The 71,502-nt window shown below is 46.7% G+C and overlaps 2 protein-coding genes, 2 long non-coding RNA genes and 1 pseudogene across 11 annotated transcripts; 3 read left to right on the top strand and 2 right to left on the bottom strand.

Annotated features, from left to right (window-relative positions):
• Positions 1–39,865: 39,865 nt before the first annotated feature.
• On the bottom strand, positions 39,866–41,150 carry LOC123064751 (uncharacterized). Its single transcript, XR_006430790.1, has 3 exons — positions 41,044–41,150; positions 40,851–40,951; positions 39,866–40,104 (listed from the first exon to the last, which is right to left on the bottom strand). It is a non-coding gene; the product is annotated as an uncharacterized lncRNA (long non-coding RNA).
• Positions 41,151–46,422: 5,272 nt separating this feature from the next.
• Positions 46,423–48,717, bottom strand: LOC123067297 (uncharacterized). Its single transcript, XM_044490155.1, has 7 exons — positions 48,532–48,717; positions 48,415–48,477; positions 47,924–47,927; positions 46,907–47,277; positions 46,717–46,841; positions 46,531–46,589; positions 46,423–46,442 (listed from the first exon to the last, which is right to left on the bottom strand). The coding sequence occupies exons 1-6, from the start codon at positions 48,715–48,717 to the stop codon at positions 46,532–46,534; spliced, it is 807 nt and encodes a 268-aa protein (XP_044346090.1). The 3' UTR covers positions 46,423–46,442; position 46,531.
• A 7,286-nt stretch (positions 48,718–56,003) lies between these two features.
• Positions 56,004–60,070, top strand: LOC123064750 (uncharacterized). 6 transcript variants are annotated; one of them, XR_006430789.1, is made up of 5 exons: positions 56,004–56,483; positions 56,648–57,391; positions 57,479–57,527; positions 58,138–58,248; positions 59,052–60,070. It is a non-coding gene; the product is annotated as an uncharacterized lncRNA (long non-coding RNA). The 6 variants fall into 6 exon arrangements; XR_006430787.1 differs by having other exon boundaries at positions 57,479–58,248; XR_006430788.1 differs by lacking the exon at positions 59,052–60,070 and having other exon boundaries at positions 56,648–56,735; positions 57,335–57,391; positions 57,479–59,004.
• Positions 60,071–64,411: 4,341 nt separating this feature from the next.
• On the top strand, positions 64,412–68,740 carry LOC123064749 (uncharacterized). 3 transcript variants are annotated; one of them, XR_006430783.1, is made up of 4 exons: positions 64,412–64,843; positions 66,756–66,900; positions 67,046–67,560; positions 68,409–68,740. XR_006430783.1 is itself a non-coding variant. In XM_044488155.1 (3 exons), the coding sequence occupies exons 1-3, from the start codon at positions 64,540–64,542 to the stop codon at positions 67,481–67,483; spliced, it is 585 nt and encodes a 194-aa protein (XP_044344090.1). In that variant the 5' UTR covers positions 64,412–64,539; the 3' UTR covers positions 67,484–68,396. The 3 variants fall into 3 exon arrangements, 2 of the variants coding, with proteins under 2 accessions (XP_044344090.1, XP_044344089.1); XM_044488155.1 differs by lacking the exon at positions 68,409–68,740 and having other exon boundaries at positions 67,348–68,396; XM_044488154.1 differs by lacking the exon at positions 68,409–68,740 and having other exon boundaries at positions 67,046–68,396.
• Positions 68,741–69,139: 399 nt separating this feature from the next.
• LOC123067296 (uncharacterized) lies at positions 69,140–71,131 on the top strand (annotated as a pseudogene).
• The last annotated feature ends 371 nt before the right edge of the window (positions 71,132–71,502 follow it).

Genomic DNA, 71,502 nt, shown 5'->3' with positions numbered 1-71,502 from the left:
CGTGCGTCACCGCCGCCTCTTGTGTTCGCCGGCGTTGCTCCGGCCGCCGTGCTGACCTGGCGCAGACGTGGTCCTGCGGGGCCCATCCCAGTGAGGCTGCCAGTGGGCCCCAATGCCCCAGTTGACCACGTTGACTCTGGTCAACGTAGTTGCTATTCACCCCTCTGTATGACATGTGGCCCCTTTCGATTAATTAGGATAATTAAATGTTTTTATAAATAAAACTAATTAGTTAACCTAACCAGTCACTGACATATGGTGCCCAGTAGCTAAATAACCCCAGATTAGTTTGAAATAAACTCTGTTACGTAAGAGAGGCTGACTGGTGGGACCTACTGGTCAGTTTGACCAGTCAGCGGGTCTGTTGACCTGCTGATGTCATGCTGACACTCCGCTGACGTCATAATTCCTTTTCTGTTAATTTAAATAATTTCAGCATATGCTTTAATCTTTGAAAATTCATAGAAAATAAACCGTATCTCGGATGAAAATGTTTTCTACATGAAAGTTGCTCAGAAAAACGTGTCGAATCCAGATACGTGGTTCGTTCATCTTCACATGCCCCTAGCATGCTGAACATGGAACTTTCCCTCTCCGGTCATCTGTCTGACACATGTCCGGAACTGGGAAAACATTTCCGGTTGACTTCCCCCCTCGCCGGTATCGTGTAGCACCGCGTTAGAACATGTCTAGATCTACCTGTTGCCCTGTTATGCTATGTTTGCTTTATATTTACTGTTTCTTCCATCTTTTCTCTCCGGCAGACCCCGAGACCGATGCTGCCCCTGTGATCGACTACTTCGACGACGACCCCTCCTTGCCAGAGCAACCAGGCAAGCCCCCCCTTGATCATCCCGATATCACCCATTCCATTCTCTCATGCTTGCATTAGATTTTGCTACTATTATTATTTGCTCCTATTCTGATGCATACCCTGCTTTTGTATCTACTGTTGTACCTTACCTGCTTATCCTAAACTGCTTAGTATAGGTTGGTTAGTGATCCATCAGCGACCCCCACCTTGTCCTTGTTGCCCCTACTTCATCATCGAAGACCCGATCAACGGGATCGAAGACCAGTCCCCGGTGTCGTGGTTCTAAGTCTGACAGTAGAATGGGGGGTAGGTATGGAGAGGCAAGATCCTAGCTATGGAGTAGTTGTATACGCAAGGGATTTACGAGTTCAGGCCCTTCTCGGAGGAAGTAATAGCCCTACGTCTCGGAGCCCGGAGGCGGTCGACTGGATTATGTGCGTATGAGTTACAGGGGTGCGAACCCTTTACATTGAGGAAGGGGGTGGCTTATATAGAGTTCGCTAGACCCCTCCGGGCCTCAGTTATGCAGGCTTTAAAGTACATAAAGATGGGCGTTACTGGTAACGCCTTACATAAAGTGTCATCATGACTATAAATACTACTTTATTATAGACCGTTTGGATGCAGAGTGGCTCTTGATCTCCTGGTGGTCGAGTGAGTCCTCATAGTCGAGTGTCTTCGAGTCCGTCGAGTGGAATCCCTCTTGGTCGACTAGAAGGTAGCTTCTTCTGAAGATGTCCTTGGGGAGGGTACTTTGGACAGGCCCGTGACCCTCCCCTAGGTATATGACTTCATCATTAGCCCCCGAATGGATCGAGGTTTGAGTGAGGAAGGAGTTGATAATCTTTCCGACCCGTTTTTGTGTTCCGAACATGTCTCATCTTGGATCAATAATCTTTTGTAATGCTGGCAGCAACTTTTCTTTCAGTCACCTTGATCCATTCCTTTCTTCTGTCGAGTGAACTTTTGAACTTAGTGAACTTCCGAGCGACGGATCGCAGGAAATCTATCGTCTGACAGATTGATCTGCCGTTAGCGGATTTTGTGGGATCCGAATTTTGGGAAGCGCGCGAAGCGGGGCGGACCGCGGTACTCGGATGGGATAAGGCATGGACGCCTCGATTTCCGTGCCGCCTTTTTCACCATGTATCACGCGTGTGCGACTGTTTCGGGATGTGACAGGACCGCCCGGGCCTACTTGTCAGCCACTCGGAAGCGTCCTTATATAAAGCGTCGGGCGAGGGTTTTTGAACAGTGCCTTCTCATTCTCCTCTCTGCCCTCTTTGCCTCCGCCCGCTGTGCCTGCTCTCGCCTCCGCCCATCCACTCCTCACGTGCTTCGCCGGCGACAATGGTGAAGGAGAAGACGGCGGCCTTGGAGCGCGCGAAGAAGGCGACAGCGACGGGGAAAGCGAAGGGAAGAGCGTCCAGTCGGGGCGGATCTTCGTCGAGGTCCCGCCTGCCGCAAGGTTGGGTCCAACGGGATTGGATCCGCTCGACCATCACCGAGGCGGATCTCAATGACCTGGCCAACGAGGGTCTGATCTCCCACGGGTCAGCAAGGCTTCCGGGGACCGAGTGGCAACCGCAGCCGCAGGAGGGTGAGTGCGTTCTCCTAGCCACTCATGTAGATCGTGGATTCTCTCTGCCGCCGAGTGTTTTCTTCCGAGGGTTTCTGAACTTCTTTGGGGCGCAAATCCACCATTTCACTCCCAATTCCATTGCCTATCTTGCTGCTTTCGTGTCCATGTGCGAGAACTTCCTGGGTTGTCGACCGCACTGGGGTCTCTTTAAGCACATATTCACCTGTCGCTCACAGACGGTGAAAAAGGCGAGTCCGGATGATGAGAGGACTAAGGTTATCCAGATGTGCGGGGGTCTTGGGATTCAGATGAGGAGTAAGAGTACTTTTCCGGCCATGACCCTTCCTGAGTCGGTTAGAGGGTGGCAGTCGACCTGGTTCTACTGCCAAGACGAGTCGACGCCGGGGCAGTCGACTGGTCTCCCTCCGTTCTCCATGGACCGAGCGAACAAACCCTCTTCTCTGAAGGTGCTTCCTGAGGAGAAAGCTCAGGTAAAAATGTTGATGGAGCGCGTAGTCCAGCTCGTTCAGGACGGAGTGACGGGTATGGACCTTCTGGAGGTCTTCCTTAGACGGCGCATCCAACCGCTTCAGTACCGAGGCCACCCGATGTGGCTGTACTATGGTACCGAAGACACCACTCGGGTCCATCCAGAAGCGGTCAGCGACGCCACACTGGAGAGGTGGATGGCCGCAATCACAGGGAATAAGGACAACCCTCGAGGGGCTAGGAGGATCCCACCACTTGACCATACCTACACACCTGACACGGTATGACCACTTATCCCCAATTGTAATCTCGCTTTATTCATTCTGCTTCGCTGCAAATTGGTCGATTGACCTTTGTCTTGTTTTGTTGTCTGTCAGGCCACCACTGAGTTGTACTCGATGTCCAATGGAGCGCAAGCGCAGACTGAGGAGGAGGAAGGAAGTGGGGGCGAAAGCCCGGAGGAGTGGGATTCGGATGCTGATGACGATGATGAGGGCGATGACTCTGGTGAGGAAGAAGAGGAGGAGGAGGAGGAGGAAGTTGTACCTCCTCGCTCGGAAAGACGCTCGAAGCTTGTCCATGATCCTCGCGGACCGAGCGTGGTAAGGGGGTCGCGACCGTCGCGCAGTCGACCAAGCGCCCTCGGACGACTTCTCCGGTGCCGACTGAGAAAGCTCCAAAGCAATCTCGAGTGGCACCGTCGAAGCCGGCGAAGGTCTTGCCGAAGATGAAGATGGTGATCCCCACAATCTCAGGGTAATGGTGTAACTTGAGTTTTCCCGTTTCATGAACTTATTCTTGGTCGACTCATGAGCTAATCGACTGACTTCTGGAACTGCAGTGCTGCTACTTCTGATACCTCGGCCAGGGCTGAAGATCACGAGATGGAGGATGCTGTTACTTCAAAACCTGGTATGACTCTTGTAGTTCCGTCTTCAGTCGATTGGCTTCTTGTCTCTAATTTTGATTCTTTTCTGCAGCTTCATCTAACGTCGTTATTGACCTTCCGACGACGATGACGAGGAACCACTGAGGCAGAGGAGGAACAGGAAAGCGCCTGCTGGCAAGGCGACTCAGGACGTGCCAGCACCCGAGACGTTGGTCGTGGAGGGAGACAATGTCACTCGGCCTACCATATCCTTTGCGGTGCCGTTGACGAGTTCTCGCCCTTCATCGTCGAGTGCTGCTCAACCCTCGCTTTTCTCAACCCACCACGTCCCAGAAGACCAAGCCAGTGCTGCTAAAGAAGCAATACGCCAGGCAGGGGTCATGATGGAGCAAGTGAAGGCAATCCGAGAAGCCATCCAGGCAGCTTATGACGCCAGTTCAGCTCTTCAGAGTAATGTTCAGGTCAGTCGGTTACCGCCTGTTCTGTTAGGATATGATATCTGAAAACTCTTCTTTCTAAAATTCCTAGAGTTTGTCCTACACCCACTGGGTGTGTCGATTGAAATTCCGGGTTAGTGGGGGCACGCTGAGTGCACCCACTGGGTGTAGTCCCCAAGGCTATGGTGGACTGCTGGCAGTCGACCATAGTCTTTATGTCTTAAGTTTTTTCCTTACTCGACTAGGTCGAATGGATTCATAGACCGGTGGGGGCACGCTGAGTGCACCCACTGGGTGTAGTCCCCGAGACTATGGTCGACTGCTGGCAGTCGACTATAGTCTGAAGAACACCTCCCGTTTTTTTTGTTGGTCGACTAGTCGACTCTAACTGATAAAACTAGTGGGGGCACGCTGAGTGCACCCACTGGGTGTAGTCCCCGAGACTATGGTCGAATGTTTGTATTCGGCCGTAGTCTTAGAAACGCTATGATTTTTCCTTAGTCACTCGGAAGTGAATTGTCTTTGACATCTGTCGATTGGTTCTTCGTAGAAATCCTGCGACCTTGCGGCTCGTTATACTGAGTTGGAGAACAAACACATCCAGCTCGAGCTTGATCAGAAACTGGCCCAAGAGAACTTAATGAAGGCGAAGGAGGAAGCTAAAGGTATGTTTGGTGAGGCCCTCGACGACTGCCTTTGCCTCTTGTTTGTTTCAGAGTCTGATCTCACTGTAACTTTGCAGACAAAGTGAGGGATGCCCTGAAGAAGAAAGACCTTGACTTGGCTGAGATGCAGAAAGCGGCTTTAGAGAAGACCAAGCTCGCAGATGAGAAGCTGGCTTCAGTCACCAAGCTTGAAGAAGAAAACACCAATCTGAAAGCTGCTCTTGATGCTGCCAACAAGGAGGTCAGTCGACTGAAAAGTGATAAGATTGCCCTGAGTGACAAGGCCAGTGAGTTGGTGGGAAAGAAGAACGATCTGGAGGCTTATCTGGGTGGACTCGCCAAAAAGTTATTCCTCATGCTTGAAGGTAATCTTTTGTATCAAACAGACATTTTAACTGTGATCTTTCCATCCGACTGTTGTCTTGACTCGGTGGTTGTGCTTGCAGAATTTTGCCAGAACTTTGAAGAGGAGACTGGTCACTGGAAGTAAACCTGGATCCCATCAACTCTCCCTTGAAAGATGAAGTCGCCATGAACGTGCTCCGGCTTGAATCTCGCGTTGCTGCTGTCGTCGACTATCTCGCAAGGCTGAAGGTCGCAACTTCTCGCATCGACACAACACTCTGGCCAAGAGAGATGCTCCAGAATGACCTCGAGTCTCTGATGACTCGACTGAACGAGGTCCCAAGTCGAGTGCAGGAGTGGAAGAAGTCTTCTGCCAGGTGTGGCGCGGACGTTGCTCTGTCTCTGGTCTACGTTCACTGCAAGGATGCACGAGAGGACAAGCTGGCGGCCCTTAGGGTGGCTAACACCAAGAAGCACGATTTCCGATCTTTCATGGAGACCTTCATCGCCGCTGCCACTCGGATTGCAGATGGAATCGACCTGGATGAGTTTGTTGCACCTTCCAGCCCTCCACAGGAGGGGTAAAAAACTTCTGAGCTTGATACTTTAAATTTGCCTCGGTATGCCGAGTGATTTTTGTAACCGACAAACCTTAACAGGCTTAGCCCTGAGCACTTTCGGTTCCCTTAGGTGTTATCCGAACTTGGATTCGACGTTGAATATGTTTGCATTTGGTTTGAGGTGTTTTTTGCAGGCTAAAGCGAGGTGCTCATTGCAATCGACTTGTTCCCCAATACACTTAGGCGAGCACTGGGCTGCAGCTAAGCCCCCGAGTGGGAGGTCTGCTCTCCACTCGGTAGGATTTTCAAAAACTTAGGCGAGCACTGGGCTGCAGCTAAGCCTCCGAGTGAGAGGTCTGCTCTCCACTCGGTAGGATTTTCAAAAACTTAGGCGAGCACTGGGCTGCAGCTAAGCCCCCGAGTGGGAGGTTTGCTCTCCACTCGGTAGGATTTTCAAGAACTTAGGCGAGCACTGGGCTGCAGCTAAGCCCCCGAGTGGGAGGTTTGCTCTCCACTCGGTAGGATTTTCAAGAACTTACGCGAGCACTGGGCTGCAGCCAAGCCCCCAAGTGGGAGGATTGCTCTACACTCGGTAGGATTTCTAAAAACTTAGGCGAGCACTGGGCTGCAGCTAAGCCCCCGAGTGGGAGGTCTGCTCTCCACTCGGTAGGATTTTCAAGGCGTACCTCTAGAGAAGGAAGTAACACTCGACCTGTACCTTGTCCTCCTTGCAGAGTGTACGTTGTATTTGTGGCGTAGCTCAGAAGGAGAGGGTAGAAGTCGACCTGCACCTCATCCTCCTTGCAGAGCGCACGTTGTATTTGTGGCGTAGCTCGGAAGGAGAGGGTAGCAGTCGACCTGCACCTCGTCCTCCTTGCAGAGCGCATGTTGTATTTGTGGCGTAGCTCGGAAGGAGAGGGTAGCAGTCGACCTGCACCTCGTCCTCCTTGCGGAGCGCATGTTGTATTTGAACTTAGGCGAGCGCAATGCTGCAGCTAAGCCTCCGAATGGAAGGCTGGCTTACCACTCGGTAGGATTTTGTTTAACTTAGGCGAGTACTTGGACTGCAGCTAAGCCTCCGAGTGGAAGGCTGGCTTACCACTCGGTAGGATTTTGTTTAACTTAGGCGAGTACTTGGACTGCAGCTAAGCCTCCGAGTGGAAGGCTGGCTTACCACTCGGTAGGATTTTGTTTAACTTAGGCGAGTACTTGGACTGCAGCTAAGCCTCCGAGTGGAAGGCTGGCTTACCACTCGGTAGGATTTTGTTTAACTTAGGCGAGTGCTTGGACTGCAGCTAAGCCTCCGTGTGGAAGGCTGGCTTACCACTCGGTAGGATTTTATTTAACTTAGGCGAGTACTTGGACTGCAGCTAAGCCTCCGAGTGGAAGGCTGGCTTACCACTCTGTAGGATTTTGTTTAACTTAGGCGAAACGGATTTCGCAACTAAGCCCCCGAGTGGGAGGCTGGCTCACCACTCGGTTAGATTTTTTTTACAGACTTAGGCGAATCAGATTCGCAGCCAAGCCACCCACTGGGGGATTGCTTTATGTGGACAAAAGTAATGACAATTTATTGGGAAAATTATAAAGCTCTTGTCTTTGATAAATAAACTACAGAAGTACTTTTATTACAACTCATCCGAGTGAATACTTAAGTCTAGAAGGGGCGGAGAAGCTCCGCGTTCCAAGCTCGGGGCTCGTCGATCTGATGCTCGACATTGTAAAGACGGTATGCTCCATTGTGGAGAACCTTGGTGACGATGAAGGGGCCTTCCCAAGAAGGAGCAAGCTTGTGTGGTTTCTGCTGATCCACTCGGAGAACCAGATCTCCTTCCTGGAAGGCTCGACTCCTTACATTTTTGGCGTGGAAGCGAGCAGGTCCTGTTGGTAAATGGTCGATCGGATCAAAGCCGTCTCCCTTTCTTCCTCCAGAAGGTCGACCGCGTCCTGCCGGGCTTGTTCTGCTTCAGACTCGGTGTAAAGCTCGACTCAAGGAGCGTTGTGAAGAGTTGGGGAACGTAGTAATTTCAAAAAATTTCCTACGCAAATGCAAGATCATGGTGATGCATAGCAACGAGAGGGGAGAGTGTTGTCTATGTACCCTCGTAGACCGAAGCGGAAGCGTTGACGCAACGTAGAGGAAGTAGTCGTACGTCTTCCTGGTCCAACCGATCCAAGCACCGTTACTCCGGCACCTCCGAGTTCTTGACACACGTACAGCTCGATGACGCACCCCAAGCTCCGATCCAGCAAAGCTTCGGGGAGGAGTTCCGTCAGCACGATGGCGTGGTGACGATCTTGATGTTCAACTGTCGCAGGGCTTCGCCTAAGCACCGCTACAATATGACCGAGGTGTAATATCGTGGAGGGGGGCACCGCACACGGCTAAGGAACGATCACGAAGATCAACTTGTGTGTCTATGGGGTGCCCCCCGCCCCCGTATATAAAGGAGCCAAGGGGAGGGGGCGGTCGGCCAAGGAGGGGCGCGCCAAGGGGGAGTCCTACTCCCACCGGGAGTAGGACTCCCTTTCTTTCCTAGTTGGAGAAGGAGGAGGGGGGAAAGAGGAGGAAGAGGGGAAGGAAAGGGGGGGCGCCGCCTCCCTTCCCTTGTCCTATTCGGACTAGGAAGGGGAGGGGCGCGCGGCCACCTCCTGCCTCCTTCCCTCTTCTCCCTCGAGGCCCATGTAGGCCCAATAACCCCCCGGGGGGTTCCGGTAACCTCCCGGTACTCCGGTAAAATGCCGATTTCACCCGGAACGATTCCGATGTCCAAATATAGGCTTCCAATATATCGATCTTTATGTATCGACCATTTCGAGACTCCTTGTCATGTCCGTGATCACATCCGGGACTCCGAACAACCTTCGGTACATCAAAATACATAAACTCATAAAGAAACTGTCATCGTAACTTTAAGCGTGCGGACCCTACGGTTCGAGAACAATGTAGACATGACCGAGACACGTCTCTGGTCAATAACCAATAGCGGGACCTGGATGCCCATATTGGTTCCTACATATTCTACGAAGATCTTTATCGGTCAGACCGCATAACAACATACATTGTTCCCTTTGTCATCGGTATGTTACTTGCCCGAGGTTCGATCGTCGGTATCCAATACCTAGTTCAATCTCATTACCGGCAAGTCTCTTTACTCGTTCCGTAATACATCATCCCGCAACTAACTCATTAGTTGCAATGCTTGCAAAGCTTAAGTGATGTGCATTACCGAGAGGGCCCAGAGATACCTCTCCGACATTCGGAGTGACAAATCCTAATCTCGAAATACGCCAACCCAACAAGTACCTTCGGAGACACCTGTAGAGCACCTTTATAATCACCCAGTTACGTTGTGACGTTTGGTAGCACACAAAGTGTTCCTCCGGTAAACGGGAGTTGCATAATCTCATAGTCATAGGAACATGTATAAGTCATGAAGAAAGCAATAGCAACATACTAAATGATCGGGTGCTAAGCTAACGGAATGGGTCATGTCAATCAGATCATTCAACTAATGATGTGATCCCGTTAATCAAATAACAACTCTTTGTCTATGGTTAGGAAACATAACCATCTTTGATTAACAAGCTAGTCAAGTAGAGGCATACTAGTGACACTCTGTTTGTCTATATATTCACACATGTATTATGTTTCCGGTTAATACAATTCTAGCATGAATAATAAACATTTATCATAATATAAGGAAATAAATAATAACTTTATTATTGCCTCTAGGGCATATTTCCTTCAGTCTCCCACTTGCACTAGAGTCAATAATCTAGATTACACAGTAATGATTCTAACACCCATGGAGTCTTGGTGCTGATCATGTTTTGCTCGTGGAAGAGGCTTAGTCAACGGGTCTGCAACATTCAGATCCGTATGTATCTTGCAAATCTCTATGTCTCCCACCTGGACTAGATCCCGGATGGAATTGAAGCGTCTCTTGATGTGCTTGGTTCTCTTGTGAAATCTGGATTCCTTCGCTAAGGCAATCGCTCTAGTATTGTCACAAAAGATCTTCATTGGACCCGATGCACTAGGTATGACACCTAGATCGGATATGAACTCCTTCATCCAGACTCCTTCATTAGCTGCTTCCGAAGCAGCTATGTATTCCGCTTCACACGTAGATCCCGCCACGACGCTTTGTTTTGAACTGCACCAACTGACAGCTCCACCGTTTAATGTAAACACGTATCCGGTTTGCGATTTAGAATCGTCCGGATCAGTGTCAAAGCTTGCATCAACGTAACCCTTTATGATGAGCTCTTTGTCACCTCCATATACGAGAAACATATCCTTAGTCCTTTTCAGGTACTTCAGGATGTTCTTGACCGCTGTCCAGTGATCCACTCCTGGATTACTTTGGTACCTCCCTGCTAAACTTATAGCAAGGCACACATCAGGTCTGGTACACAGCATTGCATACATGATAGAGCCTATGGCTGAAGCATAGGGAACATCTTTCATTTTCTCTCTATCTTCTGCAGTGGTCGGGCATTGAGTCTTACTCAACTTCACACCTTGCAATATAGGCAAGAACCCTTTCTTCGCTTGATCCATTTTGAACTTCTTCAAAACTTTGTCAAGGTATGTGCTTTGTGAAAGTCCAATTAAGCGTTTTGATCTATCTCTATAGATCTTAATGCCCAATATGTAAGCAGCTTCACCGAGGTCTTTCATTGAAAAACTTTTATTCAAGTATCCCTTTATGCTATCCAGAAATTCTATATCATTTCCAATCAATAATATGTCATCCACATATAATATTAGAAATGCTATAGAGCTCCCACTCACTTTCTTGTAAATACAGGCTTCTCCAAAAGTCTGTATAAAACCAAATGCTTTGATCACACTATCAAAGCGTTTATTCCAACTCCGAGAGGCTTGCACCAGTCCATAAATGGATCGCTGGAGCGTGCACACTTTGTTAGCTCCCTTTGGATTGATAAAACCTTCTGGTTGCATCATATACAACTCTTCCTCCAGAAACCCATTCAGGAATGCAGTTTTTACATCCATTTGCCAAATTTCATAATCATAAAATGCGGCAATTGCTAACATGATTCGGACAGACTTAAGCATCGCTACGGGTGAGAAGGTCTCATCGTAGTCAATCCCTTGAACTTGTCGAAAACCTTTTGCAACAAGTCGAGCTTTGTAGACAGTAACATTACCGTCAGCGTCAGTCTTCTTCTTGAAGATCAATTTATTCTCAATTGCTTGCCGACCATCGGGCAAGTCAACCAAAGTCCATACTTTGTTCTCATACATGGATCCCATCTCAGATTTCATGGCTTCAAGCCATTTTGCGGAATCTGGGCTCACCATCGCTTCTTCATAGTTCGTAGGTTCATCATGATCTAGTAGCATGACTTCCAGAATAGGATTATCGTACCACTCTGGTGCGGATCTTACTCTGTTTGACCTACGAGGCTCTATAGCAACTTGATCTGAAGTTCTATGATCATCATCATCAACTTCCTCACTAGTTGGTTTTGACGTCACAGAAACCGGTTCCTGTGATGTACTATTTTCCAACAAGGGAGCAGGTACAGTTACCTCATCAAGTTCTACTTTCCTCCCACTCACTTCTTTCGAGAGAAACTCCTTCTCTAGAAAGGATCCATTCTTAGCAATGAATGTCTTGCCTTCGGATCTGTGATAGAAGGTGTACTCAACTGTCTCCTTTGGGTATCCTATGAAGACACATTTCTCTGATTTGGGTTCGAGCTTATCAGGTTGAAGCTTTTTCACATAAGCATCGCAGCCCCGAACTTTAAGAAACGACAATTTTGGTTTCTTGCCAAACCATAGTTCATAAGGTCTCGTCTCAACGGATTTTGATGGTGCCCTATTTAATGTGAATGTGGCCGTCTCTAAAGCATAACCCCAAAACGATAGCGGTAAATCTGTAAGAGACATCATAGATCGCACCATATCAAGTAAAGTACGATTACGATGTTCGGACACACCATTACGCTGTGGTGTTCCGGGTGGCGTGAGTTGCGAAACTATTCCGCATTGTTTCAAGTGTAGACCAAACTCGCAACTTAAATATTATCCTCCACGATCAGATCGTAGAAACTTTATTTTCTTGTTACGATGATTTTCAACTTCACTCTGAAATTCTTTGAACTTTTCAAATGTTTCAGACTTATGCTTCATTAAGTAGATATACCCATATCTGCTTAAATCATCTGTGAAGGTGAGAAAATAATGATATCCGCCACGAGCCTCAACATTCATCGGACCACATACATCTGTATGTATGATTTCCAACAAATCTGTTGCTCTCTCCATAGTACCGGAGAACGGCGTTTTAGTCATCTTGCCCATGAGGCACGGTTCGCAAGTACCAAGTGATTCATAATCAAGTGGTTCCAAAAGTCCATCAGTATGGAGTTTCTTCATGCGCTTTACACCGATATGACCTAAACGGCAGTGCCACAAATAAGTTGCACTATCATTATCAACTCTGCATCTTTTGGCTTCAACACTATGAATATGTGTATCACTACTATCGAGATTCATCAAAAATAGACCACTCTTCAAGGGTGCATGACCATAAAAGATATTACTCATATAAATAGAACAACCATTATTCTCTGATTTAAATGAATAACCGTCTCGCATCAAACAAGATCCAGATATAATGTTCATGCTCAACGCTGGCACCAAATAACAATTATTTAGGTCTAATACTAATCCCGAAGGTAGATGTAGAGGTAGCGTGCCGACCGCGATCACATCGACTTTGGAACCGTTTCCCACGCGCATCGTCACCTCGTCCTTTGCTAGTGTTCGCTTAATCCGTAGTCCCTGTTTCGAGTTGCAAATATTAGCAACAGAACCAGTATCAAATACCCAGGTGCTACTGCGAGCTCTAGTAAGGTACACATCAATAACATGTATATCACATATACCTTTGTTCACCTTGCCATCCTTCTTATCCGCCAAATACTTGGGGCAGTTCCACTTCCAGTGACCAGTCTGCTTGCAGTAGAAGCACTCAGTTTCAGGCTTAGGTCCAGACTTGGGTTTCTTCTCTTGAGCAGCAACTTGCTTGCTGTTCTTCTTGAAGTTCCCCTTCTTCTTCCCTTTGCCCTTTTTCTTGAAACTAGTGGTCTTGTTGACCATCAACACTTGATGCTCCTTCTTGATATCTACCTCCGCAGCCTTTAGCATTGCGAAGAGCTCAGGAATTGTCTTATCCATCCCTTGCATATTATAGTTCATCACGAAGCTCTTGTAGCTTGGTGGAAGTGATTGGAGAATTCTGTCAATGACGCTATCATCCGGAAGAGTAACTCCCAGTTGAATCAAGTGATTACAATACCCAGACATCTTGAGTATATGCTCACTGACAGAACTATTCTCCTCCATCTTGCAGCTAAGAACTTATTGGAGACTTCATATCTCTCAATCCGGGCATTCTTCTGGGATATTAACTTCAACTCCTGGAACATCTCATATGCTCCATGACGTTCAAAACGTCGTTGAAGTCCCGGTTCTAAGCCGTAAAGCATGGCACATTGAACTATCGAGTAGTCATGAGCTTTGCTCTGCCAGATGTTCTTAACGTCGTCAGTTGCATCAGCAGCAGGCCTGGCACCCAGCGGTGCTTCCAAGACGTAATTTTTCTGTGCAGCAATGAGGATAATCCTCAAGTTACGGACCCAGTCCGCGTAGTTGCTACCATCATCTTTCAACTTTGTTTTCTCAAGGAACGCATTAAAATTCAACGGAACAACAGCACGGGCCATCTATCTACAATCAACATAGACAAGCAAGATACTATCAGGTACTAAGTTCATGATAAATTTAAGTTCAATTAATCATATTACTTAAGAACTCCCACTTAGACAGACATCTCTCTAGTCATCTAAGTGATCACGTGATCCAAATCAACTAAACCATAACCGATCATCATGTGAGATGGAGTAGTTTTCAATGGTGAACATCTTATGTTGATCATATCTACTATATGATTCATGCTCGACCTTTCGGTCTCCGTGTTCCGAGGCCATATCTGCATATGCTAGGCTCGTCAAGTTTAACCTGAGTATTCCGCGTGTGCAAAACTGGCTTGCACCCGTTGTAGATGGACGTAGAGCTTATCACACCCGATCATCACGTGGTGTCTGGGCACGACGAACTTTGGCAACGGTGCATACTCAGGGAGAACACTTCTTGATAATTTTTTAGTGAAGATCATCTTAAAATGCTACCGTCAATCAAAGCAAGATAAGATGCATAAAGGATAAACATCACATGCAATCAATATAAGTGATATGATATGGCCATCATCATCTTGTGCTTGTGATCTCCATCTCCGAAGCACCATCATGATCACCATCGTCACCGGCGCTACACCTTGATCTCCATCGTAGTATCATTGTCGTTTACGCCATCTATTGCTTCTACGACTATCGCTACCGCTTAGTGATAAAGTAAAGCAATTACAGGGCGTTTGCATTTCATACAATAAAGCGACAACCATATGGCTCCTGCCAGTTGCCGATAACTTCGGTTACAAAACATGATCATCTCATACAACAAAATATAGCATCATGCCTTGGCCATATCACATCACAACATGCCCTGCAAAAACAAGTTAGACGTCCTCGACTTTGTTGTTGCAAGTATTACGTGGCTGCTATGGGCTGAGCAAGAACCGTTCTTACCTACGCATCAAAACCACAACGATAGTTCGTCAAGTTGGTGCTGTTTTAACCTTCGCAAGGACCGGACATAGCCACACTCGGTTCAACTAAAGTTGGAGAAACTGACACCCGCTAGTCACCTGTGTGCAAAGCACGGCGGTAAAACCAGTCTCGCGTAAGCGTACGCGTAATGTCGGTCCGGGCCGCTTCATCCAACAATACCGCCGAACCAAAGTATGACATGCTGGTAAGCAGTATGACTTGTATCGCCCACAACTCACTTGTGTTCTACTCGTGCATATAACATCAACGCATAAAACCTAGGCTCGGATGCCACTGTTGGGGAACGTAGTAATTTCAAAAAAATTCCTACGCACACGCAAGATCATGGTGATGCATAGCAACGAGAGGGGAGAGTGTTGTCTACGTACCCTCGTAGACCGAAGCAGAAGCGTTGACGCAACGTAGAGGAAGTAGTCGTACGTCTTCCCGGTCCAACCGATCCAAGCACCTTTACTCCGGCACCTCCGAGTTCTTGACACACGTACAGCTCGATGACGCACCCCGAGCTCCGATCCAGCAAAGCTTCAGGGAGGAGTTCCGTCAGCACGACGGCGTGGTGACGATCTTGATGTTCAACTGTCGCAGGGCTTCGCCTAAGCACCGCTACAATATGACCGAGGTGTAATATCGTGGAGGGGGGCACCGCACACGGCTAAGGAACGATCACGAAGATCAACTTGTGTGTCTATGGGGTGCCCCCTGCCCCCGTACATAAAGGAGCCAAGGGGAGGGGGCGGCCGGCCAAGGAGGGGCGCGCCAAGGGGGAGTCCTACTCCCACCGGGAGTAGGACTCCCTTTCTTTCCTAGTTGGAGAAGGAGGAGGGGGAAAGAGGAGGAAGAGGGGAAGGAAAGGGGGGGCGCCGCCCCCTTCCCTTGTCCTATTCGGACTAGGAAGGGGAGGGGCGCGCGGCCACCTCCTGCCTCCTTCCCTCTTCTCCCTCGAGGCCCATGTAGGCCCAATAACCCCCCGGGGGGTTCCGGTAACCTCCCGGTACTCCGGTAAAATGCCGATTTCACCCGGAACGATTCCGATGTCCAAATATAGGCTTCCAATATATCGATCTTTATGTCTCGACCATTTCGAGACTCCTCGTCATGTCCGTGATCACATCCGGGACTCCGAACAACCTTCGGTACATCAAAATACATAAACTCATAAAGAAACTGTCATCGTAACTTTAAGCGTGCGGACCCTACGGTTCGAGAACAATGTAGACATGACCGAGACACGTCTCTGGTCAATAACCAATAGCGGGACCTGGATGCCCATATTGGTTCCTACATATTCTACGAAGATCTTTATCGGTCAGACCGCATAACAACATACGTTGTTCCCTTTGTCATCGGTATGTTACTTGCCCGAGGTTCGATCGTCGGTATCCAATACCTAGTTCAATCTCGTTACCGGCAAGTCTCTTTACTCGTTCCGTAATACATCATCCCGCAACTAACTCATTAGTTGCAATGCTTGCAAGGCTTAAGTGATGTGCATTACCGAGAGGGCCCAGAGATACCTCTACGACATTCGGAGTGACAAATCCTAATCTCGAAATACGCCAACCCAACAAGTACCTTCGGAGACACCTGTAGAGCACCTTTATAATCACCCAGTTACGTTGTGACGTTTGGTAGCACACAAAGTGTTCCTCCGGTAAACGGGAGTTGCATAATCTCATAGTCATAGGAACATGTATAAGTCATGAAGAAAGCAATAGCAACATACTAAACGATCGGGTGCTAAGCTAACGGAATGGGTCATGTCAATCAGATCATTCAACTAATGATGTGATCCCGTTAATCAAATAACAACTCTTTGTCTATGGTTAGGAAACATAACCATCTTTGATTAACAAGCTAGTCAAGTAGAGGCATACTAGTGACACTCTGTTTGTCTATATATTCACACATGTATTATGTTTCCGGTTAATACAATTCTAGCATGAATAATAAACATTTATCATGATATAAGGAAATAAATAATAACTTTATTATTGCCTCTAGGGCATATTTCCTTCATGAAGTAGGTCGCTTGGCAAGACCGCTTCAGCTTCGTAAACCAAGAAGAACGGAGTTCTCCAAGTCGACCGATTAGGCGTGGTCCTTAACCACCAAAGCACCGAGGGAAGTTCATCAACCCATGCTCCAGCCGCATGCTTGAGATCACGCATCAGTCGGGGCTTCAACCCTTTGAGAATCAAGCCATTGGCCCGCTCTGCTTGTCCATTCGACTGAGGATGGGCGACTGAAGCATAGTCGACTCGTGTGCCCTGAGATGTGCAGAACGCCCTGAATTCCTCCGAATCGAAGTTTGACCCGTTATCAGTGATGATGCTGTGCGGGACTCCATATCTGAATATCAATTCTCTGATGAAGCTGACAGCAGTACCGGCGTCAAGGTTCTTGATGGGTTTAGCCTCAATCCACTTGGTGAACTTGTCGACTGCTACCAGCGCATGTGTGAAACCGCTTCTGCCTGTTCTCAAGGGACCAACCATATCCAACCCCCATACTGCAAAGGGCCAGACGAGTGGTATGGTCTTCAAAGCTGACGCGGGCTTGTGTGACATATTGGAGTAAAATTGACATCCCTCACACTTGTCGACTATCTCCTTTGCCATTTCATTCGCTCTTGGCCAATAAAATCCGGCTCGGTATGCTTTGGCCACGATGGTCCGAGAGGACGCATGATGGCCACAGGTCCCCGAGTGGATGTCATCAAGGATTATTCGACCTTCCTCCGGCGTTATGCATTTCTGACCAACTCCAGTCGCGCTTTCTCTGTACAGTTGTCCCCTTATCACGGTAAAGGCCTTAGATCGGCGGACGATCTGTCGAGCCTCTTCTTCGTCCTCTGGGAGCTCTTTCCTTAGGATATACGCGATATATGGTACTGTCCAATCAGGAGTGATCACCAATGCTTCCATGATCAGGTCGACCACCGCTGGAATTTCAACTTCAGTTGGATCCGTAACACTCTTAGGTTGCGGAGCTTCGTCGGTAAAAGGATCTTCTATGACTGATGGAGTATGGATATGCTCCAAGAACACATCACTGGGGATGGCTTCTCTCTTGGATCCTATCTTCGCCAAATCATCAGCCGCTTGATTTTTCAGTCGGGGTATATGGTGGAGCTCTAACCCTTCGAATTTCTTTTCGAGCTTCCTCACTGCATTGCAGTATCCAGTCATGGCTGGGCTTCTAACGTCCCACTCCTTCATCACCTGATTGACCACCAAATCTGAGTCGCCATAAACCATAAGGCGACGGACGCCGAGTGAAATGGCCATGCGCAACCCATACAAAAGTGCTTCATATTCTGCTTCATTGTTGGAGGAATCAAAGTGGATCTGGAGCACATATCTGAGCTTATCTCCTCGAGGGGAAACCAAAACTACCCCAGCACCAGAACCATTTAACATCTTAGAGCCATCAAAGAACATGGTCCAATGCTCCGAGTGAACTTGAGTCGGCTGCTGTTGTTCAATCCACTCGGCAAGGAAATCTGCTATAGCCTGGGACTTAATGGCTTTCTTTGCCTCAAATTTGATATCAAGGGGAAGGAGTTCAATCGCCCATTTAGCCACTCGACCAGTTGCATCTCTGTTGTGCAGAATCTCTGACAATGGTGCGTCGCTGACGACTGTAATGTCATGATCAGAGAAATAATGAGCAACCTTCTTCATGGTCATGTAGATCCCATATACGAGCTTCTGATAATGAGGATATCTTTGCTTCGATGGAGTCAAAACTTCAAAGAGATAATACACTGGGCGCTGAACTTTGAAGGTTTTCCCTTCCTCTTCCCGCTCGATCGTAAGTACTGTACTGATGACCTGTCCTGTGGCTGCAATGTAAAGCAACAGAGGCTCTTTGCTGATTGGAGCAGCAAGCACCGGCTGGGTGGAGAGCAGAGCTTTTAGCTCGGCAAATGCTGCATCAGCTTCTGGAGTCCACTCGAACTTGTCTGCCTTCTTCATCAGTCGGTAAAGAGGTAACGCCTTTTCACCGAGGCGAGAGATGAATCGACTTAACGCGGCCAAGCATCCAGTAAGCTTCTGGACATCGTGCACACGCACAGGGCGTTTCATTCGGAGTATGGTGCCAACTTTTTCTGGGTTAGCATCGATTCCTCGTTCTGAAACGAGAAAACCGAGTAACTTTCCGCCAGGTACTCCGAATGTGCACATTGATGGATTAAGCTTGATATCATATCTCCTGAGATTGGCAAATGTCTCAGCTAGGTCAGTCCACAGGTCGGAACCCTTTCGTGACTTGACCACGATATCATCCATGTACGCTTCCACATTCCGACTGATTTGAGTGAGTAAACACTTTTGAATTATTCTCATGAACGTGGCCCCGGCATTCTTGAGGCCGAATGGCATGGTGATATAGCAGAAGCACCCGAATGGAGTGATGAAAGCTGTTTTGATTTCGTCAGGTCCATACAGACGGATCTGATGATACCCGGAATAGGCGTCTAAAAAAGACAATCTCTCGCATCCCGCAGTCGAGTCGACAATTTGGTCGATGCGAGGGAGAGGAAAATGATCTTTTGGGCAGGCCCGATTGATATGTTTGAAATCAATGCACATGCGAAGTGAGTTGTCCTTCTTGGGAACCATGACGACATTGGCGAGCCACTCGGAGTGGTATATCTCTCGGATAAACTCTGCTGCAAGGAGTCAAGCCACCTCCTCGCCAATGGCTTTTTTCTTCTGAACGGCGGACCGTCGAAGATGTTCTTTAACAGGTTTCGCTTTTGAGTCGACTCTAAGGTGATGCTCAGCCAGCCCCCTGGGAACACCCGGCATGTCAGCTGGCTTCCATGCAAAGATGTCCCAGTTCTCACGGAGGAACTGGATGAGCGCTTCTTCCTATTTAGAGTCGAGTGTTGTGGAAATATGGGTCGGAGCTGCGTTGGGGTCAGTTGGGTGGATATGAACTGGCTTTGTCTCCCCAGACGACTGGAACGCTGACTCTGTGGCGGGCTTCTTGGCCCGCAACAAATCACTCGGATCTGCATTTTTCTTGTATCCTTCCAGCTCTACCACTGTTATCTGGGCATCCGCAATCTTCGAGCCTTTCTGGAAACACTCTTCTGCCTTCTTCCGGCTGCCAGTGATAGTGATCACACCTTTGGGGCCAGGCATCTTTAATTTGAGGTACACATAACATGGTCGAGCCATGAAGCGGGCATAGGCTGGTCTTCCCAAAATAGCGTGGTAAGCGCTCTGGAAATCCACGACTTCAAATGTCAGCTTCTCTTTGCGGAAATGCTTCGAGTCGCCGAACACTACATCCAGAGCTATTTGGCCGAGTGACTCAGCCTTCTTTCCAGGAATGACTCCGTGAAAGCTCATGTTGCTGGAGCTGAGCCTGGACATCGGAATGCCCATTCCCTTGAGCGTCTCTGCATACAGTATATTCAACCCACTGCCGCCATCCATCAATACCTTCGTCAGTCGAGTGCCTTCGACGACTGGGTCGACCACCAGCGCTTGCCTCCCAGGGGTGGCAATTTGAGTAGGGTGATCGGACTGGTCGAACGTAATGGGAGTTTGCGACCATCTCAGATAGCTTGGTGTCGCCGGGGCGACCATATTTACCTCACGGTTGATCACTTTCAGTCGACTTTTGCTCTCTACATCAGCAAAAATCATCAGGGTGGAATTGACATGAGGGTACCCTCCATCACTGTCCTCCTTGTCCTCGGCCTTGTCCGACTCCTTCTCTTTGTCCTTGGGCTGCTTTACATGAAACTACTGGATCAAGAGCCGGCACTGGCGAGTGATATGTTTCGGGTAGATGAAGTTACCCTCTTCGTCTTTCTTCATGTGGATGTGACACGGCAGATCCATCACGTCATTTCCTTCTTTATCCTTTACCTTCTTGGGGTTCCAAGATCCTTTGGGCTTCCCTTTGAATTTGCCCTGAGTCACGGCCAGAGCCTCTCCAGGAGCAGCTGGCTCGGCCTTCCGCTTCTGCTTCCGACTGGAGTTTCCTTTTTCCGATTGACTCGGCTTATACTTGCCACTCTAGAGCCTGTCCTCTTCTTCACCGTTAGCGTATTTGGTCACTAGTAGAAAACCACCCATTAGTCCCGGTTCGTAAGGGCCTTTAGTCCCGGTTCATGAACCGGGACTAATGGGTCGTTACTAATACCTCCACCCATTAGTCCCGGTTCAAACCAGAACCGGGACCAATGTGCCTCCACGTGGCCCTGTGCGCCCACCCCAGTCAGGGGGCCTTTGGTCCCGGTTGGTGGCTCCAACCGGGACCAAAAGTCAATTTTTTTAAAAAAACTGGCTGCTTTAGGGGTTATTTTTAGGTTGTTATTATAGCTAGCTAATAGAGAGAAGTGTCCCCTCTTATATCTTCGTCCTTGGTTTATCAACGCTGCTGCTATGTTCATTGCACCCGCAGATATAAAATGCTCATGCATGCTTGCATCATACATCATCATATATATAATAACAAGTCCTACTAATCATGCATCATCATATACAACTTCTACTCGTTATTAATAATAAGTCATACGATCATCATCCTCATAGTCATCGAACCCAACCCTACATAATTGTTCTTAGCACATGATCATCAGTATCAGGTAGGACCTATACACCCTTAAGGTAAAATAGCATAAAACAATATAGACCCTGACTCTCCATTATGAAGAATGGCGATCATCCTGTCTCCAGTTTTTGCCCTTCGCTGAATGTTGCTTCCAAGAAGCTCCTTACGACTGTCCATACATTTTTTCCATTCTTTGATTATCATGTCTCCACTTCTTTTAGAAACCCGGTATGGACAGTTGAGATTCGTAGGACGACCTGGTTGTATGTTCAAAACATGAAGGCTACCCCGTGTATACATCAGATGAGGCACACAATCATTTGGGATTATCTGTTGAAAAACATAGTAATAACTTCGTAGTTAGCAATGATATGATGTACTAGTTTTAGAAGTGTGCAAAAAGATGCACGAATGTTGTAATAGTAAAAAATCATACCAGGGTATCTCCATGGTAGTTACCGTAGTTCAACACGTGCACTAGTGGCACGTATTGACCATAATGTTGAGGAGTTCGATTGTAGACATTGTAATTCTCAAGATCAGTACAAAATCCGACCAGATGATTTTTCTCCTGATAAGTTAGTTCGGAGCCTTCGGTGTAGTAGGTTCTGTCTACCATCTTCCGCACATTCTTTGAAGAATGAAAATAAGCTGTCAATGGAGAATAAGTTGTCAACTATTTTCAAATAAACAATATAAATTACTTAATAACTATGTTAAGCTCACATGGGGGAAGAATTGGAGGTGTATCCACAAGGACGAAAATCGTAGGTCTCTCTTGCTCGATTGTAGGATCACCAAGATCCATGGTAACAAGCATACCCTCATCAAAACCATACATCTTGCAAAGTGCTTCCCAATTTTTGCAACCAAAATGGGTTACACTCTGAGCATTGTACAACTTTACTTGAAAATCCACACCATGATGGGTACTTAGGATAATTTTTTTGGTTTCGAAACTTTCATGGTCTTCAAAACCCATCCTCTCCAAGACATAGCATCTTGCAAAGCATGGGATAAGCTAGTCGAATTGGAAAAGATGAAAAACATTATCATGATTAAAATAGTTGAAGTCATGAGTAATTACGAAAAAAAACTATTATCGTTGGTTGCGTACCGTATGAACATCGAAGGTCTCCTTGAGCTTAATGCTGAAGCGCCGATCTTCGTCCAGCACAATGAACCTGTCGCAGATACCTCGGTCGTCGTGGCACCAGTCGCACTCCCCCGGGCGGTTTTCGTCGTCCGATGAGTACGACATTTCCGGCCTATACGTTCATAATTCAAATATTAAATTAGATCATTATTATTAATCACGGGTTGACTATCGATGATCGATGTACGTAGCTCCTCCTTTCATTCCCGAATGCATTATTAATTATATCAAATTGTCTAGCACACGGGAATGAAGGAGAAATTATCCAATATGAGCATTCAATAAGCAAAACCAAATCATAAAATAAGCAAAACCAAATCATAAAATAAAGTATAGTATTCAAATTAGCATGCATTCAATAATTATAAGCAAAAGTACATCATCTCTTGGTGTCCGTACATCGTCAAATATAATCACTAATACAACTAGAACCGTAGCTCCCGATGGGTATCGACGCGGGCGGTGGACACCCAAAGATAAGGAACCATCACAGGATCATAGCTCCAGTGAGATCCCTGAAGAACCTGCCAGGTATTGTCGAACCTCCCCTCCAATGCAACCATGTAGCGACGGACGTGCTCGTCCTCCTCGCTGACACGGTGACGTACCACCTCCGCGGTGTCCGGATGCCTCACCACCGTCACTGGCCCACGCGACCGCCACCAAACAAGGATCGGGTCAACAACGGGCTGCCTCCTCACCAACCTACGTCCCCCGGAAGGTAGCACCTCCCAATACCAACCCGGCGGAGCCCAGTCCCGAACATGGCCCTGATCAAGCAGGCCTCCACCGCCGAGTCGACGACGACGAGGATGCGGGATAGGCATCGCCGACGTCGACGCGGGAACTACTTCTATATATAGTTAAATAAAAGTAGTTTTATTAATTAAATCAACTATGTAGTTCAACTACTAAGCACTTACTATAAATAAATAAGTAGTACTTACTAAAAACAAACTACTTCTATATATAGTAAAATAAATTAGTTTATTAAATCAACTAGCTAGTTCAACTATATATAAAGTACTACTTCTTATTTGTTTCCTTTTTCTAAATACTATGAACAAAAAATCATTAAAATTCTATGAACAAAATTAATTACACAATCTAAATATCACCAAAAAATCTATTAACAATAATATCATCAAACATGCATATTCAATAATAATATCACCAAAAAAATCTATTAACAGAAAAAAATCTAACATAATATGAACAAAATAATTACTACACATATCTAATCTAACAAAAAAATCTAATTAATCTAACAAAAAAATCTAACATAATATAAACAAATTAATTACTACACATGTAATCTAACGAAAAAATATCTAACCTAACAAAAAAATCTAATTAAATCAACTAGCTAGTTCAACTATATATAAACTACTTCTTACTTTTTTCCTTTTTCTAAATACTATGAACAAAAAAATCATTAAAATTCTATGAACAAAATTAATTACACAATCTAAATATCACCCAAAAAATCTATTAACAATAATATCACCAAACATGCATATTCAATAATAATATCACCAAAAAAATCTATTAACAGAAAAATCTAACAAAAATAAATCTAATCTAACAAAAAAATCTATGAACTACATATCTAAATTACTACACATCTAACCTAACAAAAAAATCTATGAACTACAAAAGGAATCTAAAAAAAATCTAACAAAAAAAATGCTCACGTCGGCGTCGAGGCGGCGCGGGGCAGGGGCGACGACGGGCTCGGGGCGGCGCGGGGCAGAGGGGCGACGAGGACGGCGGGCTCGGGGCGGCGACGGGGACGGCGGGCTCGGGGCGGCGCGGGGCAGGGGCGACGGGGCGGCGCGGGATGCGGGCGGCGATGGGGGCGGCGACGACGTGCGCGGGCGACGACGGCGGGCTCGGGGCGGCGACGGGGACGGCGGGCTCGGGGCGGCGACGGGGACGGCGGGCTTGGGGCGAGAAAGAGATGGGTTTTGGCGAAAACTGCTAAGTCCTGTATATATAGCAAGAGCATTGGTCCCGGTTCGTGGCACCAACCGGGACCAATGCACCCTTTAGTCCCGGTTGGTAGCACCAACCGGGACCAAAGGCCTCATTTCAGCAGCGCAAAGGGCGGGAAACGAAGACCTTTGGTCCCGGTTGGTGGCTACAATCGGGACTAAAGATGAGCAGTCGTCCCGGTTGGTCCAACGAACCGGGACCAAAGATGAGCATTTGTACCGGTTGGTTCCATGAACCGGTACCAATGGACCCGTGTAACTACTTTTTTATTTTCTGCAGCTATTTTTTTGTTGATTCTTCCTGCAGCTGTTTTTTTAGTCCCGCCTCGCCAAGCGAGAGGCAGTCGCAGCTGTTTATAAGCCCTGAGTGCAGAGACGATGACGAAGAGGCTCAATGCTCCTGCACGTTGGTTAGCTTCAAGCCTTGAGGAATACGGTAGACTGCACAGAGCTGTGTGCAGTGCAGTTGGCACTATTCCGAAAGGCTTGAAGCAAATTAACGAGCATTGCGCCTCTTTTTTATTTTTAATGACTTATTACAACTCAGAAATAAAAAGAAAAAATAAATGTAGCAGAAAAGAAAAAAATATATAAAAAACCACTCAGAAATAAATAGAAGAAAAAATAATTTTGATTAACTTTACTAAAAAATAATTCTGACCGTTGCAGTCGGCGGTGGTGGTCATCTCTTCAGTCAGAGGTGGTCGGCCTGAGGCTGGGTGTTCGGATCTCGGGATCCGTCATCTGGCACCAGCTGCGAGTCGGGGAGACGTAGTTGCCGGTGAAAACCGAGCTGACGGCGGGCGATGGCGGCGTTCCATGTCGTTACCATGATGAAGGCATCGTCGTGTGACTACCGTTGACCCACTCGTATTGCTCCGGGGGAAACCCTAGGATCTGGTGTTCCAGACCGGACGATGGCGGCACTGCGGTGTTGTTTCTCTCTTGGGAGCATTGTTTTGTGGAGCAGCGCTGGAAGTCAGAGGAAGGAGGTGGAGCGGCTTCGTCTTAACGAGCATTGCGCCTCTTTTTTATTTTTAATGACTTATTACAACTCAGAAATAAAAAGAAAAAAATAAATGTAGCAGAAAAGAAAAATATATATATATAAAACCACTCAGAAATAAATAGAAGAAAAAATAATTTTGATTAACTTTACTTAAAAATAGCATAGATGCTTATTTCTAATGACTTATTACAACTCAGAAATAAAAACAAAAGAAAAAATATAACAGAAAAGAAAAAAACTATATAGAAAACTACTCAGAAATGAATAGAAGCAAAAAAATAGTTGTGATTAACTGTACTAAAAAAGGAGCATATATCCTTATTTTTAATAGCTTATTACAACTCAGAAATAAAAAGAAAAAAATAAATATAGCAGAAAAGAAAAAAAACTACTCAGAAATGAGCATAGATGCGCTTATAGAGGAAAATCAACTTAAATTCATAACGAATTTCAATCGAAATCTGTATGAATTTAGGCTAATTTTCCTATGTAAGGGCATCTATTTTCATTTTCAGAGTAGCTCAATAAGGCAGAGAGGGAGGGGCTTATAAACCGGTCCGATTCCCCTTCGGTTGGCGAGGTGGGACTAAACTCTGGCCGCAACGAGGACCAACCCTTTGGTCCCGGTTCGTCCCACCAACCGGGACCAATGGTGTTGGGCCAAGAGAGAGGGCCATTGGTCCCGGTTCATCCCACCAACCGGGACCAATAGGTCCAGACGAACCGGGACCAATGGCCCACGTGGCCCGGCCGGCCCCTGGGGCTCACGAACCGGGTCCAATGCCCCCATTGGTCCCGGTTCTGGATTGAACCGGGACTAATGGGCTTAGCCGGCCTGGACCATTGCCCCCTTTTCTACTAGTGGGTGGCAATCTCCATCATCCAAATCTGGGTCATATCTCCAGTTCGACCAAACTTCAGGCTCAACTCTCTGTTCTTGACACCATCCTTGAAGGCGCAGACCACTTGATGGTCCGACACATTCTCCATGGTATGATGCAAAGTGATCCATCTCTGGATGTAATCTCTCAATGTTTCACTCGACTTTTGTACGCAGACTTGCAGCTCCGTCAATCCGGTCGGTCGCTTGCAAGTTCCCTCGAACGTCCTGACGAACACTCGGGAAAGATCTTCCCAAGTGTAAATGCTGCTTGGAGCTAACTGATTCAACTACGCCCTGGCTGAACCTTCCAGCATGAGTGGCAAATGCTTCATGGCCACCTCATCATTACCGCCACCAATCTGTACCGCCACTCGGTAGTCTTCAAGCCAAGTTTCAGGCTTGGACTCTCCGGTGAACTTACTTACCCCAGTCGCCAACCTGAAGTTGGGGGGTATCACTGCGGCTCTGATGGCTCTGCTAAAGCATTCTGGACCTGAAACATGGACTCGGCTGCTAGTGGGCACATCTCTATCATGGCCACCTCTATGAGCTCTGTTCCGATCGACCAAACCTTACACGATGATGGATCTCGCATCAAAGCCTGGTTCTCTGGGGTCGACCGGAGCTCTCTGCCCAACACTGAGCTGGCGCCTGTCATCTTGCTGCCGATGGGCGTTAGACCCACCTCTCGGGGGAGGAGTGGGCACTCGACGCCTATCATCACGATCAAATCGGTCATCATAGTGGTCCCGCCGGCCTTCACGTCCCACGTGCCTCGGAGGTGACCTTGGGCTGTGAGCCGACTGAATAGTATTCGCAGCAACGGGTCGACTGTGGATCCTATTGCGCGACTGTGACACAACTGAATTCTGATCTCCTGCTGCCCGGAGCAAATCCCTGATCTGCATCAAGCCTCTTCCAGCCTCCGACTGAGAGGGCTGAATTGACTCTGCTATACGGGCTGCAGCTGCTAAATTCTGAATCGGGGTCCGATATACCTGAGTGGGTTGCGGAAAGAGCTGACGTCGGCTGGAGTCGGGTACTCGTTGCTGTGCACGCTCGTCGAGTGCTCGCTGGAGGTTCTCCAATCGAGTGCGTTCAGCCAAGTTGGCCAAACGCGCCTCTTCCAAGGCACGAGCCTCGGGAGTTTCTCCTGCGATAGGAGTATGTAGGGCATCCATGTTTCGGCGGCGAAGATCTTCTCTTTGCTGAGAAGTGAGTGGCTCGGGTTGATATTCTTTGTGAGCCTGAGCGGGATCGCCTCCATCGTCCATCCCGTCGACGCGGGGGAAGCCGGGAGGGCTATGAGGTCCATTGACCATCAGGACCTCCGCCGCTGGATCACTGCTGTCGCACTCAGATGCAGTCTCTACGGAGCCAGTCGACAGATCGAACAGGCCATGGAGAGATTCGTCGGGCTCAATTGCCGGGACTTGGGGGGTGGCCGATTGGCGAGCCACTGCGTGTCTCACCCATCGCTGGAGCCTCAACCGACCGGAGCGCTTGCGCTGGCGGGAGACAGGGAGGGAAGACGGCACAGGAGTCGACCGGTATGGGGTCGACGGCTGCCGCAGCAGGACGCCGCGGACACACGCCCGAAAGTGCGTCGCACCGTAGACGGGGAGCGCGTCGATGTCGAGTGGTGCCTCCTGGAGCCAAGCGGAGTCGTCGGCGATGAAAGCGAGCGCACCGAGACGGATCTCGCGGCCCTCGACCAGAACTCCGCCAGAAACCATGATGAAGGCGATCGGTCAAATTGCAACTTCTCCAAAAAGTCGCTAAGACACCTGCCCCAAGGTGGGCGCCAACTGTCGTGGTTCTAAGTCTGACAGTAGAATGGGGGTAGGTATGGAGAGGCAAGATCCTAGCTATGGAGTAGTTGTATACGCAAGGGATTTACGAGTTCAGGCCCTTCTCGGAGGAAGTAACAGCCCTACATCTCGGAGCCCGGAGGCGGTCGACTGGATTATGTGCGTATGAGTTACAGGGGTGCGAACCCTTTACACTGAGGAGGGGGTGGCTTATATAGAGTTCGCCAGACCCCTCCGACCCTCAGTTATGCAGGGTTTAAAGTACATAAAGATGGGCGTTACTGGTAACGCCTTACATAAAGTGTCATCGTGACTATAAAGACTACTTAATTACAGACCGTTTGGATGCAGAGTGGTTCTTGATCTCCTGGTGGTCGAGTGAGTCTTCATAGTCGAGTGTCTTCGAGTCCGTCGAGTGGAATCCCTCTTGGTCGACTGGAAGGTAGCTTCTTCTGAAGATGTCCTTGGGGAGGGTACTTTGGACAGGCCCGTGACCCTACCCTAGGTACATGACTTCATCACCTGGCACTGCACATCACTTTCCCCTTAGTTGCTCGACACTGTTGGGTTACTATCGAGTGCCGAGGGTGAGACCTTTACAACACTTCTGATGTTAACCCTGTAGTGTAGCTATTCGGTCGTGGTCATCGAGGGTGATTCCGCCTTAAGCACTTCCGATACGACTCTGTCGTGCCACCCCTCAAGTGTGAACCTCGGGGGTGATTCCTCTTAATTTCACCTTGATGATTACGTCGAGTGGAATTCACCGGGGGTGATTCCTCGGGTTTTCCCCTTGATGTTTATACACACAGTTACTATGATTACTATGACTTTACACTGAACCATGTTACTAAAGACAGGTCGACCCTGAGGGGTACCCGCGCGAGCATAATTGCGAGTGATGTTGAGACGAGTTGACCTGGAAGGTGCCCGAGAGATAATTAGGAGGCATGGCCTGGCATTCTTAGCCCTTGCCGCAAGTCCTCGAGACGGGGCAATGGGTCACATCTTTCGTGAGTCTCTGCTTGTTACCGCGCGTTCCTAATCCACTACGATTTGGATATTTGATCCGAGGGGCCTCTGGCCTGATAGCACTAACCATCACGTGGCATAGTATGGGCTTTCTACGTCGTATACATCAGCCGAAGCTTAATAGACGTCAGCGACTGAGCGGCGCGCGCCGGGTTGGACTGGTAAGCACCTACTTTTTTTAAGGAGGTACCTAGGTCTGCTCACCGGCCGCGTACGCAACGTGCAGGAGTTCCCGGGGAGATGGCCCATGACCCCTGGGGGACATAGGTTTAGGCCGGCGTGATGACCTCTCTATTAAGCCTAGGTCGGGTTGCGGCGTATTGTTTGGCCGAGGACGGGCATGACCTAGGAAAGTGTGTCCGGCCGGAGTTAATCAAGCGTGGTGGGTAAGTTGGTGCACCCCTGCAGGGAAGAAAACATCTATCGATAGCCTGTCCTACGGTAACAGACACTTGGAGTTGTATCCCGATCGATACAACTAGAATTGGATACTTGTGATGAGAATTGGATTGTGATGAGAACTGGATAGTATGGCTCTGGGATTGCTTTCTCGCAGGGAGTCGAGAAAGGATCTCTGGCCGAGGTTGACAACACTACTACTACTTTACTTTATACTACTCTACTCCCTCCTATTTGCTGCAAGATGGTGGTTTCCAGAAGATGCTAGTCTTCGATAGGACTAGGCCTTCTCTCTATTCTGGCATTTCTGCAGCCCAGTCCACATATACATCCTTCCTTTGATAATGTTGCATATGTAGTGTAGATCCTTGCTTGCGAGCACTTTGGATGAGTACTCACGGTTGCTTTGCTCCCTCTTTCCACCTTTTCCATTCTTCTCGGATGACGCAACCAGATGACGGAGTCCAGGAGCCAGATGCCACCTCTGACGACTGCTGCTACCCCGAGGGTGCCTACTACCACGTGACGGAGGCCGACGACCAGGAGTAGTTAGGAGGCTCCCAGGCAGGAGGCCTTGCCTTTTCGATCGATGTTGTTTTTGTGCTAGCCTTCTTAAGGCAAACTTGTCTAACTTATGTCTGTACTCAGATATTGTTGCTTCCGCTGACTCTTGTGTATTCGAGCTTATGTATTCGAGCCCTCGAGGCCCATGGCTTGTAATATAAAGCTTGTATTATTTTATTTGTGTCTAGAGTTGTGTTGTGATATCTTCCCATGACTCCTTCTTGATCTTGATCGTACACCTTTGCGTGTATGATTAGTGTATGATTGAATTGAGGGTGTCACATGATGGTTCCTTATCTTTGGGTGTCCACCGCCCGCGACGATACCCGTCGGGCGCTACGGTTCTAGCTGTATTAGTGATGCTATATGTATGATAGTATTCGAGGAGTATTAGTGATAATATTCGACGATGTACGGACACAAGAGATGATGTACTTTTGCTTATAATTGAATGCATGCTAATTTGAATACTACTTTATTTTATGATTTGGTTTTGCTTATTGAATGCTCATATTGGAAAAGTACTCCTACTTTGAATGCTAAAATTGGAGAGCACTATGCAGAAATCTAGGAGCCCCCTCCATCATCCACGCGGTCGTGGGGGTAGATTCTCCTTCATTCCAGTGTGCTAGGCAATTTGGTGTAATAATGCACTCGGGAATGAAAGGAAGAGCTACATACCATCACCGATAGTAAACCCGTGATTAATAATAATGATCTAATTTAGGTTTTTTTAGTACATATATTTAATTGTACAAGTTCAATATTTGGATTATGAACATCGGCCGGAAATGTCGTACTCGGACGACGAAAACCGCCCGGGGGAGTGCGACTGGTGCCACGATGACCGAGGTATGTGTGACAGGTTCATTGAGCTAGACGAAGATCGGCGCTTCAGCATTAAGCTCGAGGAGACCTTCGATGTTCATACGGTACGCAACGACGACAATATTGTTTTCGTAATTAAGCATGACTTCAACTATTTTAACGTGTATTTTTCATCTTTTCCAATTCGACTAGCTTATCCCATGCTATGCAAGACGCTATGTCTTCGAGAGGATGGGTTTTGAAGACCATGAAAGTATGGAAACCAAAAAAATTCTCCTAAGGACCCATCATGGTGTGGATTTTAAAGTAAAGCTATACAATGCTGAGAGTGTAACCCATTTTGGTTGCAAAAATTTGGAAGCAATTTGCAAGATGTATGGTCTTGGTGATCCTACAATCGAGCAAGACAATATGGACATTTGGGTCCTTGTGGACACACCTCCAATTATTCCCCCATGTGAGTTTAACATAGTTATTAAGAAATTTATATTGTTTATTTCAAAATAGTTGACAGCTTATTTCCATTGACAGCTTATTTTCATTCTTAAAAGAATGTGCGGAAGATGGTAGACAAAACCCACTACACCGATGTCTCCGAATTAACTTATAAGGAGAAAAATCATCTGATCGCATTTTGTACTGATCTTGAGAATTACAATGTCTACAATCGAACTCCTCAACATTATGGTCAATCTGTGCCACTAGTGCACGTGTTGAACTACGGTAACTACCATGGAGATACTCTGGTAAGATTTTTTACTATTACGACATTCATGCATCTTTTTGCATACTTCTAAAACTAGTACATCATGGCTAACTATGAAGTTATTACTATGTTTTTCAACAGATAACCCCGAATGATTGTGTGCCTCATCTGATGTATGCGCACGGTCGCCTTGATGTTTTGAACATACAACCAGGTCGTCCAACGAATCTCAACTATCCATACCGGATTTCTAAAAGAAGTGGAGACATGACAATCAAAGAATGGAAAAAATGTATGGACAGGCGTCAGGAGCTTCTTGGAAGCAAAAGGAAGTGAAGCGCAAGAATTGGAGACAGGATGATCTCCATTCTTCATAATGGAGAGTCAGGGTCTATATTGTTTTATGCTATTTTACCTTAAGGGTGTTTAGGTCCTACCTGATACTGATGATCATGTGCTAAGAACAATTATGTAGGGTTGGGTTCGATGACTATGAGGATGATGATTGTATGACTTATTATTAATAACGAGTAGAAGTTGTATGATGATGCATGATTAGTAGGACTTGTTATTATATATGATGATGTATGATGCGAGCATGCATGAGTTATTATATATCAGCGGGTGAAATAAACATGGCAGTAGCGTTGGTAAACCAAGGACGAAGATATAAGAGAGGACACTTCTCTCTATTAGTTAGCTAATAACAACCTAAAATTAACCCCCAAAACCCCTAAACCAACCACTTTTTTAAAAAAAAACCTCAGCTCCAGCCAGCTGCTGACGCGTGGAAGCCAATGCGTCTTCGCAGCCACATACGCCTCTCGTGCACCCTCCAAGCACGCCGGGCGTTTCCACGGTCCAAACTAAGGAACAACTCCTTGCTGCCGCTGCGCCAGGCCAAGAAAGTTGGTCGGCAGCGACGCACCCGGCCATAAGCCCACACAAAGGTCCCCGTGACATGCCTGGCCAGACGGTGCAGCTCGGCCATTTTCTTGAGTTGGTTGCCGAGCAGCTAGGGCTGAGAAGGATCCTAGAACTGCAGTCAGAACGAGCTCTCGGTGGTCGTACCTTCATGACTGCCAAAGTGCTTGCACGCCTTCTCCGTGCTAAGAGGAAGGTCCGAGAACTCACCTGACAAACGCCATTTTTGCGTTAGTATAGGACACACTTCGCGTCCAGATACACACTGAAGTAAGTATAGCTTGCCGGCAGCTATGTCGGTAGCCTGCCGAAGCTCCTCTTTGACCACCCTTGCTTGGGAAGTGACCTCCTGATAATCTGCCTTCAACTTCTTGAGCTCGGCGGTGTCCTTTTCGCATGAATCCTTTAGAGCGTCACATGTTGTGGTTGTGTTCTTAAGGTCTTCCTCAAGCTCAACGATTCAAGCTTGAGCTGCTAGCCGAGTTTATTTTCCTCGACAAGCTCTGTTGTGCTCTTCAGCGCCGCGACTTTCTACCGCTCGGCCTCTTGTCGTATCTTCTCCAGTTCGACAATTGCCTCAACATAATATCAATAATAGAAGCGGGAGTAGGGTTTTACCTCCACTTGAAGGCCCTGGACCTTGAAACAATCCCTCTTCTCCACGCTTAGCCATGTCGATCCACCGAGCGCTCTCCCTAGCTGAACAAGTGGTCGGACTCGGATGACACCGCCGACATAAAAACACAAACACTGCCCTAGGCCCATATGTACCGGGTTATGGCTGAACTAGAACACGTAGCAGCTCGATGCAGTGGAGCGTGAGCCGCAAGAGCTCTCGGACAAGTACTCTCCTCCGTTGTTCTATAAAAAACATTCTTTGGTTAATTACATTTTTATTAATAGATGATATGATTTTAGTACGTACTTTTGTGTTAAATTATTTTAAATATTTTGTCTCATTTCATCGGTATTCTCTAGTTTTTTTTATGTTCCCTTTTTGATGCATCTTTATGGACACTAAAGTTGCACACAATTAAAGTTGTACTTATAAACGGACTGCTCGTTAGGCGTTTTATTGTTTTTTAATTGTTGTTCTAGGTCTTTATTCATTTTTTCCTTTTTTTCATTGTTTCCTTGTTATGTTCCATTTTGTCTTTCCTTCTCATTTTTTTTTCATCCTCAATTTCTTTTTCTTCCACTTCATATGTTTGTCATTTATTACTTATTTATGTTTCATATTTGTATTACTATTTTTATTTTCAATTTTGTATTAAAGAAAATACATGGGCATTTCTCATGGATGAACGCCTCGGCTGAAGAACTTATTTCATGTTGATGAATATATTCAAACACATGGATGAACGCCTCGGCTGAAAAACTTGAATATTTTGTTTCATAGTCATTAAATAATGTTTTGAATATCAAAAAGGGTGAACCGTTTTTTGCAGGATCTATACAATTGATTGTTTGGTATATATATATATCACTACATGAAATGGTTTTGACACTAACATCTATCCAAAACATCCTCGATCCCAGTCGTCAAATTACAATATCAAAAAGGGTGAACCGTTTTTTGCAGGATCTGTACAATAATACAATTGATTGTTTGGTATATATCACTACATGAGGTATAGAAGGAAGCATTTTAGGGATGGTGAAGCATCCCAGTCGAGTCGTCAAATTACAATCTCACACGGAACCAAGCCCATCAACCACGGCGCCAGCCTCCTCCTCCTGCCTGGGGTTGGTCGAGTAGTCCCTCCACTTCAACCAGGGATTGTCAGCCTTGAGCTTCTCGGCGTGGGCGTTGTACTCATCCCTGATCCTGGCCAGGAACGTCTCGGCATCTTCGTCGTCCGAGTCGACCTCTTCGTCCGAGTCGCAGTCCGAGTACTCCACATCGGACCACGTCGGCTTGGTCAGCACCAACTTGACCTGCACCGCCTCCTGGGCCATTACGGTGACCGGCGCCTCCTCCTCCTCCTTGGCCTTGAGGGTGGTGAAAGCTGCCTCCTCCTCCGCCGCCGCCATGGCCTTGACGGTGACCTCGTCGCCATCCTCCTCCGCCTTCCTCTTGGAGCCGCACCCAGCCTTGACGATCGACGACGCCTCCTCCGCCCTGGCCCTGACGAGCTCCTCCGCCTGGAGCGATGGGATGAAGGGAACGCCCTCGAAGCCGGCGGCCGTCGGCGTCTTCTGGACGAACATCTCGCCGGATCTCTCCTCTCCTGGTTGGTTAGGGTTTCGTGGATTGGGGATTTCTCTCGCTCGCTGGATTGGATCTCAAGGAAAACACGACGGGAAGGAGGCCGCGGCTGGAGTATATATATGCCCGGGCCAACCCTAACCAACCTCGGGTCCGACTCGGGCCTCTTCCATCATACTCCTACTCGTTCATTGGTCTGGGCTTGGCTCGGCCCCACCACTTCTTTCTTTCTTTCTTTCTTCCTACTAGCCTGTTGGGTACTTGCCTACTACTAGTAGTAGAAAGAAAACATCTCCTAAAAAAAGTAGAAAGAAAACAAAACCTACGACTGCTAAAAAAACATGAATTTTCAAAGAACGTTCATAATTTGAAAAAATATTTGTGTCCAGAAAATGTTCGTCAATTCAAAATAATGTCCCCAAATATTCACGAATTCAAAACACATGAATTTTCAAAATAGATTCATGATTATAAAAATTATTCATGAATCCAAAAATATTCCTGAATTCAAAATAAGGCTCTCAAATTTCTAAAATATATCCCCGAATTAAAAAAATATGAATTAAAAATATTCCTGAATTCAAAATAAGGCTCTCATATTTGTGAATCCAAAAAAATGTTTGAGAATTCAAAAAAATGTTCAAAAAATTATTCAGGAATTAAAGACACGGATTTCCAAAAGTTTCATGATTTTGTAAAATATTTGTGAATCCAAAAAACTGTTCACAAATTTTAAAATGTTCATGAATGAGCTTCAAAAAAAATTAATGAATTCTAAAATAAAAAGAAATAGACCAGGAGAACACTTATAAAATCAGTAAAATAAATTGCTGGAGGGATGGTTCTATAATCAAACCTTCCCAAAACCGACGGGAGAAAGAACAATGGGCCCATCTACGAACGCCTAGGAGGGTATGCGTGTGGTCGCTATCCAGTGACCCACGTGCAGAATAACACGAGGACTTTCCAAATTAAGAAAGGAAAAGAAAGACTACAACTTGCAAACTGAAGTTGTCAAGTGTAAAAAAGCACTTGGTCTCCACCACTAAGTGCAACATTAGACTGCGTTCCAGTGCCACCATCTCCTTCGCACGTGAGGTTTGAGAAGTTGCTTAGGATGGTGCGGCTGATCCATGACAGTGCTTCATTGACGTAGTGCTACACACCTTGGATGCATGCAGAATGTTCTGACTATTGTTGATGCATAGCTCACCAGCATATGAGCATGAGCTCCGAACCCGACGCGAGACGACGGATTCATGTGATGATGGAGCACACTGAGATTGGATGAGTTTATAAAGGCTACATAGCCGATCTGAATGGCACAAGAAAATCTATATATGAGGGGGCTCTTCAGAGTTCTTTACCGTCGCATTACTTCGTAACCAATTTTTGGACGAGCTAAAAGGATATTAAGAAGGTAGGATGGGACGTAGGGTAGTTTCAAAGTGGGTGTGGTGTCATGAAGACCAATGCGTTGATTTCGTATCTGAGATGGGAACTCCCAGTAAATTAGGTCAGATGACACTCGTACCACACTAGTAATGAAAGCTCCATTTAGCAAAAAAAAAGTAATATGCGAATGTGACTTGCCTTACGTGAAATCAGATGACCTTGCATTTGTCATCTGTGGTGCGGGTGGCTGATTAGGGTCGATGTCTCTAGGATGAGGGTAGCCACGCCTCTTGTTCTTAGCCTTATGGGGGTCCGCGTCATCTTCTTCCTTACGATTACAAAGGGTTTGCTCTTCTTCCTTTCTCCTTTAATTCTTTGTACTCCCTCCCTCCATCTATATAGAGCCTAATGTGTTTTCTAAGATCACCTTTGACTATTGACAAGATTAATAATACATGAGAAGTATAATGTAAAAATTATATCGTTGGATGCTCCTTTCATATACGAATTTAACGGCATGCTTTGTGTAACTTGCATGTCATATATTATTGCTCTAACATTTGGTCAAAATTAGCCTCGAAAAACGCATTAGGCCCTATATAGATGGAATGAGAGTACGTTGTTTGCTACTCTGCCTATGGATTGGGGCTGGCATTAGAGCTGTCATTTTCCTCTGCATTTGGTCCTTTGCCTATGGAGGCTGCTCGAAGCCGCTCCAATTGTTTCTTCAAAATTTCTTGACCTTTTAGTGAGGTTACCAAACTCGTAATCTTCCTAGGATCCGAGTGTACACTGGACTGACGCAAGTGCTTGCACCAAGCCCTCCAAACCATTACGACCATTCTCTGATTGCCGCATTGCTTTCACTAGAGCATCATTCTCGCTATGAGACTTCCATACGTTCACGTAGCGAAACAGACGTGGGCCACTCCTGCCACTGTGCGCCTGAACCTTCCTCAACTCAGCAAGAACAAAACAATGGTCACATGTTGATGAACTGATGTGTTTAATACCCCCAAACAAAGTTAGAAAGCTTGCATTTGCTAAAGCACGATCAATTCTAGCTTTTACATTGGAAGTACCTTGTTGCTTATTATCCCATGTGAAGGGAACACCTCTCCACCCAAGACCTTGGAAGGAACAAAAATCCAAAACTCCTTGGAAGGAACAAAAATCCAAAACTTCCCGAAACGCTCGCATTTGCCACTCCGACATTGCATGAATGCTAAAGTGTTCATCAGAGTACATCGCCTCGTTGAAGTCGCCCATACAGAGCCAACCTTGATGTTGGACTCCATGTAGATTTCCTTCCACTAGATGACCCGGTTGCGCCAATGGCGCAAGAACCGAATTAGAAAGAACGTTATTAGTGAGTAAGTAGGAGATGTAACTGGAAATATACTGCAATGTGGATTGTATTAGATCATGTATTAACCACAAATCATGAAATCAATACCAGAGAACCAAATAATGTCAACACCTCTGTACTAACAACCAACATTTTAGTATAAGGAGTATCACAGGAGCGATTACTTGCACATCAGGAGTATCACAATTACAACTAAAGAGGTATTGTCCTCACTGCTGTCCCTGAGCCCTTCACAAGGAGAGTTCCAAGCCTCGCAACTTCTTCCTCCAGCTCTGCACATGACCCTCAGTTACGAACCTCGTCCCTCAGCAATTAGACTCCGGTAGTTTGCAAACTCCCATTTCCCATAGCAGATTGATTTACATGGCTACTCTCACCAATGAGAGGACCAAGCGCAGAAAAGATTCAAAACTTTTGGAAGCAAACAGTTATAGAGCTATGAGTCTCTGAGCACTTACCATGCCTAATCGCATGAATCCAACAAATTTGCCAACTCAAATGCTACGAAGACCAAATGATGGTGTGAGGCAGCTCACCATATATCATCGACTCTTACAATGATAGATCCATAGATCAGCGAGGATATTCATAACTGCTTCACCTAAGAAGGCCAAGATGCCATACACACAATTAGAGCCAAAACGAAACCTGAAGCAGTGGAAATAGCCATCCACTTGCTGGAGGAAATAAATGAAATACCAAGCAAGAAGAAGCAAAATGATGTCGGCAGTGTATCAAACAATCGTACTGAAATGATCAATACACAAAAAAGGAAGCGATCTCTAGTTGTCAATGCACTGAATTTAGCATATAAATGACATGGTGACTAAAATAATTACCTTAGATCATCTTAGGAAATGTTCCAGCAAAGAAGGCAATGCCTTTTCCGTATCACCCATAGCATGAATTTTTCAACTTCAAATCGTATGATACCATGGACTCTGCATATGTTGATAGGAGATAATAATTAGCCACAAAAAGCAGGGGTACGGATAACACATCGAAAGTAAAAGCAGAGAGCAAATTTAATGCTTACAGCAAAGCATGGGCACAAATAACTTACTGGGTCATCTGCCACTACTTTATTATCTATGAAGAAACTAAAAGTCAAATGTACAACTAAATCAGGAATAAGAACACCATAGAACACTGGGCTTGGTCTGCATGCAAACCATTAATCTGATTGGAGATGGAAAACTAACTAAGATCGGATAAAGTCTGAAGGTAAGATATACGTACAGTCATTCGAGTAAATAACAGAAAGGTAACCACCAGATCATCTTCTGTTCTAGAACTCTGTATATATCTGTGTTTAAAATATTTGGCAACAAAACTGACATATTAGGTATTTCTATTGACTAACACAACCCATCTATTGCAGAGCACACAACTTTTAGATACCTTTGATGAGCAATAAGATCTATGTTGGCATAGAAATCAAATGCTTGCTCAATCAAGGACTTTATAAATGAGGTAAAAACAAAGGAGAACACAAAGCTTATATTGACAACCAGCCAAAGTCCAGTACCTGGCCAATGCCTAGTAGTATGATGGGATATTACCCAATTGGAAATCGTAAACAAAAAACTGATAACAAATAATAATGATATAATATATATAAAATGAATTCAAGAATTTAAATAAGCAAGCCCTGATTATACGTGAGTGCATACCAAAGTTTTGTGAGGTTAGGCCTGAACATAAACATGAGAAATGAGCGTGAGCAAGTACCAATAGCATCTAATTCTAGGCCCATCCTGTACTGTTTAATCAGTATATATAATAGGGTGAATGAACTCAATATGTATGAAAGGAATAAATAAGAAAAATATTGTACCTCATGCATTGGCACGGGTCTCGCTGATCTGAGCCTGGCAACAAAACATACCAGCATGTAAACGAAGGATTGCAGAAAAATTAAAAGCAGATGCCAAGTAAACAAAAAAGCATGTATCTTAGCCATCTCAATCATATTATTTATAGCGCTCCTCTAGGAATGAGCGAGAAAATGATCAAAAATCATATGGCAAAGGAATATCTAGGACAGCACAAACAACAACAATAAAGGAAACACTATGCATTGCTCGGAAAAAGGCCCCGACCCTTGCGGTCGTGCGTGAAGGGGCCGACGTGGTGGCATATCGACCGCACCTTACAGTTGTGTCTTGCTATTGCTAGCCCTCATCGCCGATGTGCTCCTTCCTTAGTCGCTGCCCTCGAACCTCCTACTTAGCCGTGGAGGGGAGGGTAGCGGGGCGCAGGAGCCATGTGAGATCGGCAGCTGCCATCTCCCACCCATTGAGCCGCCTACCTGACTGGCACCTGCTCCGCCCCTCCTTCGGCCAACAACGTCTAGGTTGAGCGCTTCCTCGGAACTACTGATACAGAATTGAAAAAGAAAGAATGGAAAATGCCTTATTAGAAACACATGGATACCCCCAGTTTATAGAAGGATAGTAAGCATGGAGATGAGTTCATAGACATGGTGCTCACCAGAAGGGCTGCTGGTGATTCCTATATTCTTTAGCGGAGGAGAAACCAAATTAAGAGAGGATCATCATGTTCTATCTTACTCAAGTGACCAAAAGATGATATAATCATTAATTAATTTGTGCAAGAATAATATTAATAAATTCAATAGTTCAGAAAGAGTGAAGAACAATATTAATCAATAGAAAGAGCGAAGAAATTACCTCCTTCTGTTCAGGAACACCGCCATGTACAAATCATATAACCTGCAGATTTCGAAAGAAAAACTTATGGCCTCATAAAAGTTGTGGCATAGTTCTAAAAAGTTGGACTGTAAAATTCAACTTTTATATAACAAGCAATTTATATAGCAAATTTCACACTCTATATTCTTTCTCATATCTTTTCTTAATGTCCCGTAACTCCATCCATATAGTTTATATAACAAGTAATTTCCAAAAAAAAATAGTTCACACCCTCAGATCATCACACTCTATATAGGCAACAACAACTACCAGATGTACGACACACTCTGTTCTACTAAACATGTCACGCATGGCTAGTATTCCAAAAGAGAGCAGTCACATGTGAAGAAGAGTCTCACTCAAGTAGGAGGTCATCATGTTGTGTTCTGTTTCTGGCCATCAGTCTCAAGGATTCATGTCCAGACTCCAAATTCCACTTTCTTGTGTATGCACAAATTAAGGACAACTAATTGGACTTTGCATCTATAGTTTTCTGCTTCAACAGGTTAACAAGATTCATGTCCAGAATCCAAGTCATAGCTTTCTTGCTTATGTAGAAAGAGGGAAAGACAGTAATGCTCCATTGCCTTCTAGATTTATTACATTTAAAAGCTAGATAGTAGAGCTAGTTCCTACAGGTCAAATAAATTCTATGCAAATAGTGCCCTGTAACCAGTATACACACACATTCAGACAAATAGTGCCCTGTAACCATAGCTACAGTGTACATAACAGAAGTTAGCTGCTTGGGGGGAAAATGGATGCACCTTGGATCCACCTGACATTAGTAGTTGTCGCTGGTCATATTTCTCCGTTGAAATTGGTGGGGGCATATAAGTACGTAGCTTCCCGTCGAAACCAGCTGCCCCTAGGAGAGCAAGTACAGATAGATTAGAATGGGGTGGGTTTGAGGCACAAGTGAGAAGCAAGGAAAAAAGGAAAGGGGAGGAGGACCCATACCTGGTTCTCTGACTGCTGCTGCCCATGGTCGAAGGAGAGGGAGCGGCGCAGGGGAGCGGAGGGGGAATAAACACCAATAGCCTCTTATCCCCCCAATCTGTTTTCTCCTGCATTTTTTAGTGGTTCAGATGCATGAAGACATATATGCAGCAGCAAGAACAATGAAATAAGACAAAATGACCTCACATTAGTTGATCCAAAGAACACATAGAAAGTATATATATTTTTTATGTGCCTTGTAAATCGGTAAGTCATCGATGATTGATCTTCTTATAGAGAGCTATGCGTCCACCTCAAGAGTTGATTCAGTTGGAAAAGAAAATGAATCAAACAACTCAAAAAAATGAAATGTAAAAAGTGCGGTAAACAGATGGTACTGATGACTGTATACATTGGCGAAGTTGCAGAGGTACAGCTACTGGGCTGCTCTCATCAGGCCATCCAAACCCTACCCATGAAATATATAAATCGATTAGAGAAAGGAATAAGAATAAACACTCGGTGTCGGTGACGGCTGAAGGCCAAGCTCATGGTGGGGAGGTGCAGCGATAGTAAAACTGAAACATTCATCAAGCAAATGCTGACACAACCAGCAAGGTAAGAAATCGGTTCATGGAGGAGCTCAACCTTGTCTATCTGGTTGTGTGGACGCTGGGTGTAGAAAGAGAGCTTCCTTGCTCTTCTTAGGGGTTGAGCTGGCCTTGGTTGGGAGATGAAGGAGGCTGGTGCAGAGTCGGCGGCACCAACAGCGACCTCGGCATATGCAATTGATGAGGAGGGCTGCCGGTCCTTCTGGAGCTGACGATACCTCCTTCCTCTCACGCTTGGTCTCCCGCGGCGGAGGAGGCGCCAATGACTGCAGTGACCTCATCCGGGTTCATCTCGTCCTCCCGTGATTTCCTCGCGACAAGAAATCTCGGCGCCGGTCTGAATTTTCTGTCAGCGTGGCAAGTACCCTAGGAAAATTAACAATCACTCAAGGTTCTAACACAAGAAAGCATTTATGCACTATATGGCTGCCTTCTGTTTGGGGATTATAACATTATAAAATCATAATATGTTCCTCCAAGGGAGTCAAATAAAGCAATTTCTTCTCAAATTCATTGCTAAGGAGATATAAATATTACCCTCAAGTTGCACCCAAAAAGTGATCAAGCTCATCACCAATTTGACCACTCAATCCGATAGTAAGCCTCAACACAACAAACACTCGCCAAGGGTCAACATCCCTAGTCCTATGAACTTGCAACATTAAAATAAATAGTCATTTCGAACCTACTTTTTGCACAATCAAGAAATCCAACAATAAGCTATGAACTGCCATAGGAATACCAACACAGAACCATGGACAAATTTCAACAGCAAGGCTACAGACCCGACGTTGCAGGCGGATGAAAGGGTAAACCCTAGGGGAACGAACAAGGCGTGAATGGAGGGGGACGAGAGGGGCGAACTTCGCGGCTGGAGGAGGAGAGCGCGGCGGAGGCGGAGGGGGAGGCGACGTACCCGTCCAAGTCGCCGTCGTCGTCCTCGTTGCGGGGGACCGAGCCGCCGCCGCCGGAGACGGGGGATGAGGAGCTCCCTATCGCGGTCGCGGGGCCTTGTCGTCGCCCATCATCAGGGGCTCAGGCTCCGCGCGCTGTGACGGCGGCGATGTCGCCCTTCCCTGCCTCGTACCCTCCCAGATAGGGGCCCAAAGCAGCCACTCCCACCTCCATGGTCTTGCGCCTGAGCGGCGCCTCTTCGCAGCTCGACGCCGCCACCACTGCTCCTTTCGCCTCTTTGCAGGTCGACGCCACCACCGCCGCTCTTCTCCTGCCGCCGCCGCCGCCGCATCCGCCGCTCCCCGCCTCGATCCAACCGACCCCGCATCGGCCGCTCCCCCGTCTCGAGCCAGCAGCCGCCATGGAGCCATGGATCCTACGCGGGAGGAGGAGAAACGCGAAGGGGAAGAGGCGGCACGATGGTGGTGGCGAGCACGGAGAAGGGGGCGCGGGGCTCGGGGAGAGGAGGGACGAGGGATTGGGCTAGGGTTTTCACCGCGCAACGTGGGGCTCGAGGAGAGGAGGGACGAGGGATCAAGCTTTTCACCGTGCACAGCACACGATCCATCCCTTTTTTCACCCAAACTCAGTCAGCAAAGCACACTGCAACGTGGTCCCACCTAGATGGCTGGCCCAGGCGTCATCCACCAAATTGGAAAGACACGACGTGAAGCAAAACAGACGGTTGGATGTTTGACAGCCAGTTGAAAAGGACCAAAAACTTTACACGTAGGTAAAACGGACGAGGCAGATCATTGCGCGCGAGGGATGGCGCTGGATCGGCGGGTACTCTAGGAGGCTTTATATGTTAGATGAGCAGGAGCAGCAGTGCCCTGCACCGACAGGTGGTAAGAACACCACCCTTCCTTCCTCCCTCCTCTGTTTCTCTCTAACCCCCGTCTTCTTCCTCCCTGTAGGTGCGGAAGGTAGAGCGGCCAGAGGAGAGGAGCAGGCCAACATGGTGGTGAGTAGTGAGCTTCACCTCTCCCCCAGATCTGAACATCACCTTCAGTTTGCTTAAACTCTGTTTCACTTTGTACGTTTCTTTCCATGATATGACTGAAATTTGAGCAAACCGTGTGTGCATCACATTTGTGTGGATCAAATTGTGTGTGTATCCAGTGTACGTACACATCACCTTTTTTCTGAATGCATGCGATGGTGGTAGCAGACTAGTGTAAACTTTTGTCCCGAATTCATGTGTAGTTTTGCATGTCTTCGTCTGCATGCACACTCAAGTAGATTTTTAAATGTTATTGGACCTGGCTAGTTCAAGGCGTGCACACACCAGTAGAAGCACTAAAAATTTCATAGCATTATATTGTGTTTAAAAAAACCGTGATAATTTCTTTAAAATGTTCAGAAAATTGTTCGCACTAAAAATTTCATAGCATTATATTATGTGTCGAAAAAAATGTTCCATATCCACCAATTTCAAAAGAAATGTTCGTCTATTCTAGAATTGTTCTCCGATTCAAAAGAAAATGCTTAAACACTCTTCGCAATATAAAAAACTATTCAAAATTTTAGAAATATGTTTGTAAATAGCAAAAAAATGTTCTCAATTTTTTTTAAGTGTTCCCAAATTTGTAAAAATGTTCACGAATGATCAAAGGTATGTAATTAAACAGTAATGCTTCTAAGTCTTTGTGACTATATACCCACTTGAATTTTGAAGAATTAACTGCCGGGGTGGATACGGATATTATATTGTGTTTTAAAAAAAACTTCTTGAAATTCAGAGTAATTCTTTGAATTACTAAGTCTTTTGACAATCACGATTTTTTTTTTGAAATGTGAACATTGCTTCAATTTGTGAATGGGTTTTGAAAAGAAATATTTCTTGTATTTGTAAACAAATTTTCAAAATCATGCGATGAGATGTGAACAAGATATGATCATCGTAAATAAACAACAGAACTTTTCAAAAGCTCAGATGGAGCTTAATTTTTGTAGGCAAAATGGTCTACCATCCACACCGGCACCTGTCAAAAGTTTTATTCATATGCTATATGTGAGTTCTTTTTGCATTAGTATTCAATTTCTCTGTATATTGCCCTCTTAGAGTCGAGCCCAAGGGTTGTGCTTTTTGTGTCGCATCTCACTTGGGAAGGCTGAAAGTGATTTATCCTTTACGTGCATATTATTTTGCCACTCTTATATTTTAAGAGAACTAGGTAATTGCCCATGCGTTGCAAGGGGAACTTACATATTTCTATGGTTCAACAATAATCATGAGTAATATACTACATACTTTTCAGATCCTCATGCACATCAATATATATTTCATTATAGCTAGATCAATCCGTGGCAACACAAGATCAACTTTTTTTTACTATTATTAATCACCCTTCTCCTCCTCCTCCTCATCATCATCATTATATTCTTCTCCACGTCCTCTTTCTTCCTCCTTTCCCTCTCTCTCCAACCTCAAACTGACACCGCTTCATTGCCCCCGCATGCATATTCACATAGATGTCCCACGCCCTTGCTCTCAGATCTACCAACACAAGCTAAAAATGCCAGATTTCTACATTCTCCGGAGTTGGATGACCTCCCAAGTTATTGTTTTGTAAGATCTTTGCGGACAACAGCTTTGTCGATGCCATCGCCGTCCTGCGACCTCAAGCAGCATGACATACACATCCTCCAACACCACCATCCTGCCACGTTAGTCCACTGACGTCGGCCTCTCAATCGTTCCAACCAGGCCTCCAGCGTGCTCCCTCGACCAGCCGCTCTCCATTCTTGTGCCTTGCTTACGAGTTACGAGTCATGTTTTGTATCATTTAGTCAACGGGAAAAATCGTAACGTTTTTATTAAGATTACTTACACACCAAATTTCTTAGCACGTAGTACTTGATTGGTGTTATGCTCTCAGGAACTGAAGCTGGTCGATGAAATTCTTAGCATGTGTACTTCGAGTTGTGGATTGCTCTACGTAACTGAAGAGTACATGCTGCGAGGGAAGTAGTACAAATACCTCATGCTGGTAGGTTGCTGGCCACGCTGGTTGTCTCGGGCTCAACCCGCAAACGGCTTGTTCGTCGAGGGTGATAGTAACCACCGCGTCGGCTCGGTGTTGGCGGCTGGCGGGCACCTACCCGCTGGTATCCCCTCTTCGTCTACGGTGCGGCCTTGTGCCTGCACGCCAGCGCGGGCATGATGCATGCATACGCGTGGCATCCTGCCGCCGGCACTTCGCCGAACAAGCTGCGGCGCGGACAGCAGGCCGACTGTGACCGGTTTTTCGCTGGTTCAAGGGGAAACAGCGGCAAGATGGGAAACTTGGGATGCAAGGCGCGTCCGGCGCCCGTGGCCGGCACGAGTCTTGACCGCTACAGCAGCCGCAGTTGCCTCGTCCTGGACTCAATCCCGTCAACGCCTAGATGAACCAGCCTTTGGAGGAGAGACCAGGAGGATCCGAGGAGGATCCTGCCGGTGTGCAGGATTTATGGAATTTTAGTAGGGAGGGGAAAGCGAGGGGCAGATGGGGATCGCACCAGAGTCGTGCGTGCGTGGGTTTTGCCGTGATCTACGTTTGATTCGATCGGAAACGATGCTGCGGGAGGGAGACCTTCCGGTTTTAAGATGGGTGGGGTCGTGGCGTGGGAATGAAAAATCGGACGAGAGGGGAGGGAGCGTACGTCGAGGGTGGGACGAAGAGGCGGACGAAACGAGGAGAAACGGAACACTCGTTTCTTTTAAATAAGTAGAGATAGTCAAGAATGTCACACTTAGTATCCACCTTAGTTACTACTCCCTCCGTAAATAATATAAAAGCGTTTAGAATACTAAAATAGTAATCTAAACACTCTTATATTAGTTTACAGAGGGAGTACCAACGATCACATCTGCAGGAGGAAGACGCACATGAAGAAAGGATCCTCCAACCTTGAGAAAAAGAGTAGATCACTAAACAACAAATTGAACAACGTCTACCTCATCGATCTTGTATGTCTCCAGGTTTATTGTCACAAGACCCAGTCCGGGAATAAGGCCTGTAATTCCAAACAAACCAAGAAGAATTAAACAGTGAGAGCCAAAAATTAGGCATCACGAAGACAAACCAAGGAAAACTCAAAACTGAGACCCAAAATTAGGCATCAGGACAGGAAGCATGCTTACATCAATCTGTCATTGCAGGTAGCGCGGGATGGGCGTCTGCACCGGATGGCAACGAAGACACACGCGCGGAGGCGGGGATGGTCGGCGCCGAGGTCGGGCTTCTCCGGCACGTACTCCACCTCCACCTGCAATAAACCATGGCATTAGGCGCGGCTCGAGCGGATTACGGGGCGGCGGAACCGGAGCTCGCCTGGGGCTGCGGGTCAGGATCGGGGCCGGATCCCTCCTCGGAGCCCTCGCCAACTCCCGCGGCCCTGCTCTTCATGTCCCTGCGGCGGCGGCGGCAGCGGGGGTGGCCGTGCCCGGTGTCCTGCGGCTTGGGGCTCGCCTCGCCGCGCCCGCCGCAGTGGGCATGATCGACGTCAGCAGAAGCGAGCGAGGCGACCCCCTCCTCCTCGGTGCCTCCGCTGCGCTCCTTCCTCTCACCGGCGGCGACGATATTTGGCAGGAAAGAGACGAGATCGGGAGCGAGGGGTCGGGAAGAGGTGGGGACGAGACGTGTGTGTCTGGCGGCAGTGTATTCTTTTTTTTCTTCTTGAGCGACGATGGTGGGAGCGTGGGCTGGTGATTCGGGTTTCTCGTGCGTGCGGGATGAAGGGATTTTTTTTACGCGTGCTATCGAGGGGTGGGAGGAGGAGGTCGAACCATCACGACGTTCGATTCTTCTTTAATAGTAGATTAATAGTAGATAGAGATTTTACCGTATTGATAAAACAGACCGCCCCTTAAAACGGATACTGGGAAGTGCCACCAGTGTTGAAACCTCTCCTTGAAGCGCGTCGATGTATTAGAAGAAAGAGAACTAGAAGTGCAGAGAGTCCGGCGGCTTGCCGCGGTTACAACCATCCCCATGGCAGCATATCGTAGGCACCCATTAACACCAGGGGGCACCCAACAATGCCCTACATGCTAGAAGGTCCTATCTCCAGATGCACGACAACCACCTCAGACCAGAAAGCTTCCATAGCTCAACCTCATTACTGATGTGATGACAAAGCTCTTGAGCAACGACCACCGACCGCTGGAAGACGCGACCATTACGCTCCTTCCATAGCATCTAGATGATGAGGAGGGCAAGCGAATCAAAACCCTTCCTCCGCTCCTTCGGGATCATCGCATGAATGTCTACCCACCACTCCATGGGAGTTGCATCCATGGTGGGCACCAATTGACCGACGCCGCAATGCGAGAGGGCAGAGTGCCACACCTCCCTGGCAAATACACAACCAAGTGTTAGGTGGTCTACAGTTTCAGCCTCCTGCTCGCATAACAGGCATCTGTCCGCCGTCCAAATCCTATGCCTCATCGCTAGCTAGAAGTGAAGCTTGCACTTGGCCGGAGCCCAAGACTTCCAAAGGGCCTGACCGCACGGGAACCTCTCGAGGCCAGCAAAGAACACCTGGTAAGCCGAGCTCGCAGAATATACCTTAGTAGGTGTCCACTTCCAAATTATGCGATCCGGAATCTCAGGGAGGAGGTGCACCTCGAGAAGCAAGTCAGTGAGCATTAGAATTGTGTTAGCACTCTATCCATCAACGCCACTGTGATGTCCCTGATCCAAGAACGGTCCGCGAAAAGCCTCATGAGTCGTTCGCGAGCGCTGCACACCGTTGTTCACCGCTAGAAATAGCTTCGGGGCCTCGAACTGAATGGAATGCCCGTGGAGCCAAAAATACGTCCAGAAAAGAGCTTTCTTACCATCCCCGGCATCACCTTGATGGACGAGTCAAAAATAACCTGCACCTCAGGCTCCACGGCCGGCTGCAAGCCCGCCCAGTAGCAATCGGATGTGCGCTACATCCATAGCCAACGCACCCGGAATGCATAGCCCAATGGCTTGAGGTTCAGGACGCCTAGTCCGCCATACTCGAACGGCTTGCACACTTGCTCCCAAGCCACCAGACAATGGCCACCGCTAACAACGTCAGTCGCCTTCCAAAAGAAGGCACAAATTCTCTTCTCAAACCCATCGATCAGCCACATGGGCAACTGCATCTCCATGGAGTGATACACGGGTATGGATGTGAGGACCGACTTGACTAGCATGAGGCGACCAACCGCAGTGATCCAACGAGCAATCCATGGCTGCAGCCGATTGCATACCCTGTCCAATATTGGTTGCAGACACGCCTTAGGAGTTATTAGTGCTTTGCTTATTTGTTCTTTTTACATGCAAGCTAGCGGTGCAAAAGCTAGGCGCTAAACCTGTCAAATTTGGTAAAGTGTATGCTGCTAGTTACCATACTATGAGTATTACCTTTGATCATTATATATATGGTGCCTCTTGTGTCAGGAAGCAAGCGATAGCGGGCACGTTCGTAGACGAAAATGTACATGAGGGCGGCCACTAAATCTGACTGGTCTCGGTCTGTCCTGGCTTGCCTGTGTTTGCTGGCGGCAAGGAAGGTGGTGGCCCTGTGCAGTATTGGCATGCTTGCTACCTTAGGGGTGCACGGACTAGTCGAGGTTCTCGCTGGCCTTGGCCGGGTGTGAGGGAGTGGTTGTTGTGCTAATCCGGGTGAATGCCTGGCCGATGCTTGTTGGCCGGCAGGGATGGCGCACGTGGGCATCGTTGTGCTCCTTGGAGGCGTCATCGGGGGAGATCTGCGCATCCTCAACTCTTGGATCAAGATCCTCGGGCGAAAACCAAGATCCTGCTGCAGGATCTGGCGGTGGCGGTGTCTTCAGCATCCTTTCCCCTCTTTAGGGTGCTATCTTGAAGACCTTGGTTCCATTGGTGCTTCCTACGGGCTGGAAGTGCACGACATTGCGGTCTGGTGTCCATCCGGCAATGTGGGTGGTTGAAGTTGCGACTCATTTGGCAACAATGATGGTGGCGAGCAGAGCTGGGTCACGGGTTGTCCTTCTGGTGTCGACGGTTGGGTGCGCCAATGTGTACGCCTATGCTAGTTTCGTGTTGTGTCAGAGAAGTCAGAGCTGAGGTCGGCTGGGCCACTGCTGCAACGATGACTCCATGAGGGTGGTTTTCAGATGGCGATGATCTCCGGATGTTGCGTTGGACTAGGTCAATGTGAGTCTTGCAACTTTCTTTCGTGAGGCTCTTCAGCAAAATCAGAGGTGCCATGTCCTCGACGCTTCGGTCGTCTGTTTGGCATTTGTGTCGGGTCATTCGAGTGTGCCCCGTGGTGGGTTCTAATCTAGGTTTTCGCCCGGTTTTTCTTTAATTAATCATGCAACTCTATTCTTCTCAATCAATGAAAATGATAAAATATTTTGCCTTGTTTCACCCCCCCCCCTCGCTACGTCAGAGAAAGATAATCTATACTTCTATACTACTATTAAACAATCAAACTAATTCTTTTCTAAAGCCACCCTGAAACTGTACCCAGCCTGATTAGCACCGCTAGATTAGCCCCACTAAAAAAATCTAATGGTTACAATTGATTCAATCCCAGTCAGATGTGCAATTAGCAATTTAATATGGCTGAACGCACTCCACCCGTAGAGGAATATTCCACCCATGCGTCCCACTAATCCCACCAATCACGCTAATTTTCTCAAAAAAAAATCAATCACGCTAATCCCTCCATATCAATTCTTCCCCTACCAAAATTCCCTATCCCAGCGCCCCATGGGAGGCACGCACGCGGCACGCCGCTCCATTGAGTCATCGCTAACCGCTCCTCCGCTCCGCTTGCCCTCCACGCCCACGCGACGCCGCCTTGACCGAAGGAATCGGAGGTTGCCGCTCCTCCCTGTTCCGTTCAGGAGCTCGCCGGAAACACGTCGCCAGTTCTCTAGGTCTTTGAACGGAGCCGGAACAACACACGACCACTAGGCATAACCAGCAGCACGCTGCTGCCTTTTTGCAGCCGGCGGCCAGTAGAGCTGAGCCACATGTCCGCGGTCCGCCTGCCCGCCGAATATATCTTTCTCGCCGCTCCGTCAGGAACGACCACTACAGGGGATCTCAATTTGGTCCTGACTGCGTTCTTGGGTCTCTCTCTCTGATCTCCTGTTCATTTGATTTGTGTTCTATGTTTCTAATCAGGACAGTCATGCGAGGGAGTTTGTTACCCGATCCATGCGTCAAACAAGCATCTATACTCATGTTTCTCTTTGGTGATGTGCAGGTGCCGCCGTAGCGGCTGTGATGCTGAAGGTCGCCGCTGCCGCTGCCGCTGCTGCCGCCGGCCGCCCCTGTGCAGGAGGAAACAAGCTGGTTCTTTGGGACATCGACAACATCGTCCACGCTCACTTTCTCGACGGCTAAGAAAATTAGCACACGGGTCGAATCCCTTTCGTGATTTGATCACCCTTTCTTCTTGCATGCCTGAAGAAATTTCTTGATGATGGATTCTAATTCACTCTGGTGGTTTGCAGCTGCGGTCGAAGCCAGTGAACAAGAAGGTCCATGTCAAGGCGGCTAACCCTCACTGCTACTCGATGGTCGACTGGCACCAATGTTGGGGATGGTGAAGCGATGTAGTTTCTCCTTTTCTTTTTTGTACACAAATGAGGCAATTCAGTTGGCACCGACAGCTGCTACTCACCGGCCTCTCTTGGAGTGCAGGATGTCGTCGCCGTCCGCAGCTTCAACACTTGGCTGCTGTCATATGGATGCATTTGCCACACCCCTACAGCTGATACTCCTGCACTCTGCTCTGGCCCTCCGCTCCGTGGCTATCCTTCAGGCATAATTTTGAGGCCCTGACGATACTGGCACAACGTTGCCCAGGTTGATTTTTCTATAAACAGCTATGTGCCTTCCTTATAAATAAAGCCTTACATGATTTGTTCTTTACTGATTATTACTGATGGACTGACGACTTCAGAGATGTATAACAGCCATCTTGATCCAAATGACAAGTATGACAGTGGTACCCTGGTTACCTAGAATTTTACCGTAGCCTAGACTTGCGAATCTCTACAATAAATACGAATGACTAGCTGTTTTGTGGTCTACAGCCGTGACATGTAGCAGCATCTCTCACCATGTCTGCACATAGTGTTTAGGTATGCTTCTTGCATAGGCTAAATGAGTAGTCAATTTGCTAATTAAATTTGTTTCCTATTCCATGCATAGATGCATTTGGACAATTAACTGCAGCAGCTATTTTTTTCTTCAGTTTTGCTAAAGCACATCTAGATGTGCCTTTTTTCTTTTGTTGTTAGGGCTTGCGTCCATATTGATAATAGCCCCTGAATTAATCTGAGATATGTTTCATTGATGGGGTGTATGTCAAGAAAAGAAAGACATTGAATTTTGCCTTCTAATCTGGGATAAATTAAAGGTCTTGCTTACAATTTTTTGGCTGAAACTGTAAAAGAAGTTATGTTGTTTCTAGCTCCTCTTTTTTCTTAGGAGACGGCAAAACAAATGCAATAGAAGCATCGTTTCCCAAGCTCCAAAGTTGTAGTTCAATGGTGTGATGACTGATGGTGCTCTTCGCAACATGATGTGACATGTCTTATCTGCGAGGTAACTGACATGAGGTTGCTGCAAATGGAATCTCTATTGATAGTTAATGACATTATGTATTTCCTGAATTTTTAGCCTTTAAAATTACTTATGTATCCATCATGATAATGATATAATATTTTTTCTTGTGGGTATATTCATCTCATTATAGATGTCTTTTGTGTGGCTTTGGTCTTCCTAAATTTTGTGTAGCTTTCTTTTTCCTGGTTAGCTTTGCGAAACAATGATTATTCTAGCATGTGATCTACTCATGCCTTTTCACATAATTGTACAATTTGCGATTCTAGAACACACTTTTCCTCACAGCGTGGATGTTGAGATGACAAATATATTCCATGTTTAATCTCCACGGAACTAATTTTGCATACCATGTATTTCATACAGAAATGTTAAATCCCATTCATTTTTGTTCATGAATGTCGCAACTCAGAATGGGGGAAAAATATTCATGACCACCGTTGGACTCTTCTGTCTCATTGTGACTCCCACATGAGGCTTTGTAGTCCAGTCCAGGAATTCAACTTCTGAAGATAACATGTAGGCCAAACCCAAGAAGAAACGAATTAAATTTGACCATGAGAGCCATTGCATTCTTTACTATACGACTTTGATTTCTTGGTTTGGGATTTCCTTGTACATTAGAACTTCACATAACATCATCAAAAGATAAGTGATGGGGTTTATATTAAACTTGACCATGAGAGACGTGGGGATCATTACACACTACATATATTCTATCCCCCACCCCCACCCCACATAAAATTTCGGAAATATGAATTCATATTTCAATACTCACATGAATTTCATAGTCTACTTTGATCGAGACAACACTTGTACACGCTTTGTACTTCCTCCATTCACAAATATAAGATGTTCTAATTTTTGTTGAATCAGATGTATATAGACATGTTTTAGTGTGTTTCACTCATTTCGTTATGTATGTAGTGTATACTAAAATACTTAAAACATCTTATATTTGTGACCAGAGGAAGTAGTATACAGTAAGCTTCATTTCACCCAGGAGAGCTTCCGATATATGAAAGTTAATTAATTTCAATATGAGTTCAGAATCCAATACCCACATGGATTTTATAGGTTGCTTTGATCGATACGTGCATTGCACGTACACGCTTACTAGTGCATAGAAACATTAGCAATGCTTTTTATTTTCCCTTCTTTTTTGCTTCAGAATTAGAATTCAACACACGTGTGTTTAGCTTTGGATTACGTCCTAATTTCAAAATAAATAAATTGGATTACGTCCCGACGGCTTCATCTGACATGGATTTTTCTAGCTAAAAATAACCTGACAAGTAGACCAGCATCTTAGCATATGCAAAGAATAACTAATCGGTCGAAAAACTAATCGGAACATACATATATGGAAAACACTTGTATTCAACCGGATGATTTTGGCTCAGCATCAACCGCGTCCGACGCCGTACGATTTCACAGGATCATGCGGCTACCCTTACCCTTATCCAGTAATCTCCATCTCTCTTCTCCCCGTATCGGCGTCCGGCGTTGCAGCACTACCGGCGGCCTTTGGTGTTGCGACGGAGCATCACCAGGGGGTGTCCAGCGATTCGAGCTGCAATGGAGTAGCGTCGGGGATCGTTGTGGCTGCGACGGAGCATCATGAGGCGTGCGGTGCCGTGATGGAGCTCCAATGGAGCGTCGTCGAGGGTGGCGCCGGTGCTACAATAGAGTTGTAATGAAGCATCATGCGGTGGTCGTCGGCGGCGGGTGTCGCTCGCTGCGGTGCTGCAGCGCAGCATGCGGTGGTCGTCATCGGCAGCGTCGCTCGCTGCGGTGCTGCAACACCGCATGCAGGGGGAGGCCAGCGGTGAGCGCTGCTCAATGCTGCAATGCAGCATGCGGTGGTCGTCAGAGGCGGGCGTCACTCGCTGCGGTGCTGCAACGCAGCATGCGGTGGTCGTTATCGGCGGCGCCGCTCGCTGCGGTGCTGCAACGCAGCATGCAGGGGGAGGCCGGCGGTGAGCGCTGCTCACTGCTGCCACGCAGCATGCGGTGGTCGTCGGAGGCGGGCGCTGTGTTGGTGCTGCAACGCAGCATGCAGGGGGATGCCGGCGGCGAGCACTGTTCACTACTGCAACACATCACATGGTGGTTGCTGAGGCGGGCGTCGCTGGCCTTCTGTACCGATGGGTGGCAGAAACTGCTGGGAGCCGTGCTGCAAGGGACGGCGACGACTTCTTCGGTGTTTGCTGCAAGACAGCCTCGCCGATGCGTGAGATCATAGGCTACAAGTGCGGCCGGCATGCTGGAAGCAGTTCAGCGTGGTCACCGCAAGTCGCGGGTGCTGTTCCTCTCCTCGCATGCGATCGAGTCCACTCTTGTGATACGGGATAGAGTAGAGGTAATGAATTGAAGAATCCAACGGTGCACGCTTGTGCAATCGGATGGCTACGGAGGCGGCTTATCCTTTTCTAGGATCAGCACCCGTACGTTGACTGTTAACCAGCTGAGTACGCTATTATACGAACCAAACCGTATCCCAATAATACGTGTTCAGTGTCCCGAAACGTAAAAGCACGTTTAGTCGTATCCATCAAGTACCTGAAAACCTCTTGGCCTATCCAAACAGAGTGCTTCCCCACAATTCAATCCTCCGATCAGCAGATCCACCGGCGCGGCAAGGGCGGCGCATCATCGATCTCCCGAGTTCGGACTGCCGCACGGCGGAGGTGCGAGTTCATGGCGGTTCGGCTACCGGGCGGCGCCTCGCCGAGTCAGGCGGGATCTGATCGACGGCCGGGGGACTAACTAATTCCTCCGAAGTGATTAATTAGTTCACCGTCCCCATTCGTTCCATCGCCCGCAGTAGGCATAATAATCAGATGATGTGATTAATTATAATTAGTCCCACCTCGCCATTTGGGGCGGAAATTGCGCGCTATAAAAGCGCCCCATTCGCGGGAACCCTCGCCGGGTCTGGCGGCGCAGGCCTGTAGCTCCGGCTTCTTTGGAGGGCATTGTTGGCGAGGGAAAGGCTCGGCTCGCAGCGTGGGCGTCGCCGGCAACGGTGGCGGAGCCGAGCTCGGGTTGGTGGTTGTGTGTGTGCTGCGAGCTTTGAGCCCAGGGTCAGGCACGCACGTCGTCCTGCTTCACGCAGGACGCACGCGTCTCTGAGCCCGGCGGACGCGGTACGGGGACTGTACCCCACGCGACGGGCATATGCATATATGCATGCAGGACCGGCAGCGGCCGGCGGCGAGCCCATATAGTTATCTAGCTGGGCTTTCTCCCATTGTGGGGTAGCCCTGGGTTCGTTCGCGCGCACTCCGACCACCACCCCTCTCGCCAACTCTTTTTGGAGTAGTTTTTGCAATGGTTTGCATTGCGTTCTGACATCTATGCAAAAGACACGAGCCAAACTATGTGGTTGAAGCTTCGATTTGTTGAACTTGATTTCGCCGGCGGTGCCAAAGCGGACCCACCCAAGCCACCTCCCCGACCCATTCGACGGCAGAGCCACCACCTCCGCGCGATTTACAGAAAAAGGTTCCCCCGCTTTATCTATCTATACTACTATTAAAAAAGCAAACTTAAATTCTTCTAAAGCCACACAACAAAATACACACGGATGTTTTAGAGGCGTTAGATCAATCAGACTAACTCACATCCAACAATCCATATTACATCAAGGGTCTGCCACACAAATTAACGATCCAAATTAAATGTTCTGCCACTGCGCAGACTGCCCCTCCCACGATCCACTCAGGCAAACAGACTGCCCCACATCACACGCCTAAACAGATTGCCCCAACAAATCATCCCCTGCAGATAAAAAAAAGGAAACAAATCGTCCCATGCAGATAAAAAATAGAAACAAATCATCCCCTGCCCCAACTGCATCCCCGCCTCCCTCTCCCCACGGACGCCTTCCCCGCCGCCGCCCCGCGTGATGGACGCCATTTCTCCCCTATTTCCCTCTTCTCCTCCACGGCCACGCCGCGTCGCTAGCAGAGCCCGCTGCGTTCGTTGTGAGCCGCCGCCCCGCCCCGTAGCCCTACGTCCGAAGCTGCAGCCGAGATGCATCTGAGCGAGAACGAGGGGATCGAGGGCGTGCGGTTCGCGGTGACTGGCGGGCAGGGCTTCGTCGGCGTCGCCCTATGTCTGGAGCTGATCCGCCGCGGCGCCCTGGAGGCCGGATCTCTCAACCTGCGCGATTCCTCCTCCTGGTCCCAGCAGCTCCTCGACGCCGCCTTGCTTCTTTCATGGTCTTAAATTACTGTGGTTTTTTTTCTTCTGTGGCCATGAGCGGGCGTGAGACTTATAAGGCAGCGTCGCAGCCAAGAAGGTAAATTGCTATGCTGTACTGTACTTGCTTAGTAAATTGTTTAGGTTGGTGTGAGACTTATAATACCTGCCAATTTAGTGAATTGATAAACCTGGACGTTTGTGTTTTTCACTTTAACTTGAATTTGCACAATTCAGATGGATTTACATGCCATTTTTATGCAGACAATGGTGGGAGGTAGATGGGCATGGCTTCTGTTCGTCATGCATTTGGTTCAGGAAGAAGAAGGTGGTGCACAAGATGGCGACGAGTGTAACTGCCTTGAGGCTTTTCTGAATTTCTTTGTTCTAACAACCGTACTTGAATTACGACGTTCTCTACACATTTGGAATAGATTGTCAAGAAAATTTATCTGAAGTCTGAACAAATTCATTTAGATCCAGTTTAATTAGCTGGTCTATTCATTTTATGCATTGATTTTGTCATGTTATAAAATTGGAATACCATATACAACATAATGTCACAATGCTGCAAATATACGGTGCATGGATGCATATTTTAACTCTCATGAGTACTTCTAGAATAAGAATTGTACGATGCTTAAAGATGTTATTTGCATCTGCAAAGAGCAATCATATCTTTTGATTGATTCCATAAGAGTGAGGTCACTCCTTGACTAAGTCGAACTTGAATCATTGGTTGGACATGTGGTCGATCAGCAACTAATTCTATCTAAAGCAAATGTTGTTCTATCCTTCTAATTACTGTTATTCAGATCTTCTTTTCTTTTTTCTATTGTCATTCAGAGTATAAATGTTATCAGAAGAATTTCAGGAATTTTGTCATGTCTTTCTCCCAGTTACCTTAATTTTGTAAATTGTGTTCTCATTCAATTTTGATATTCTTTTCAGAAAAGCCTACTTTAAAGTTGTGTGAATCCATTATTTCCTTTTGAGTTTGACGTGGAGGTGAGTTGGGAACCTTTTTTTAAACTTGGTGGATGTACTGTTGTAGTGACGGAAACTTGCCTGAATGTTGCTTTCCTCTGCATGAAGTGCTTAGAATTCTCAAAGGCGTCAACAAGTCCCGGAGGAGATTGACAAGGTGCAGGCAAGATCGCTGATCTTAAATTCATTGCTGTCTTTTTCTGTCTGAACGTTTTCTATTTTGGAGTTGCAGCCATGGTGTATCAACCAACTTGGTTTAGGATGTATTTTAGTTGGTTTGGTTGCATGAACCAACAAGGCTTATGATGTATTGCAGTTGGTTTGGTATGATCAGCCTACTGAGATATAATTACTCTAGCCAGTTTGAAAACTAGCAGGGAAAACATGCACTGTGAGCTCCCCTCGCATTCAGAGTTTAGAGCTTGATGAGCAATGCTGTGAGATCTTGTTGGTGATCTTCTATTTTTCACAAAATTGGTACATGTTGGATGGTCAATGTGAGGTTCACCAAGTAAAAAATTCCTCATTTGTCCGTTCTGATAGTATGATGGAATTTTATTGAGAAGAACCTACAGTTTCTTTGGTAAGTTTGGGTTAGGAGTTCCATATATATGCGTATGTAGGGGAATCATGATATGCTTCTTTTGCAGTGCCAACACTGAAAATGTAAATTGTGTCATGCATGACTTTTATATGTGTTCTAGGATTTGGATGATAGCTCTATAAACAAAATTCCTTATTCTGCGCTTCTCTGCTTTGCTTGGCAGTTGTAGGAAAGAACGAAGGCATGGTTTGCATGACATTATCCTCAATGGGCTGGAGATAGCGGGGATCACTGATCGGAGATATTGTGTTCACGTGCCAACTACAGAAGCTAGGTAACTCTAAAGTCAAATCCTATCATGTGCCAACCACATATGTGTATTCTTTTTTATCCTTTGGTTCGCACCTTCGGGTGTTAGGCGTTGAATGTTTACATATCTACATTGTGTAAGAGAATGTTGTACTACAATAAAAAAGAATGTATTGTTGGCGTTGATAATACTAGTACCAAATATTTGAAATAAAGTGGATGATTTTCGTAATCCGTGTTAAACGTTCTCAAACCTTGTGGTTTGTCATGCACATTGTTTGAGTTGTGACATATACTGCGGTGTATACTTGTAAACTTCATCAGTGGCTACTCAAAATCTCACTTTGTGCTTGCTATGCCGATTTATACTTTTTGTGGGGACCTCATTTGTCGATTTATACTTTGTTCATCAATGGAGTGAAATGTGCAATCCTACATAATGATGTACTGAAGAAGTTTCATGGGATATCATTATTTGAATCTGTTGAAGGTTCTCAAACCTTGCGGTTTGTTGATTTATACTTTCTGTCTTTGTTCGTTAACTGAATGAAATGTGCAATCCTACATAATGATTTACAGGTTATTTGGGATGACATTTGCTGGGTGACCATTGAAGTAAAAGTTATTTCATGCAATAACATTATTTGAATCTGTTGCACATTCCATAATGACAAAAGAACAGGCTGAGACAGGTCACTCATTTCACAGTTACAAGCTAGCATTGGTTGAATCTGTTGTATATTCAGTATGGTTTAGTTGGTTGTCTTATGGAGTTCTGGAAAGGAAGGAACTATATGCTATTTGCATAAACGGTTGTTTGACTTGCAGGTTATTTTCGATGAGAATACCGCTGACCAAGTTAGAGCCTCTGTCAAAATATGAACATGCGGCAGGTTGCTACTATATATCCATATAAAATAGGATTGGCATTACATTATGTAATAGCAGATTTTGTTCTTGCACTATATTCTTTCTTTGTGTGTACCTTCATAAGTTTCTATCCTGATAATATATTAAGATGACATGGAAAATCTAGAAGGTCATTTCGCAGTGTGAGCTTTTTGAAATCCTTTAATTGAATTACTGAGATTCAGTACTTCTAATGTTCTTCAGTCTTTAGACTAATGAATTGCTGAAATCTTGATGTTGCAATTTTATTCTTTAATCTTTAAGGTTGGTTTCAGATGGAGAGCTAGGCCCATTTTCAATACCAATGTTGGTTTTTATTTTTTTTCAATGGTTCATTGCATCATACGTTCTTACAAATCAAGCATACCTTTTGAATCTTGATGTTGTTTCTTATATAGCATATCTAAATGTGAAGTTTTATATACAAGTGTGGTGTTTCCAATACAGAAGCTAAATAGAAGGGGAATATGTGAACTTCCTAAACATGGGTGAAGGGGGAAGATTATAACAACGTTGGCATTGGCTCTATTGGTTTGATGTCGCAGATGTATTGGTTGTCAACTATCGTCCACACATAATGATCGGACTCGATTCCTATAGTGAGCGCTCTTCGTCCACCTCCAGCAATTTTTATTTGTTTCACCTTAGTCTTCATAGTCCCTCAAGACAATTATCATTGAAGTCTGACAATGGCCTCCTCTCACTTTTGTGAACGACACTTGCATCTTCTCACTTCTGTGAACGACGCTTGCATCTTCTCACTTCTGTGGACGACAGAAGATTTTCTCATAGTAATAGTTCTTTGCTATTTTTGATACATAAATGGTTCTTTACTGAATGGTACTTGTATGTGTGTATGGAGAATGGTGATGGACTTTTTAAATAATCCATTGTCCAACAAGGGGATTGTAATTTCTGATTCGATTAACCTATAACAATATGATTAGCAAAACTTCAAATGTTGTAATATTTGACACATACTACAATGGGCCGAAGCCTGCATGGATAGTTTTTTTGTTTTGTTTTTGGCGAAAGAGACTGCATGGATAGTTTGCTCACATACTGAAATTCGTTTACAGGAGATTATAACCATTTCGGTGCTATGCGTTGACAAAGTGTGCATTTAGATACGAGATTATATAATTAACGCAAAGATGTGATATTTGTTTCAAAAAGAATGTTGTTTCATGAAGAATGATAATCAAATTATTTGTATGTGTCAAGAATAAGGTATTATACACTGAATTTTTTAATTTTCAAGAAATCTATCTATATTTTGTTATTTTTTTCATGTTTGATACGTGCGTTGAGCGTGTACACTTACTAGTATTATAAAGCATCCATCGCCGATTACAACCGCGAGCCGATACAAACACACACCCCACTACACACATCACACACCCAAGACTACAACACACTCCCAAGGCTAGATACAAGGGTGCCGGGCACCGACACACCACTCCAATGACTACAAAGCACCCGAACGTAGGATAGTCCACGCGATTTCGCCGACAATAATAAATCCTAGGCCCGATATTGTTTTCCGTCCGCTCGAACTTTTTTTTCGTTCTCTACCACAGTAGAAAACTCCAACAACAATATAGCCTTTGTCCTCCCCTTCCGTCCCAGTTACTTGTATCAACGGGGTAGAAAACTTGTATGGAACAAACTTCTTAATTCATGTAAGTGAAGTAAATCTTTCTTAAGTAGAGTAGCAGTCTAGTAGATTGTTGTTGCCATATGGATGGTTTTGCGCATAATGGTTGGGCACAAGGTTTTGATTACCACACGGTAACCACGGATCTCGGTACCCCTTGAGAAATTGCCTTACTGAGCACAAAAAAAATGAATTTTTGAATTTGGTTGAACTTTGGCTGAATTCTCATTCAAAATTCATATAGAAAAATCGGTCGGTAATCGTCATCTGTTTTCAGTTACCGTGATGACCGGAAATCTCGTTGCCCCTTGAGTTTTGTTTCAACCTTGGTTGGGCATAGAACATATATTCTCTCTGTGTTAACTCCAAAATTTTGTGAATATTCTTTAAAAAAAATCATGGATGCTAATCTTAACATGGCATGCCGTTTTGCAACTTTTTTGTGTAAGATATGATCACGCATGTCCAACATGAAAGAAGACAAATTAACACACACGAAGGTGTGAAGATTTTATTTATAGGTATAAATGTTGTCTTTTATATGCATAGTGCATCTTGTCATAATTTTGCACCAACTTTTACAAGTCTACATGTTATCTCACACCGTATATTAAAAAGAAGTTCCAAGTGTTTTGTAACTTTTTAAGAATGCAAAGAAGAGAGAGAATATATGTTTTCTATGCAATCCATTAACTTTGAAAGCATGTACAAAGAAGAGAAATGAATTCCAAGCACTTCAGAGAGACTAAGACAATAGCTTTTTGAATTGGCGAAATTGTCATAGGCACCTAGTAGTTCAAGAACACCTCGTACAATCTAATAATAGCGTTGGAAAACCATAAACAAATATCAAGCCTTAAATTTAAACCGGGTTGAGGAGGTTCCGTCACAAGTGAACTAACCAACTGAAAGAAACTACACATTTGACCATACAAATTAAATGTACCAAAAAGGTTCCATGCTGGTCGATAACAATAGTTTTTTTCGGAACCTTGTACGATGGCAGCGAGCTCCCGCGTTGCAATAATAATAATAATAATAATAATAATAATAATAATAATAATAATAATAATAATAATAATAATAATAATAATTGATCCAGTTAATAAGAAGAAAACCTCCGACCCCCCCCCCCCCCCTCTCACACCCGACTAGCAATCAAGGCACATCACTCGGGCCAAATACAAAGGGTGTCTAGGCCCAAGTCCATCAACACGACCTCATATACATAACCAAATGAGCCTCCACAACTTCTACTCCTTGCTTACCATCTACCACCAGCAAAATGGAATAGTTTAAAAAGTTAAACCCGTGACCATTCCGGTCGAGTTCTAAGTTCACCTGTTTCTCGACAAGTTTGTATCTCTCTCCAAAATAATGCCCTCGGATTGGCCTAACCGTTGGTGCACATGGTTCAAACGGGATTTGCTTGTTTACAAATTGGATCTCAATTAAAACAGACAAAAAGGATTGTCTAGCCTGTTTTTCTTCTTCTTTTGAGAATGCCTGGTTGGTTGTTGGGTTCACCTCTCAACAATGAGGTTGTGGGTTTAACTCCCCACATATTGCGTAGAATGAACAACTGTCGTACGGAAAAACACAGGAAAGGACGATAACACAGGCCCCTCCCTCCCTCCCGTGTTGCCCCCCGTGAGGCGACCGGGGGGAAACCCTAGATCGTCCCCGGCCCTCGCCTCCCTCCCTTCGTCCTCCTCCCTCGCCGCCGCCTGAGGGCGCGGCCGGGCGAAGCCCAGCCGTTGCCGGCGGCGGCGGGGCCTCTTGGTCTTCCTGCTCGCGTTGGGCCGACGCGGGCCGGCGCTCCGGGCCGGAGCGTGTCGCGGTGCTGGGCGTCACGGCGGAGCAGCGGACGGGCGGGGCGTCCCTGCTTCTTCGCTGCTGCGCGACAGGCAGCTTGGCGGTTGGGCGCGCCTGGGGCTCAGAGGTGGCTGCTGCGCCGGCGCAGTCAGATCTGGCGCAGGCGGCACGGGCCGCGGGCGGCGCAGGCTGCGGGCATCCACCCCATGGCTTGGCCCTGGCCGGTGGTGGTGGAGGCGCAGCAGAGGCGTGCTGGTTGGCGTGCTAGCCGGACTCCAGCTGATTCTGGCGGTTGGACGGCGGCGAGCAGCGCGGGTTGACTCCCTGGTGAGCATCCTTGGCGCTTGGTACCGGTGGATGGGTGTCCCTTGCTGGTGAACAGGTGGTCGTCAGTGGCCTCACGCGGATCTGCACCGGCGCCGTGGTGGGGCGACACAGGGGGTGTCTGGTGGGGAGGTTGGCTGGAGGGATGGGAGGTGCCGACGAGGTCGGGCCACCCGTTGCTGGCACAGGGGTGTGCCGGTCCGGATGCGTCCGCTCCCCCTCCTCCCCCTTTCCTCGGCCGAGTGCGCGCGGCCGCAACTCCGGCGATTTTTGAGGCGGGGCGTCTACTGTTGTTCAGTTGGTTTTGGGCTGCCGATTGGACCAAAGCCAAGGCCTTTGGCTGGTCCCGGGGGTGTTTGGATGCAGGGTGGCGGCCCTGGAGGTGGGAGGCGCGGCGTTTGTGGGCGGAGCGAGCGTCTCAGGTGCGGGCAGGCAGCCATGGCCATGCGGGTGGCATGGGTGCTGGTGGTCGGCGAAGCTTGGGTGCAATGGCGGGGGGTGAGCCGGGGTGTATTACTTGCCCAGTTGTACTGGCCGACTGCGGCGGCGTCCGCGGACGTCGTTCCCTTCTTGAAGGCCCCGTCGTGGTTGTTCCCTCCCCATCGCGTCGCTCCGGGTGAAAACTTGATCTTTGGGATCGGACGGTGGCGTCGCTTTGTAGTCGTTTCCCTTCTTGGAGGCACTGTCTTGGAGTCCGTGCTCCGTCGTAGGATGTCTCACCCCTCCTCGGTGGCCATGCTTGGTAGCGTTGGGGTGGTGTGGCGGTGCCCGGCACCTATGTATCTTGCTTTGGGTGCGTGTGTCGTGTGTGGTGGTGTGTGCGTTTGTATCGATTTGTCTGATGGTCAGTGCTTTATATATAAAGCGGGGGAAGAGCCTTTTTCGGTAAAACACAGGAAAAAGGGAGAAAATCCGGGCAGTTTGATGAGTGTGACACACAATTTCAGCACAAAATTAGGACCCTGGCTTTGAATTTAGCCCTAGGGCCTTCAAATATATATCAGGGCCGGCTCTGGTCTAATAACGAACTTCTATAATATAATCCGAGTCCTTCAGGAAAAAAAATTGTAGGTACATCTCTGGCCTCTCAAACTTGTCAAAAGAGTCCACACATTAGCCCAAAACAACGTTGACAGGTTTGGCGCAAGAAACAATAGTTGCAGGTAGGCCCTAGTTAATTTTTAAAAAAAGGTAGGCCCTAGTTGCAGGAGCCAGCTGCTGTAAAAACTCACGCGACGCACGCGGCACCCCAGACCCTCCCGCATCGGGGTTCGGCTCCTCTACAATCACGTTATTACTGCACGCGTGCTGTAGCTGCTAGGATCCATCGTTCATTTTAATCCAATGGCTCAATCGCTGTGTGACAAATCTCGCACCGGCCACTCATAAAAAAATAAAAAAGACCAACACGCCACACTGTTCGCCTCTCTCTGTCTTATCTCCTTCCTCTAGAGAGGTCTGACCACTGTTATTCCCCAACGCAAGCTAATCCGGTCAGCCTGTACTGCTCCGGCGATGCATTTTCCTTCATAGGCTCACCTCTTTGCGCTGCTTCTTATCCATCCCCGTGCCCCATGGCTTCTACCGGCTGCTGCAAGGAATGGCCGGGGGATGAAGGTGTTGCGCGAATCGACCTGGGACGCTGCTGCCGCACAACGGCGAGCTCAACGAGCCCGACGACGACGGCAAGCAGCGACCTGGAAGGGGAGGAGGGGCATGCCTGGGCCGCCGCGCTTCCTCGACCGTTGTGACACCCTCCATGATGGGCGCCCCAAGATTCTTCGGCCGCAGGAAGCGTCTGGCGGCAGCGGCGCGTCTCCGGCCAAATCCGGTCAAATCCAATGGAAAAACAGCCCTCCTGCCCGGCCAAGCGACCAAGCCCCAATAGCAGAACCCAATGGTCGTCACGCAGCAGGTGAATTACTTGCCGTTAGCCTGTTAATTAGAACTGATTTCTTTCTTTCTTCATTGTTTGTTCGTCTTGTACTGCTGCTTTCTTGATGTTAGAAAAGTGAAAGCAGAGCAAGTGAGAGCATGTGATTGTTTGATCATCCATTAATTGCGGCCATATGATTAGTCAGTAGCCAGTAGAGGTACATGCATGTGTACTGAGTTTAATTTCAGTAACTTTGTGGTCACTTGCGTCTCTGTCAAATTATTCAGATCACTAGCTGAAGAAGTAGTGCCCATGCTTATAATCAACTAGTGGTACTAGGCTACTAGCAGTCCATGTTGTATCTGATTGTACACCCTATATGGAGATAAAAAAACATACTTCAGTACATATCTGTAGATATGTTACTGGAAATATTAAAAATGATGAGCACTCAACAGATCAGTGTTGCAGCTAACTGATTTAAACTGATTGTGCATGTCTTCATAAACCAAGAGTTAACTGAAATTAAACTGATTGGAAATGACGAGCAATCAACGGTCAACTGATTGCGCCTTATGTGTGCCGATTCAATTATCCCTTCTGCATCATCTGTCGATCTAACAAGACAGCACAACACACATGCATCAACCTATTGTCATATCCCATGATAGTTTTGCAAGTCCCAAAGATCACCGGCTTCACTCTGAAATTAAAGGGAGACATAACTGATTAGACAAGAAATCATATTGCCTAACACTGAATTTAAGGAATTTTAGACATGATAAGTGAAATACCATCAATAAACGAGCATAGTGCCCATACTCTTGCAATCCATTTGCACTTGTTCCAGCCATTTGCTCTTTAGGTGATTGGTATTGTGCCAGTGGAATGTCATTCTCTCTTCTCTATGAAAAGAAAACCGAGCAAATATTAGTCTATATTAAGTTGTTTCTATATTAGTGTTTTTTAGCAAGTACTCTCGTTAGATAGGTGCAAGACATTTACCGGATGAGTTTGATTTTTTGGTACAACTTTATTTGTCTCCTTCTTCTTTTTATTGGGGTGCTGGTTGTCAAGCCATGATTTCTTTCGTCTCGAATTCTTCTTTGGAATTTCTTTTTTCTTTAGGCAAGCGGCTTGTAGACAATCCTCAGGTTCTTTAGATATATCTTCAGTTGTGCATGTAGTAGTAGGAGCTTTTTCTTCAACTTGCTTCCTAAGAATCCTCAAAGCATCATCTACTAGTTTGATGCACTCTTTTGATGCAACTGCTTGGGAAGCTATGCCATGGAAATCGTGCATGAAAAACTTCAACTGTTGCCTATCTTCTGATCTAGGGTCTTCCAAAACAATGTTTCCATGACTGTTTTGAATAGTTCCACTTCGTGCTTCTCGAGTCCATCGCTTCAAAATATAGTGGCCTGGAAGATATTTAATATTCATGACGTCAAGGGCTTTTAGAGCATGACTACACAATATACCAACTCTTTCAAATTGCCCACAATTGCATAGAACCTTTTGCTCTTCATAGTCTACAAGAACTTTGCACTCTTCTTCATATGAAAATTCTGGGTCAAGACTTGCAATCGCAACAGTATAAACATTGTGTTGTACCGATGGCTTGATGTATGCTGAGATGGATCTTTCATATTCATTCTGAAAATCTTCAAATATGTGTGGCGTGTAAACTTTGCTTGCTTGTATTACCATAGGAGTCCTCATTCTGACTCTAGGTAATTTTTTCCTAGACTCATATTCCTCATTTACCTCGTTATCTCTTTTTCCTTGCACAACCCTCTCTACGTGCTTGAAAAACCGAAGGATGTCAAGACCAGACTTTAGATGGTCTTTCAAGTCACTGTTCAAGCTCTCACTTAATTGTGTGCTTCTCATGCCTATAGTGTAAGCATTCCTCATGTAACATCTTGCCCATTTCTCTTTTACTTTGTAGATGCTGTCCAACCAAGTTTGTGTTTCCACATTGCTTCTTATGGCATTGAAAGCGTCTTCAAAGGCTTCCTCTTCCTCATACTTGTACATGCAAGCACTGAAATCAGCAAGTACATTTGGTCCATCCTCGTCTTTTTTCTTATGAGGTAAGTGCCTGATGGCATTTTGCATTATGTGAAAAGTGCACAATCCATGCCATGCTTCGGTAAATACTGCCTGAATTGCATTACCCATTGCTACATCTTGATCAGTAAAGATTGTTCTTGGTTGCTTTTTGTTATGCACTGATAGGAACGTGTTGAACAACCATTTGAATGATTCAAATGTCTCATCATATAAAAGTGCAGCACCAAAAATGACCATTTCTCTGAAATGGTTGAAACCAACAAACACACCGAAGGGTCTGTACTCTTTGTTTGTCCCAAATGTTGTATCGAAGGTAACAACATCACCGAAATGAGCATAGTCAATTATCATCCTTGCATCAGCCCAAAAGATATTTGCTATATTTTCATCGCAATCTAGTTGCATGTCATATTCAAATGCAGGATTCTCATTCTTTTTATCTCTAAAATACTTGAGCATACTTCCAGCTTCACCATACATCAAGTCCCTTTGTCGCCTGGTTCGCAAGTGGTTCTTGCGATCACGACATGTGTAGCCAAGGTTCAGTGGACCACCAACTTGTCGACTTGCAAACTCATGGGCTTTTCTCGGTACAATTCCTGAATCATCTGCTGTTTCAATTTCAAATGCTTGCAAGGCTGAAATCTTCCTCTGTGATGGCATCAAGTGGCTTGTCCCAGGTAATTGCAAGACATGGTTGTGTTCAACAACTAACTCATGCACCTCATAATTTCGTGCTTCTCGGTCTATAGTAATTCCCATTCGAACATTGCAGCCGGTCCTTGTTTCTGCACGAGGACGCTTTGTATTATTATCCCTTTTGTCTTTTCTTCTGTAGCCCTCATTGGAACAAACATATCTTGCTGAGGTGATTACTCCATCGAGTTTGCTCTTGTTTTCATAATTTATCCTTACATCAAAACCAATATGACCTCCATAACATGTCCAAAAGTTCCAAGCCTCTTTTGTGGAATTGAATTTCATACCAATCTGAGGCATCCAACTAGGAACCACATTTGTCCTGTAAAAGTTACACATAACTTATTTGTTTGTATGTTTACACTACAATCATAAGGTGATATAACCTGAGAATTTAACAAAATTGTCGGTACCTGTTAGCATCCTCATTACAGCTAGTCATATTCTCCATTAGACTTTCTCTTCGTTTTTGTTGCTAGGAGAAGGACAACAAAAGGGAGACCATCTGCATTAATCTCCTGTCATGTTTTGGAAATCCCAGGACTTGATGAGCAAATCATCTGTCTTACAAGCAAATATTTGAATACATTCATGCATTTTATCTTGAGCTTGTCCAAAACAATTGAGATCACTTCTATTAAATTTTTTTCACTCTAACATAATCTAAAAGATGCAGAAAATAAGTTTTGCATCTTGCCCTTATCATCCTCCATTAAGAAAATAGTAGCATAGCAAACTCAATCTACAAATTGTGTGCCTTGAGAACATGAATACAATCAGAGCATATGTCACATACCTTCAGATTAATTGTCTTCTTTTTTGTTGCTAGGAGAATCTTTATCGCCTACGGATCAACTTGCCTTGGTTTCGCTCTGAACATGGAGGACGATCAGAAGAAAGATAGGGCAAAAGGGAGTTGATCTGTGCCGGGGTTCGTCTTCTTAGCTTGCCTTGGTTGCGCTCGGAACATGGAGGACAATCAGAAGAAAGATAGCGCAAAAGGGAGTTGATCTGCGCCACGTACAGATCACCGGTCAACATACAGATCACAGATCAACGTACCTTTGTCATATTATTTTACAAGGACGAACAGGAGGAACGAGGAAGATGAGCGGGACAAAGGCAAAGAGATCGCTGTTTGGCGCCAAGGAGGTTATCAGGGTGTGTTTTGTTTGGCGCCAGGTTCTGTTTGGCGGCAATCCTGCAGCCGTACGAGATTTTCTACCACATAATTAGCTGTTTGTTTCCATTTATTAACAGAATCAAGTGGGGGTAATGAGAGCCGTCAGATTTAAATGGATGGCTGATGTGGGTTGGTACAGTACCCGTGCAGTAATAACGTGACTGCAGAGGAGCCGAACCCCACGCATCGACGCTGCCGGCGATCGATCGATCCACCCCTAACACTGCATCGCCCACCGAGACGCGCTGCTGCCCCGTACCAGAAGTAGAGTTAGCACAGCCAACAACCTCACCGCCTGCTCGGCCGACTCCGTTTCCCGAATCATGGCGATCTAATTCCCAAATTCTGCCCTAGCTTCTTGCGTCGGCCTAAGATCCATGGCGGTCCCCACATTGTCCTTCAACCCCTCCACCCTGGTTGGCTCAGACGCCGCCGGCTGCACCACCGGCACCGCATGCGCCGGGCTCCCCGAGTGGGCTCTACTATGCAGGGTGGGACGTAACTCACGCCGCCGGAACGCGACCACCGCCAGGAGCCACACAAGCGACGGCTTCGCCGTGGAGGTATCCTTCTGGCTCGTCGACCCGCCGGGCGTCTACTACTTCTCCGTCAGCTGCCCCGGCTACCAAAACTTCACTTCCTCGCTCATTTGCACCGAGGACGCCTTCGTCCTCTTCAGCGTCGCATGCTGGGGTTCCACCGAGAACTACTTCATCTACACAGCCCGCGGCCGTAACAACTCACGCGACTCCCGCATCCACGCTGCCGGCGATCCACCCCTGCACTGCGTCCCCCACCGAGACGCGCTCCTGCCCCGTACTCGATCGAGGTAGAGGTAGCACCGCGTCGACAACCTCCCCGCCAGCTCGGCCGATTCCGATTTCCGAATCATGGCGATCTAATTCCCAAATCCTGCCTTAGCTTCTTGCGTCGGCCTAAGATCCATGGTGGTCCCCTCCACCCAGCTGGTTGGCTCAGACGCCGCCGGCTGCACCACCGGCACCGCACGCTCCAGGTTCCCCGAGTGGGCTCTACTCTGCAGGGTGGGACGTAAGTCTCGCCGGCGGAACGCGACCACTGCCAGGAGCCACACGAGGGATGGCTTCGCCGTGGAGGTATCCTTCTGGCTCGTCGACCCGCCGGGCGTCTCCTACTTCTCCGTCCGCTGCCCCGGCTACCAAAAGTTCACTTCCTCGCTCATCTGCGCCGAGGACGCCTTCGTGCTCTTCAGCGTCGCACCGTGGGGGTCCACCCAGCACTACATCGTCTACACAGCCCGCGGCCGCGGCCCCGGCCCCACCGTTACTCAGCCATCGCTGCGACTGCTCCTGCATCCCAGTCCTGCCTTCAACGGCTGGTAGACGATTTTCGGCCTCCTGCCCCGCGGTGGCGAGCACTACGCCGTGGCCTTCATCGACCGCAAGGTCCGCAACTGGACCCTCGATGGCGATTCCTGGCGCTTTGACACCTACATCTTCTCGTCCAAAACGGGGGCATGGAGGAGCAGCCACGCGTCCTTGGTGCACCTATCGGTCTCTGACAAGCGATTGTGCGACCAACACACCTTCTCCAAGCAGATCACGGTCGGAGAAGGCTCGATGGGCTGGGTTGACTCCGACCATGGCATTCTCCTTCTCCACAACCTGTTCGATGACGGGCGTCCTGTCATCGATTTAATCCCATTGCCCCGATGTGCCTCGCGGTATAAATTCTTCGACGTTGCTTGCTGTGACGACGGTCTCATCAAGCTCGTCGAGATCAAACACGATGGCCTTGGTGGGCATGATCTCTCGACCAGCGGGGAAGGCTGGAGAGCAACCATGTGGAACAGAAGGGTCTCTTGGGACGGCTGGCAGAAGCGATGCACCATCCATGTCGATGACATCTCGGTTGATCAGAGTTACTCTACTTTGCTGCCTGAGCTGCGGGACGACGAGACGCAAGAGCTGAAGCTGAAGAAACTGATTTTCCATGGCCCGATTCTGGACGTGCACAATAAGGATGTTCTTTGCATGATGGCCAGGGTGAACGATGCAGACGACAATGCCTGGGCCATCACCATCGACATGGAACATGGGATGGTGGAAGCACTAGCCCAGTTTCCTGCCAAACGGAACGACGTCCTCAGGACAATGTACTGTTCATGCATCTTCCCTAAGTACCTCAACATAGCCCAAGGTGGTTCTTCGCCCTTCTTCCCCCCTGCGCGAAAGAAGAGGAAGAAGAGAACGAGGAGTAGTAGGAGGAAGAAGCAGCAGCAGCCGCAAGTATTAGATCGCGCAAAGGGATTGTTGTATTTGCTCTGCATTGTTGGCTGCATACTGATAGTGATTGTTGTGAGAGAGTTATGTCGTTTCTATTTGTTGTAAACAACATAATCCGCCGCTTTTTAAAAGCTCAGATGGAGCTTAATTTTTGCAGGCCAAAAGAGTTTCAGGGCCTTTTTGTAGTTGTGCATATTATGCACATACCATCCGCACAGGCACCTGTCAAACATTTTTATTCATATTCTTGATGCAAGTTATTTTGGCAGTCTAAGGATTGTGCTGCTTTTTTTATGTCGCATGTCACTAGAAAGATTGAACCCTACCATATGCCATCTTTCTATGCATATTGTTTTGCCAATCTTACACTTTAAGAGAATTGGTCAAGAATATCATACATGTGTTCTGTGGTCCAAATGCGATAAGGTAGATTCAGCGACAATCATACTAGTATCATATTACTTCTATCCTTTGTA

This window comes from Triticum aestivum, chromosome 3B, assembly GCF_018294505.1.
Source record: "Triticum aestivum cultivar Chinese Spring chromosome 3B, IWGSC CS RefSeq v2.1, whole genome shotgun sequence".
In the NCBI taxonomy this organism is placed as follows: domain Eukaryota; kingdom Viridiplantae; phylum Streptophyta; class Magnoliopsida; order Poales; family Poaceae; genus Triticum; species Triticum aestivum.
The sequence above is the reverse complement of the archived record's forward strand: the minus strand, read 5'-3'. Positions and strand labels throughout refer to the sequence as shown.

Excerpts from the sequence above, each read along its gene's own strand:
- LOC123067297 (XM_044490155.1), bottom strand. The coding sequence starts at position 48,717 with ATGGAGATGCAGTTGCCCATGTGGCTGATCGATGGGTTTGAGAAGAGA. Across the intron at positions 46,842-46,906 it reads ATCCTGACCCGCAGCCCCAG|GTGGAGGTGGAGTACGTGCC; the intron begins GCGAGCTCCGGT and ends GGTTTATTGCAG. Across the intron at positions 46,590-46,716 it reads ACCTGCAATGACAGATTGAT|GCCTTATTCCCGGACTGGGT; the intron begins GTAAGCATGCTT and ends TTGGAATTACAG.
- LOC123064749 (XM_044488154.1), top strand. The coding sequence starts at position 64,540 with ATGAAGGTGTTGCGCGAATCGACCTGGGACGCTGCTGCCGCACAACGG. Across the intron at positions 64,844-66,755 it reads CAATGGTCGTCACGCAGCAG|ATGCTGTCCAACCAAGTTTG; the intron begins GTGAATTACTTG and ends TTTACTTTGTAG. Across the intron at positions 66,901-67,045 it reads CTCGTCTTTTTTCTTATGAG|GAACGTGTTGAACAACCATT; the intron begins GTAAGTGCCTGA and ends ATGCACTGATAG.